The following is a 72,089-nucleotide window of genomic DNA, read 5'->3' as shown; positions in this document are numbered from 1 at the left end:
TACACTGAGTTAGCTGTGAGTTGACAACACTTTCCACGAACACAAGAGTAGTTATCTAAATCATTGAATATTACCCAACTGGACAAATGAAGTAATCGAGCTTATAAAAGATTAGGAAGAAACTCTTAAATCCTATTTGCACTGAAATGGACTCTATTTATAAATTATTGGAATGTACATTTCATTAAAGTAGATAATCCATTTTTTTAGTGAGTCAGAACAGTAAGGATTGTATTTTTGTCTCTTTTTGAAAGTCTGTTCATATCCTTAAAATACGTATGGAATTTTGTTTAAGAAAACTTTAAAAATATATTCAATATATTATAATAAACATATTTTGTTTGTTGAAGTTGACTTTTTAAAAAAATATATCAATAGTAATTATTTTTTCTTAATTAGCCTGGGAAGATATCCTCCTAGGACGGCCTTTAGAAGTTAGCAATGGAACACGAAAGGGGTGGGGGAATCTTATAGAAGGATAAGGAACAGAACTGATATATCAGGACTTTTGGAATCATTATTGGCAGAGTATATGTGAATGCTATGAAGTAAAGATGAGGAAGTCTGCCTTTATGAACAACAAATAGTGACAGGCTGGTCTAATACTGAGAATTCAGCTAGACTTGTTCACAGGAGCTACGTTTTTGATCACATATCTGAATATTCGTGTGTGAAGCTGGAAGAGGCAATGTCTGCCTTTATCATCATGAAGGTACATTGGCTAGGCTAAGGGGACACCCGTTCCCACCCAAGCAAGGTAAGACAAATGCACCTCAGTTAACAGGTTGTTGGGAGTCAGGTTTAGTTCACTTTGATTGTGGTTTCTTTTGCTCCTCAAAACAGACAGCTGATCCATGAATTGTCTAGACACAATTCAACAAATATTGCTGTCCTGTTATGTCTAGTCTAATTGCCAAAGGTAGTACTATTGTGTCTGGGCTGTACCACTTCATGCTGCAAGTGACTGAATATCAGTTATATTAAGTCACTTGCAGTATGAGGTGGTGCAGCCCAGACCCTACTAGCCCAGTTTCAGAAGAGATTTTTTTTTTTTTTTAGTATTGGTAGTTGGCCGTTTCCACATGGCAAAAGCATGTGGAAGATGGTGCGAAACTCATGGAACAAAGCATCTGCCTAGCACGATTTCCCAGCACGATCCCATTTAATGATGTGATTTCTGAAATCATCGCACCACTAAAGGGGATCGTGCTAGGAAGATGCTTCGTTCCGTGAGTTTCACAAGATGCCTTTAAGCAAAAATATTTTTATCTACTACCATACAAAGGAGGGGAGATGAAGAATGAATGCAATCCTCCCACCCCATGTCTGAACTTCCACGCAATTAATTCCACACCACAAATAGTGACAGGCTGGTATAATAGTAAGAATTCAGCTAGACTTGTTCACAGGAGCTACATTTTTGATCACATATCTGAAGTATTTTAACAGCCACCTCTGGATTTCTTCATAGATATCTCCCGTGGTCTTCAAACAGACACTTTTTGGAGGGAATTTTTTAAAGTATAAAAGAGTCTGCTTGTTATTCCATGATATTGCTTTTCCCTGATTTGCAGGTCAAATGATTATTTATGAAGATTAGCAGTGCTGTTAACATCTATTATTACTTTAATTTCAGGGGGGAAAAGGAATGAAGCAAGGGAGGAAATGGACAATGATACATCAGTCAAAGAGTTCATTCTTCTGGGATTTCCTGAACTTCATGGATTGAAGATGCCATTTTTCACCATATTACTATTGATGTATCTTCTGTCACTTACAGGACACAGCATGATCATCATAGTTGTCCTCAGAGAACCCATGCTTCATACGCCAATGTACTTCTTCCTCAGCAACTTCTCTATGGCTGAGATCTGTTCCACAACGGCTGAAATTCCCAAGATACTGCACAATCTCCTGTCAGGAAAAAACACCATCTGTTTTGCATGTTGCATGGCACAAGGTTTTATTGTCTTCTCAACAACAGCTGTTGAATTAATCACCCTCACTGTCATGTCTTTTGACCGCTATGTGGCCATTTACAAACCTTTGTTCTATACAACCATCATGACCAATGAATTATGTCTCCGCTTAGCCTTGCTGGCCTGGATCGGAGGGTTTATAATCATCTTTTCACAGTCAGCAGTGATATGGAGTTATCCATATTGTGGACCGAATGTAATTGACCACTTCTTTTGTGATGTTGGTCCTGTTTTGAAATTGGCTTGTGCTGACACAACTTTGATGGAGTTGATTGGTCTTTTATATGGTGCTGCTATAATGTGGGGTTCATTTGGCTTTTCGTTGATTTCATATGCATGCATTATAGCCACAATCATAAGGATCCCTTCTGCCACTGGGCGATCCAAAGCATTTCTTACGTGTGCCTCCCATCTCACCGTGGTTTCCTTGTTCTACCTGATTCTTATGATTATGTACTTGAGGCCATCAACCCATGGTGATACACGAGTCAACAAAGTGATAACTCTCGTGCATGTAAGTTTCATACCCATGTTAAACCCTTTCATCTACACCATCCGAAACAAAGACTTCAAAGCAGCAGCATGGAAAATGTTGAGAAGAATGTTTTAGGGAACTGTCTAGCATTCCCTACAGTTCTCCCCAAGAACAGAGCCATTACTTTCCTACTAAAAAAGAATGTAGATTAAGCTATAGCAAATGTCTTCTATCATTCAAAGGCACACAAGAGATTTGGTAATATTATGTATGCTTTGTTTAAAAGTTATTGTAATGTTCATATTCTTCAAAACTTGTAAACTATTATTGATTAGTTGTTGTGTTACAGTTGATGTTCATTGTTGATTTCTATTTGTTGTATGTTATAAAGCTTAATTAAAAAGTAAATTAATTTTTTTAAAAAAGGCACACAAGAGTATCCTATGTCCATAGACTTTAGCAACAAAATTAAGATTTTAATATAATTTCAGACTTCTGTCGTTTCTGCCTGTAGATGACACAGGAAAAAAATCTGTTCTCCCATTTGGTGAAGAGATTTTTTTTCTGCACATTTGCTTTAGATCAGGAATTCATGAGAATCAAAGGTTAAGAACGTTGCTGGGCTTATCTTGTACCCTCCAGCTTTACACAGAGATGCTATGAACTGTAATTGTTGTATATCATGGGCTTTGATCCATGCCGTTTTCAAATTTCCCTTTTATATGCATTTGTGTTGCTATTAGGGGGTGCCATTTTGGGAAATTCCTGGACATTTGGGAATGCATCCTAGGGAGGGAATTCAGAGGGTTATGATGCCATGGAGTTTGGCCTCCAAAATAAACATTTTCTGCAAGGGAACTGATCTGTGTTGCGTAGAGGTCAATGCTAATTCAGGGACGTATCCAGGACCCACCTGGATATTCAATCAGATGAATTCCTTTCATGACTATATGATGCCAATTGCCACATGGGAAATTTTTGAAGATGTGAGGGCAGTGCCTTGGGAAGGTGGACTTTGAAAAGAGGAGGGAGCTCAACTGTGATGTAATGCCACCTTCCTGTAAAGAACATACCCTAAATTTTGCCTTTATGGTATGAGACGTGATTATAGCCTTCTGGATACCATTTGATCTAAGGGTGGGGTTTATTGAACTATTATCAATTATACTGCCAATTTAGTATACCAAATATGGTAATAGATCTGCAGGCAGTTAGAATTGTCAGGTCAAACTGGAGGAATAATTCAGTTCCATTAACCCTGATGTGGATGTTCCAGGCTAGCCTGATCTCATGAGCTCTCAGAAGCTTCACAGTGTCGACCCTGTTAGTACTTGGATAGGAGACCACCAAGGAAGTCTCGGGTTGCTATGCAGAGAGAGGAAAGAGCAAACCACCTCTGTTTCTCTCTTGCCTTGAAAACCCTAAGGAGTGACATTACAGCACTGTTGACGCTACACTTAATAAGCCTTGTATTTTTTCACGTACATCAGTATGTTTTATGTATTTCACAAATTTGTATCAAAGTACATTATACTCATTCCAGATAATGCCTGTTGTCATCATTAATCCCACTGAAAAACTTACCCAGGAAAAGATGAAGAATTAGTGCATGGTTAGTTATCAGTGAAAAGGTCCACTTTGGATCGCAACTAATTTTTTTTTGCTGGATTAAAAAAAGGCAACAAATGGTAACATCTGTGGCAAAACCGTCAAGGTATAATAGGAACAACAGCTATAAGAGTATATTATATTCATTTCTGAAGCAGCAAGTATAAAGATCTTGAAATCAGTGCAATTAGATCATTTTATTGTTTTGATGGAAACATTGAAAGGATTTTGTTTCATAGGTTTCAACTGTAGAACTGGAACCAGCAAAACTACAGAGCTTCCTTCTTCAGAACTCTGACTTTCAAAAGCTTCTACTTTTTGGTCTCTAAGGGCAAAGCTACAAGTGACGAATGACACTTGAATGGCAAGTGTATTTCTCCCTGTTCACTTGCCCTCCACTCAATCCACTTGCCATTCAAGTGTCATTCATCATTTGTAGCTTGGCCCTAAGGTGCCACTGGACTCAAATCTTGCTGTTCTCCTGCACACTGACATGGCTACCCACCAAGGAAAACTACATGGGGCTTGTTCAGTACTGTTTAGTCCAGAAATTTTAAACAAAGCCATGAGATTGGAAAACAATACTAGAGTGAAGGAATTCCTCTTTGGACCATGCAACCTATGAAGGATATTTCTTTGGTGTCTGTAATAATGTTCCACATCATTTTGGGGACAATGGCAGAAGTGAAGCATAATCCTGAGAAGGAGAGGTTACAAAGGAACCAGTACATAGGCGTGTGAAGTCGGTAATCTTTGAACACCAAAAATATGATCACAGTGTTCCCAAGTAGAGTCAATTTGTAAGTCACCAGTATGGTTAGGAAGACCGGGACCTTCATCTTCTGGATGCCAGGAAAACCTAGTAAGAGGAATTCCTACACTTTTTAAGATGTAGCCACTGATTCCTCATATCCTCTTTTTTCTCATTTAAGATCAGGATTTCTCTTTAAAGAAAAATCAAGGCACTTTTGTGTAACTTCAACCCTTGCTGTTGTTTTATCTTTTATGATCCACAGATATGCTGTAGCAGGAGGCAAGAAAGGCATGGGAAGACATTGCCTGTTTCTCAGCATCTATAGAGTAAAATTCTAGAATTTTCCAGAACTTCCCTTCCTGCCCCTCCTCTCTTCAAATTTCTCTTTGATCAAAAAGAAATTGATTATAAACTGTCTCCAAATTCCCAAAAAGAGGAAAATAAAAGGATTGTTGGATTTCAGGGAGAAACTGGGTAAAGAGTTCACAACCTTACTTTTCAATTGAATCTGGATGACTACAGTTGAAGTGAAATGACATTTTTATTTATTTATTTATTATTTCCTTATTTACTGACTTCATTTATATCCTTCCTTTCTTCCCAATGGGGGCCCATAGTGGCTCACATAATGATCCTTCCTTTTATTTTATTCTCACAACAACACTGTGAGACTGTGACCAGTCCAAGGTCACCTAGCAAGCTTCCGTGGCAGAGTGGAAATTAAAACCTGGGTCACTCATATCCTTGTCTGACACTTAAAATTAAAAACATGTAAAGCAAATGATGTTTTACATGGTGTGGTAGCCAGAGGGTTCTTCATCAAATTAAAAATTTACCCTTGAAGGTTGCATTAATCGTCATGATTGAGTGAAGACCCAGTTGTGCCATGTTGGGGATGAGAGAGGAACCTGGTACTGGTGATGGACCATCCTGTGTTTTAGTTTTCCAAACTGGCTGAATCAGCTCCTTTGGCTCTGGCCTCCCTTTCATAGCAGGGTCATGAAATGTCATTGGCATATGCACAAGAAATCAATTGACAGAGGAAAAACTTTGTTGCAGTTTTATTCTGGGCCAGCCTTGGCCCTCATGGAACTCCTGGTATGTTTTTTCTGTGCCATATAAGCATAGTCCCAATAGCTTACTATGAATAACCTACACACATTCATTCTTGTAAACTGAATAACAAATTTATACACACTTAATAAACAGTTCAGAAATTCAGAAATCTGCTGATAACCATCATCTGAAAAAAATCAAACGTGGGGCTGGGTTTTGATTCCTCTAAAGAAGAAAATGTGATATACTGTTTCTCAGTAAATGAGTTAAGGTCTTTAAGTTATATGTATATAACAAATTCCAGTGTTTTTATATCTAGGAGAGATCTTTATTATTTGCCAGAAGGACACATCAATTAACAAGAGAGTTTGGCCTTACTTCTCAGCACCTCTTTTGTTACAGATGAGATTCCAGACAAACCACTTCCTCTTTCTTCTCACCATGACAGTGAAAAAGTCCAGAGTCCTGAGATGGGCACGAACCAAAATACAAACCAAAATTAAGCACGAACCGGGCTGGTTTGTGGTTCGTGAACCAGCGGTTTGTCAGATCCAATTTCTGACAAACCGCCATGAACTTTAGGCTGGTTTATTTGGTTTATTTTTTGGTTCGTCACTGCAGACAGCCTGGTGCCAATCAATCAGTTTCCTAGGGAACAGGGGATGGACTTTCTGCAGACCTTCTGCTGACCCAGAAATGACCTTCTACTGGTCTGTGCCCATCTATAGTCCAGAATCCTGAGATGCAGCAGCTGCTCTCATCTAAACTCTGTTCAAATCAGGAAATGAAAGAACTGAAAGGAAAGCTATAATTACTGGATCACAGTTGCTGAAATCATTCTGGTCCTCTAGAGGATATTGTATAGAAAACTGCCCATTTTATAACAATGTGGATCATCTGGTACAAGAGTAGACGGAGGAGTCTTCAACTCTCAGAGCATCTATCTTTAGCTTTTCTGTGAAGCCGCTGGTGGAGGTGGTTGCTTGGCCCTTAAATTCATTGGCAATGTATGTGGGGTGTCCATTCCTAAAGGCTGCTTTGAAAGTTAGGCCTTTCTTCTTGACTTCATGGAGCCAGTGAGGGCCAAGCTACAAGTGACGAATGACACTTGAACGGCAAGTGGATCAAGTGGAGCGCAAGTGGAGGGCAAGTGAACAGGGAGGAATACACTTGCCATTCAAGTGTCATTCATCACTTGTAGTTTGGCCCTGAATGTGATGATCATTGATCTTTTATCCAGATACCACACACAGTCCAGAGTCACTGAGCTTCCAGGCAAATCTGTAACCATTGTAGGTTGATTTAATGTGTTTAATTTAGAAGAACCTGATTGGAAAAAGAAGAAGGGCAATATCAGAAGAAAGGAGCAGATTTACCTGCCACATATCTTCCAAAATCACAATTAGAATTTTTATACATATCACAAGATTTTCACCTAACATGTATAAAACATATTTTATGACCTTTAAATTAGTAAACCCAAAGCAAGATGGTGATCTCTTGCTGATTTTGCAAGTGAAAATGGGGGAAGATCTTTGGAACACAGAAAGATATCGACTATGGGCCAAGCTACACATGACGAATGACACTTGAACAGCAAGTGTATTTCTCCCTGTTCACTTGCCCTCCACTCAATCCACTTGCCGTTCAAGTGTCATTCGTCATGTGTAGCTTGGCCCTATGTAATAATAAACACAGGCAAAAAAATCCTCAAACTCAGATTTGACTTAAATCCGAAAAGTATGTTCTTAAATACTTTACCAACTAATGTGAGAAAAGAACAAGGAGATCTCTTCCATTATATGGTAATGGCAGTGAGAGTACTATTTGCAGGAAAATGGAAAACCAAAGCTTGTCCTGGTCTCCCAGAGTGGAGAGATAAAATTTACGAATATGCCTCAACGGCCAAATTGACAACCTACCTACAAAATTGACCGATGACCGAGTTCTGGAAAAAATGGAAGAATTTCTTTGATTCCTTAGACTAAACTAATTGATATAGAAGCTTAGAGGGAAGAAGGCAAGGAGAGAGAAAGAAACATGTTATGTATCTAGGCTTAGGGAAGTCAAATATGTAATGTTTTGTCTATCCGGTCAAAGAAATGTGAATGTATTGCTTGTTTTAGTCCCAAAACTATTATAATTATACTGTTTATATACTTACAGTTGGTATAAGATTGTATAACTTTCAATTTAATATCTAATTTAGAATCTGCATAACTTTTATACTATGCACTTTATTATATTTTCTTTTCTTTAAATAAAATTCTTTTAAAAAATACATTTTGTTGCTTAAAATGTTGGCTTTCTTTTTTTAAATCTATTGTTACTTGTTTTGCTTAATTGGTGTGAAGAGATTTCCTCCTGGGAAAGCCTCTAGAGGTCATCAATGAAACACAAAAGGGTGGGATTCTTATAGCAGGCAAAGAAACAGAACTGATATATGGGTCTTGGGAATTATTATTTGCCACCTCAGTTGGAAGAAAGAGACAGACACAGGTTTTGGTATAAATGGCCGCTTTATTAAACATAACATCAACACTAAACTGCGGCAAGGGCAAACTATGCGGTAAAGGTCAAGCCACGGGGTCACACCTGACCACCGCCTTGACCTGTATGGGTGAGCCCCGCTGCCCCGGGTGTAATCCATTCATGGAATGGCCTCAGCCCGGCAGGCCAGGCAAAGGGTTCCCCCTCAAGCTCCTAAAGCCTCAGCCGTACAGCATGAGGGAAGGACTTGCACCCGGGGTTCACTGGCGGCAGTCTGCCCAGGTGGTGGTAGCCATGAAGCATTACCATCCCTCCTGAGAGACCCCATTTCCCCACCGATGGGAAATTGCCAAAGGGGTGCTCACCAGCCCGCTCCCTATTTCCCAACTTTCTCCTGCCAGGGGGAAGCCTACAGAGCACCACCCCTGAAACACCTCAAACCTCTGCTTCAGTACAAGGTAGGCGAAAAAACCTGCCCCCCGCATAATCCAATCAGGGGGAGCAGGGAAAAATTCCTACCTGGCTCTAAACCAGCAACCGGCTAATCCTGAACTGAAACAGGGAGAGGAGGGTGGGCCGATCGCTCGGAGCAACTGAGAATGAAGGGGGCGGAGATCCCAATGGCTCTCTCTCCGCCCGCCCCCAAAAGGACCCGGATGGCCGGGAAAAGCAGTCTCCTCCTCCATCCGAGGCTGCAAACTTCGGCCCCACAGCCAAAGCCACATTGTGGCTGCTGTGGGTGGCCGCATTGCCACCTCAGTTGGAAGAAAGAGACAGACACAGGTTTTGGTATAAATGGCCACTTTATTAAACATAACATCAACACTAAACTGCGGCAAGGGCAAACTATGCGGTACAGGTCAAACCACGGGGTCACACCTGACCACCGCCTTGACCTGTATGGGCGAGCCCTGCTGCCCCGGGCGTAATCCATTCATGGAATGGCCTCAGCCCGGCCAGCCAGGCAAAGGGTTCCCCCTCAAGCTCCTAAAGCCTCAGCCGTACAGCATGAGGGAAGGACTTGCACTCGGGGTTCCCTGGCGGCAGTCTGCCCAGGTGGTGGTAGCCATGAAGCATTACCATCCCTCCTGAGAGACCCCATTTCCCCACCGATGGGGAATTGCCAAAGGGGTGCTCACCAGCCTGCTCCCTATTTCCCAACTTTCTCCTGCCAACGCGATAGGCCGAGACTCAGCTTAGGCCCTCGCGCCCCACAGGTGGCCTAGTGCCAACCTGAGCCCGAGCCGCAGGTCATCTAAGAAGATGTCATTGCCAGACGGGGACAAATGAACCCCATCAGCCCTGTATAGGGTGGCATTAGCGGCCTTGATGCAAGGGTGAGGGAGGTATATGCCTAGCCCCGTAGCCAAAGCTTTCTGAATGGCCCTATTGGCTCTGCGCCGAGCGCGTGCCATACCCCTAGGGTCCAAAGACTCCCTCCATTTACGCCGGGGGAGCATCTCTGACCAGAATATATAAACACCAGGCCACCGTCTCTTGATCACCCTCAGATCGGCAATCACTTGCAGGGACAGGGCTCTGCCTTTCAATAAACCCAGGTCATTACCACCCACGTGTAAGACCAGCAGATGCGGAGGAGGACCATTCCTTCCACCAAACAAGAGAGGCAGCAATCCCGCCCGCCGAAGGCCACGCCGGCCCAACTATTCGATTGAGGCATCTTCGCTCAACCCGAGCTGAGCTCCAATCGGCGTCCGTCTGGCTTGCACTGCAGCCCAGAACACCATACTGTGGCCAGCTATAAGGATCCGCTTCCTCTCAAAGTTGCCCACAGCACCTGGAAAAAATCAAACTGCGTGAGACTTAAACAATGGGAGAGGTCGGATATAAGACCGAAAAGCAGACGATTTCCACTTTCTGAATGGTCTTATCAGCATACCCCATGGCAGCCGCAGTAGATGCAGCCCCAATTTGAAACGAATGAGTGCCAAATTTGACACCCACCAATCCCAGCTGGCGTAATGCCCTATCCGTCACTGCCCAAAACTGATAGCGAGTTAAGGCAGAGCGATCAACATGACGAAACAACACTCCCTCATCTTTGCCCCTAACCTTCAAATATGCACGAAGCGCCCGGACCGGGCACAAAGCCCCGTCCTCGCACGGTCCCAAAGTTAACACGGACCCAGCACGCCTCTGGTCAGTCTTAGACCTCGTAATCCGAATTAAAACTTTATCGCCCTGAAACTGGATATCACAAGCCGACAAAGCCCGTCCTGAAACATCCCGTTGTGACTGAACAACAAGTTCACTCACTCTCAGGGCGCCAAAGAACGCTAGAAGGGAGGCGGCATGAAACAGCCTGCACTCAAAACTAGAACTACATATTTCTCCCCAAAGAGCCCCTAGGCCCTTAAGGATGTCAGGAGAAATTGGCTGCCGCGAGTCCCTAACTATCCCGGCCTCCCTGGACCAACCCTCAAACATCTTCCGGATTCTAAAATCACCCGTAGAGTCCGGTAAGCCACGCGCTTTGCTGGCAAATGCCAATGCAGCCACTTGGCCCTTAATAGTCTTAACGGCCAAACCCCGTGCCCTCTGAACCACGCAGAACTGTAAAAGATGCTCCGTGGGGATGGGCCACATCTGACTTAGCCCAACCCCCTCCCTGAAGTCCCAAAACCGTCCTACCACACGCTCATACGCTCGATGAGTGCTGGGAGCAATGGACATCTGAATAGCTCGGTTCACCTCCGCTTGCCAAGCCGCCACAGCTCCGATGGCATTCTGGAGGGAAGGCTGTCGGCCCCGGGAGCAAGACGCCAGAAGCGATCCATCTGTTGGCGAGACAAAGCGTCTGCCACCCCATTGTCGACTCCCGGCACATGCCGGGCCCTAAACAATATATTAAGCTGAAGCCATTTCAAAGTGAAAGCCCGGACCAGCGCCATGACCCTACCAGACTTGGAAGTGAGGGAATTAACTACCTGCACTACAGCCATGTTTTCGCACCAGAAGTGCACCACATGGTTAGCAAGCTCATGGCCCCAGAGAAAGACCGCCACCAGAATGGGAAAGAACTCCAAGAAGGTTAAATCCCTAACCATCTCACTCTCCGCCCATTCCTTAGGCCACTGCTCAGCGCACCAGTGCCCACGGAAAAACACCCGAAACCCATAGACCCCGACGCATCAGAAGCTACCTGTAACTGGGCACCAACCAATAATTCCTCGCGCCAGAAGGTGACCCCATTAAAGAAACCCAGGAACTCTTCCCAAACTTCAATGTCCGCACGCATGCCTTTATCGATGCGGATCTTATGATGGGGGGCCCGAAGAGACGACATTGCGTCACACAGCCGGCGCAAAAACGGCCTGCCGGGGGCAACCGCCTTGCATGCAAAATTCAGGGAACCCACTAGCTGCTGCAATGCGAGAAGAGATACTTTCTGCTTACCCCCGAACACAGACAACAGCTCCCTAAGCTTGTGCACCTTATCGGCAGGGAGGCGCAAAGACTGGTGCACCGTATCCAGCTCGATGCCCCAAAAGGTCATAACCTGAGATGGGCCCTCGGTTTTCTCATGTGCCAAGGGGACCCCAAGTTCCCCCGCCAAGGACACAAAGCCTGCAAGCAGGCTGGCGCATCGCGCCGCGCCCGCGGGCCCGACGAACATAAAATCATCGAGGTAATGACACTTGAACCAACGCCGCAGCTCCCACTCCAAACAGGAGCTAAAACATTCAAATGCAGCACATGATACTGAACACCCCATAGGGAGGGCCCTATCCATGTAGTATTGCCCCTCAAAAAAGAAGCCCAAAAGATCAATGTCATCCGGGTGAACCGGGAGCAGGCGAAAGGCGGACTTGATGTCACACTTAGCCATCAAGGCCCCAACCCCACATCTGCACACCACCTTGACCGCCTGGTCAAAGGACGTATAGCGCACTGAACAAAGCTCGTCAGGGATGGCATCATTCACTGATGCCCCCTTCGGAAAAGAGAGATGGTGAATCAAACGATATTCACCAGGGGCTTTCTTAGGAACTACACCCAGGGGGGAAACACGAAGGTGCGGAACTGGAGGCGTAGGAAACGGCCCCAACACCCTGCCCTCAGCACACTCCTTCAATATCTTATCCCGCACAACAGCTTCCATGCCCACAACAGAACGTAAATTTTTGGACATGAAAGAAACCCGTGGGCCCTGAAATGGAATCCGAAAACCATACTTAAAACCGTTCAACAGGAACAATGCATCCCGCCAGTTGGGATAAAAAGGCAATAAGTGCTCAAGCGCTCTCAGACTTACCGGGCTGATTGTTGACCACCACCCCCGCCCGAACGCTTGCCGCCTCCTCCAGACTTGGCTCTGGGGCAGGACGAATAAGCGTGCGATCCGGAACATGCCGGACATTCATGCCTATATTTACAGGCCCTCCTGTTGCAGATACCCTTTGATGTGAAGTCCCAACAGAGCAGCCGGGGTTGAACCTGCTGCCCCGCCTGGGAGCGGGTGGAGACAGCTGCCTGCGGGCGGTGAATCAGATGACCACTATCTGCCCTATCACCAGAATTCGGTTTTGAAGGGGACATAACCTGCAGCCACAGCTGCTGGTGAATCTGGTCCCAGGGAATGTGAGGGTTCAATGCAGCCTTCATCCTAAACTCTTCGTCGTACTGCAGCCATGCAGTACCAACGAAGTCAGTATATCCCCTATAAATTATATTAAGGTACTGAAATAGGGACACTGCCCATAAAGGCTGCACCCTCCCCAGTACACCCGCGTATATCAGAAACCCAGGGAGCCAGTTATGCCAAGAACGGACTACCTTACGGCGCTTAATTTTTTCTTTATCACGCTCTTCCAAATCCTCCTTGTCCTTCTTTTCCAGCTCACGGAAAAGAAGGGTAAACACATCCACATATTCCCCCCTCACTATCTTATCCCTTGTAGCCTGGGTAAGATGATCGCCAAGGGGAAGTGCTGTGTCCCCAAACGGGAGTGCCCTATAAGGGACCTGGCCATAAACACCATAAGGCATGAAACCCCAAGGCGGGTAGCCACCAAATTGCCATCCAGAGGGATGCATACCTGGAGCCAGGCTATCAGAACCCGCCCAAGGCCTCGTAGCGGACCCTACAGCTGCAGAAGCACCTGTTACTCCCGGAGCCAAACTAGCTGCTCCCGGGTGCTCCGAAACCTGCCAAGGTGTGTTGAAAGAAGTAGAAGGAGTGTTGGGGCCTGGGGACCCGGAGGCAACGGCCTGACCCCAGGGTCCCCATGGCCAGGTGCAAGCCTGCTGAGGCAAGGCAGACTTACCATCAGGCCCACTAGGCTCCACAGCCACCGCAACCTGCACGGATTCCATCTGTCCCTCTGGCGCAGCTTCGCCAGCGATTACTTCGTCTTCCTCAGAGGGGTTCCTTCCAGCTGAAGTTCCTGCTTCTGGCACACCTGCAGTAGACTCCAGAGCAGAAAGTCGTGTTAAGATTTCCTTCCTAAAGGAAGCCTTGGAAGCCACCCTAAGTGGCCTACTGCACTCACTGACTGCACCTGCTGAACCAGACGCCCCCTTGCTCTTTTCCAAAGCCTCCAAACGTTTCAAAATTGCAAGGTTAAAGCTGCTATCCCCCTCATCCTCTGAAGAGGAAACTGTTGGAGGAGGCCTTTTAGAGAGCTGCTTCTTAGCAGGCTGCTTGCCCTTGGCCGTACCCCTACCCTTCCTGGAAGCCATCCTGCCTGTTCACAAGCAACCAAAGGGAGGAATAGCTGAACAATGCCCAAGCAGAGAACTGATGGGCGTACTACAACACTACAACCTTCCCAATTAATAGGAAGGCACCACAAGTACCAACCTAAAATGGCGGCCGTGCCAGAGCACAAAATGGTGGCCGCAATAGAAAAAGGGGGGGCGAGCCGGGAGCACACAGGCTGTGAAGCTTGGCTACCCAAACACCCCAATAAGAGGGAATAAAACGCCCTCCCACAATCCCCCACCAAATGCCTACTGGAGAGGCTGCTACCAACCAGTGGGGGGGGGGATCTATTCCCCGCGGGAGTGGCGGGCTCCCCCAACAAAACTCCCCCCGGGGGGATGTAAGGCTGGTCACCCCCTCACCCCCAAACCAAGAAGCCCCGGCGCAAAAGTGCCCAAACCGAGAAGGGAAGCGGCGTCAGCCACAAATCCAAGCTGCGCCGAAACGCCTCCGCGGCAGAACACCAAGCCCGAGCGCTCCCAACGTGGCAGCCGGGTGCTGCGACAAGAACAGCAGGGGGGGAGGCCTGGAGACGCAGCGTGGAGCACCCGCTGTCCCAGCCAAGCCCCTTCTGCCAGCCGAGGTCCCCTCCGAGCGACGGTGGAACGGAGCAAAACGCGTCCTGCTCCAACCGATCGCTTGGAGCAACTGAGAATGAAGGGGGCGGAGATCCCAACGGCTCTCTCTCCGCCCGCCCCCAAAAGGACCCGGATGGCCGGGAAAAGCAGTCTCCTCCTCCATCCGAGGCTGCAAACTCCGGCCCTACAGCCAAAGCCACATTGTGGCTGCTGTGGGTGGCCGCATTTCGGCAGTGTGTGATATGGATTTAATGAAAGAGATTTTTGCAACAGCAGGATACATTTGAATATTATGAGGTAAAAATAACTTTTTTGATCACACATCTGCCCCATTCACGTGTGAAACAGGATGAGGCAATGTCTGCTTTTGTCATCACAAGAACACCTCTTCCACCCAAGCCAGGTAAGACAAACATGCCTGAGGCAACAAGTTGCAGGGAGTCAGGTTTAGCTCATATTGATTGTGGTTTCTTTTGACCCCCAAAATAGACAGCTCAGTTCATATGATTCATGAATAGGGTAAAAAAAATTAAACAAATATGGCTGCCCCATCATGTTTAATCTGAATCCCACCAAGATGGTACTCCTGTGTCTGGGCTGTACAGCTTCATGCTGCAGGTGGAGGCTCAGGTGACTGAATATATGATGTATTATGTTTCTTTGTTGGTTCCTCTGCTTCTTTAGCTCCAGTCCTTCAAACCCTGAAAAGAGACAATTTTAAGTAGAACACAGCCTCTTCAGCACCATGCTTCTATTCATGATTAAATATAAATATATCTATAGATATAGATATACTCCTTTTTTCTGATGGCCTTTGTTGGTTTTTCTAAAATAAGAAAAGTTTAGTATTTTTTAAAATGATGGAAGTCTACCTACCCAATCACCAGCCCACTGGGAAGGGACAATAGTGACTGGATGGGACAGAGTAACATAAAGATGCAGGATGTAGATGTTTTTGTAGCAATGTATGGTGTCTATGTGAAGAAGACACTCCCAGTACTTAGTTTGAAAAGAGACTCTGAGGGCCAAGCTACAAGTGACGAATGACACTTGAACGGCAAGTGAATCGAGTGGAGAGCAAGTGGAGGCCAAGTGAACAGGGAGGAATACACTTGCCATTCAAGTGTCATTCGTCACTTGTAGCTTGGCCCTTAGTCACGGGAATTTATGTAATGAAATAACAATAAAGCGCTTCACATCATTAAAGTTGGTTGCACCGAAACTAAAGCTATTAGAAACACATTGTGCAGTAGTCAGGTTCTTTATATAGACATCACCGTATAGCTATATGGACAATGTAATCATTTATTATAATAAAAACAAATTATAATTTTAACCAAAATTATATTAATGATGGGAGAACCTTTTATTGCCATTTAACAACAGCTCTCCTAATTATATATTATTGGGATAAGAATTCAGTTGAAATCAGTGGGCCAAGCTACACATGACGAATGACACTTGAACAGCAAGTGTATTTCTCCCTGTTCACTTGCCCTCCACTCAATCCACTTGCCGTTCAAGTGTCATTCATCATGTGTAGCTTGGCCCAGTGTCATTTCCAAAGGAACGGCCTCATTGGTCAACTGAGGGCCAAGCTACAAATGACGAATGACACTTGAACAGCAAACGAACAGACTCAGGGCCAAGCTACAAGTGACAAATGACACTTGAATGGCAAGTGTTTTTCTCCCTGTTCACTTGCCTTCCACTCAATCCACTTGCCGTTCAAGTGTCATTCGTCACTTATAGCTTGGCCCTCACACGTATTCCTCCCTGTTCACTTGCACTCCACTTGCACACCGCTTGATCATGTGATCGAATGGAGTGCAAGTGGAGCACAAGTGTACAGGGAGGAATACATGTGAGGGCCAAGCTACTCATGATGATTGACACTTGAACGGCAAGTGTATTTCTCCCTGTTCACTTGCCCTCCACTCAATCCACTTGCCGTTCAAGTGTCATTCGTCATGTGTAGCTTGGCCCTGAGTCTGTTCACTTGCTGTTCAAGTGTCATTCATCACTTCTAGCTTGGCCCTCAGTTAAATTCAATTAAGTATATTGCCTAGTTATGAATGTAAAAATCACTTTGCAGGATCCACTGAGTCCAGAATCCTGCTTCCAACATCACCATCCTGAGGCACCTTGAAGTCCACAAGCAGGAAAAGAAGAGGAAAACCTCATTCATGGTTCTTTCCCAGGCTTTCATATTCAGACATATGCTGCCTCCGAACATGAAGTTTCTATAGAGGTATCATGGCTGTCTTTGAGAGAACAATCCTCAATCAACTTTTCTAATACTTCTTTTAATTTTAAAAGTAACATCTGAGCTAATGGTCATTGTGTACATTTGCCCCCCACAGGTACCTTATTATACTAGTGAGGCATGTAAACTTTACTCTCACATTATTCAAATTAAGAACTTCCTTCCAGAGGTGCATGGATGTAAGGGGAGCCTTGAACATTGTTTGATTAATTCAAATCCAGGCAGCCATCTCCCCAATTTCTCACTGTATCTTGGGAAGTTTGGATCAAATTTGATTTTATGTGTGTGCACCAGTATCTGACAAAAGGAGGGCCGTTTTCTCACGTTTTACAGGCCGTGCAAAATCACACAAAGCTCCCAGAACAACGGTGAATTTCTGGTGTCATGATGGTAAATTGCGCCAGGAAGATGCTGTCGTTCTAGGAGTTTTACATGATTTTGTGTGGCCAGTAAGACATGAAAACAGCCAAGGTTTGACTTTCAAAAGCTTATACCCTGGAAATATTGGTCATTAAGCTGCTACTGGACTTTAATCTCACTACACTATCAGCCCAATTTCAGAAGAGAAAAAAATCCAACTTTTCTAGTATCTGTCTGTATGTCAGTCTGTCTGTCTGTCGGTCGGTCGGTTGGTCTGTCCATCCATCCGTCCGTCCATCCGGAAGAAGATTAGCAGTACTGTTGACATCTATTATTGCTTTAATTACAGAAAAGAAAGGAAGCAAGCAAGGGAGGAAATGGACAATGCTACATCAGTCAAAGAGTTCATTCTTCTGGGATTTCCTGAACTTCATGGATTGAAGATGCCATTTTTCACCATATTACTATTGATGTATCTTCTGTCACTTACAGGACACAGCATGATCATCATAGTTGTCCTCACAGAACCCATGCTTCATACTCCAATGTACTTCTTCCTCAGCAACTTCTCTGTGGCTGAGATCTGTTCCACAACGGCAGAAATTCCCAAGATGCTGCACAGTCTCCTGTCAGGAAAAGACACCATCTGTTTTACATGTTGCATGGCACAAGGTTTCATTGTCTTCTCAATAGGGGCTGTGGAATTCATTACCCTCGCTATCATGTCCTTTGATCGCTATGTGGCCATTTGCAAACCTTTGCTTTATAAGACCATCATGACCAATAAACTATGCCTTCAACTGGCCTTGCTGGCTTGGGTCGGAGGGTTTTTAATCATAATTTCACAGTCCGCAGTGGTATGGAGCTATCCGTACTGTGGACTAAATGTGATCGACCACTTCTTCTGTGATGTTGGTCCTGTTTTGAGACTGTCTTGTGCTGACACAACATTGACAGAGTTGATTGGTCTCTTATATGGTGCTGCTATAATGTGGGGCTCCTTTGGCTTTTCGCTGATTTCGTATGCATGCACTATATCCACAATCATAAGGATCCCTTCAGCCATTGGGCGGTCCAAAGCCTTTTTCACTTGTGCCTCCCATCTCACCGTGGTTTCCTTGTTCTACCTTATTCTTATGATTATGTACTTGAGGCCATCAACCCACGGTGATACGCGAGTCAACAAAGTGTTGTCTCTTGTGCGGACAAGTTTCATACCCATGTTAAACCCTTTCATCTACACCATCCGAAACAAAGACTTCAAAGCAGCAGCATGGAAAACATTGAGGAGGAAGTTGCATTTCTAGCATTCCCTCTAGTTCTCCTCAAGAACATTACTATTACTTTCTTACTAAAACAGAACATGGAATAAGACATAACTAACGATGTTTTAATGTTTTTATAATGTTTTTACTGTTTTTAATTTGTTGTCAAACTGCCCTGAGCCGGTCTGACGGGGAGGGCGGTCTAAAAATGTAATTAAATAAAATAAATAAATAAATAAATAACTTCTCCCATTAGTACCAAAATGAAGGTTTCAATATAGTTTCAAGCTTCTGACTTTTCTGCCTGAAGATGTCATGGAGAAAGATGACATTCTCTCATTTGGTGAAGATAATTTTCTTGCGCATTTGCACTAGATCAGGCATTTGGGAGATGAAAATTTATGAGTGTCACTCTGCTTATTTTGTATTTTCCAGCTTTACATAGACATGCTACAAACTGTACCTCTGGTATTTCATAGCCATTTTATCCTGCCACTTTCCAATCTCCCTTCTATATCCACGTGTGTTGCTATTTCCAGGTCAGGAAATGCTTAGACATTTTGGGAGGGTAGCATGGAGAGGAAACTCAGAGGGGTATTATGCCATCTAGTTTGCTATCCAGAGTAGCCATTTTTCCAAGGGAACTGATCTCTGTCCTCTAGAAAACAGTTGTAATTCAGGGAGAAACCCAGGCCCCACATGCATAACAGACACCATATTTCAAATGAGTCTGCACCAAAGATCTATACAGGGGGATTGTTATATTGGCTGTATTATATTCAATCCCTTTTGTAATAATCCCTAGCCTAGATTTTGTCTTTTTCATTGCTGTGCCACCTTCCATGATACATTCATTTAGCTACCCACTGTGATCCCAAGTTCTATTCCCTTCTCTGTCTCAGCAAGTTAAGACCCTATTAGCATATATCTATTTGTAGTAAATAAAAGTTATGCTTTCTAAATGGTTTTTAAGAAGGCAATATTAGAATTATAGATGGGAAACATTCAGAACAGAGTTATGTGCCATTTATCTTCCAGATCCAGAATTAGAATTGCAATATTTGGGTCCAATGGCATCTTAAAGACCAACAAGATTTTAGGGTATAAACTTTCTAGAATCAGAGCTGAAGAAGGGAGCTTTGATTCTCAAAAGCTTATATCCTAAGAACATTGTTGGTCTCTAAGATGTCACTGGATCCAAATCCTGCTGTTCTACTGTAAACCAAAATGGCTACCTACTGGAGACAATTAGAATTCTTATGCATGTCATAAGATTATCTAGAATTTGACCTAACATGATGAAAGCCATTCTGTGACCTATAAATTAGTAAAACTGAAGCAAGATGTTGCTCTCTTTTTTCATTCATATGGGAAAACATCCTTGGGGAACAGAAAACAGTGAAGTTAATGCAGTCACACAATCATTAATTCAGACACAATATCATTAAATGAGACACAAAATTTGAACAATTTGAATGTGGAAACTTAGGTTTTCCAAATTCAATTTCCAAATTAAATTCCATCTTATAAAGTTAAGTCAGATTCATTGAAATGTGGGCTTAAAAAATCATCTATTACCACCCACAGCCCCTAATTCCCAACAAAGATAAAGGTGGATCTACCCAGAAGGCAGGGCCAATGGATTAATTAAACTGTGTTCTTTGTTGAGATTTTTTTTAAAAAAGGTGACTAGAATGTCATTGCTTTATAATTTAATCTGGTTTTGTATATTTGAAGTGAAATGACATGAAGCCATTTGCTTAACACAGATTTATTTCATTTACTACATTGAATGCAAAATGCCCTTCAAATTTGTGCTAGTTCCATGAGTTGTGATTCATGCTGGGGATGGGAGAAGAGGGGAAGAAGCTCTTCTAGATATATTCCATCATGTGGTTCAGTCTTCTGTGGTTCAGCCAGTTTGGAGTAGTGGTTAAGAACAGCAGGACTCTAATCTGGAGAACCAGGTTTGATTCCCACTTCTCTGCTTGAAGTCAGCTGGGTCAGTTCCAACTTCTGGGAGCTGTCTCAGCCCCAACCAGCTCACAAGGTGATTGTTGTAAGGATAATAATAACACACTTTGTAAACCACTCTGAGTGTGGCATTAAATTGTGAAGGGCGATATATGAATCAAATGTTATTGTTGTTGTTATGAACTGGCTGAATCAGGAATTAGCTCATTTGGCTTTGTCCCATCTTCCATGGCAGGGTCAAGGAAAATCATTTGCCTGTGCACAAGAAATCAAGGAGTGGACAGAGAAAAAACTTCTTTTTGGTTAGCTTCACACTTTAGACCTGGGCCAGCCTTGTTGCTCACTGAACCCCTGGTATGTTTGTGAATGGCACCTAAACATAATCACAGTAGATTAATTTGAATAAGCTACACATCTTCATTCATGTAAACTGGATTATATTCATGTGTGTGAGTGAAAGTGTAAGGTTTCATCAAGTTGCAGTTGTATCTACTCTTACTGGGGTTATCAAGGTAAGAGCCAACCAGAGGTGTTTGCCATTGCCTGCCTCTGCATAAGGACCTGAGACTTTCTTGGTGGTCTTCCATCCCCATTCTGACCAGGACCAACCCTGCTTAGCTTCCAAGATCTGATCACATCAAGCTAGCCTGGTCCATCCATATCAGGGTTGGAATTCATATACACTTAATTAAAAGTTTTGAAATTCAGGAATCTTCCCAGCCGACTGGAGCAAGTGTCCTTGAAGGCTAGCCGAAGCCAGCTCGAGATGTAACACCCTGGGAACTGAGATTATTTCATTCTTTTCTCTGTCTAGCCTAAACCCAGGAACCGTACCCTATATCTAGTATTGCTTTCTCTTCTTACGTCACATCTGCCAATGCAACTGTCTGAGTACCTTGAAACTGATGGCTCTCTAATAAATGAACTTTAACTGAAACCCTGGAGTGTTTACTGTGAAGTACATGGGGATCTAACTGGCAAGGACTGACACATTACCTGAAAAAATTGAAGGTGGTGGTGGGTTTGAGTCCTTTAAAGGAGCAAGTGTGATATAGGATTCCCCAGTCAAAATGTTAATATCTTTAACCTAGGTGCATATATCAAACTCCAATATCTTGAATGTCCCCAAGAGATGACTATCATTTCTCAATTAACTCGAGAGTTTGACCTTATATCTCAGCACCTCTTTTGAAACAGATGAGAGACCACACCAACCACTTCCTTTTTCTTCTCACCACGAAAGTGAAGAGGTCCAAAAGTTCAGGGTTGGAGCAGCTGCTCTCCTCTAAAATCTGGTCGAATCAGGAAGTAAAAGAAATGAAAGGAAGAAAAAAACACACAGTGGCTGAGATGTTTCTGGTACCCTAGAGGATTTTGTATAGAAAACAGCCCATTTTTTAACATTGTGGATTATCTAGCACAATAGTAGATGGAAGTGTCTTCAACTGTCAGAGCATCTATCTTTAGCTTTGCCGTGGAGCCGCTGGTAGAAGGGGACACTCGGCCCTTAAATTGGTTGGCCGTGTATGTGTCGTATCCTGACCTGAAGGCTGCAATGAAAACTAGTCCTTTCTCCTTGCCTTCACGGACCCAGCTCATGTGGTGATCATTGATATTGTATCCAGATACCACACATTCCAGCGTCACTGAGCCTCCAGGCACAGCTGTAACTGCTGCAGGCTGAGTCAAAGTGATTGCTTCAGTAGAACCTGGTTTCAAAAAAGGTGGGAAGCATTAGACCAACGGATGGGAAGCATTCAGAGTAGAGCTCTGCACCATGTCTCTTCCAAATTCACAATTTGTATACATGTCACAAGATTGGCTAGATTTTGACCTAACATGAATGAAACCCATTTTGTGACCTATCAATTAGTACAGCTGAAACAAGATGTTGATCTCTCATTGATCATTTTGTTAATATGGGAGAAGATCTTTGGGACATAGAAAACAATCAAGTTAAAATGGTGACTCCATCATTACATCAGACACAAAAGTCAAACAATTTGGATTTAGAAATTGAGTTCAGCTTCTAGTTTGCAGAATGTTGCTGTAAATGCACATACATTCGTTTTTTAAGAAAAGATCAAAAGTTAAAATTAATTAAAAACTCAGATCCTAAATTCAGCTTCATCCATAAAGTTGAAGAAAAAAGTCTCTACCAATACCCTTAAATTTCATCACAAAAGCTGAGATCTGCTATTAAAGAAATAAGTTAAACTAAGTAAAAATACTTTGTTTTCATTTTAAAAATTAAAACAAATCTTTTGTATGATTCTAGGGAATTGAGCTCATGCCAACTGGGAATAAGATCAGTTGAGAAACTAAACTAGTGCCAAACCCAGGGCTGACATTACTCACCTAATAATGAGAGCCATAGAACAAAGTACACGCAACTGAAAAACCACATGACTCCAACAAGATCTTTGCTTTGGATAAAACGGAATTATTTTCTCTGTTTAGAGTGGACAAGGAAGTTGATCAGACACAAGCACTTATATAAGCCAGGGCAAGCCAATTAGTTTGCATTTCAGAAATACCCCTTCTCCAATAATTTGTTTTTCGTATCTCTTTCTAAAGCCAGTTAGGTAATTTCAGCAACGCCTCTTGCTTTCCAGCTTCATTTCATGTTCCAGATTCGGAACAAGAGACACTCATGAAGGCACCCTCTTGATCTGAAAATTCTAGTTTTAAAACAAAACTTACGAGAAAATACCGCACAAATTTGTCATCTGTGTACAAATTCTCACGTACCCAAGGATCTTGTGTTGGGGGTATATGTATGAAGGACCACATATATGTACTTCCCCCTAGTTCCAGGATTACAGCATGGAATTGCTTTCCGCAGAAGGGAATTTCTTCCAGGGGAATACTCTGCACATAGCTGAGTTGAGTGGTAGGTGAAACCCATTGTGGTATTGTGCTATTCAGTAGACTCCTCCACCTGTTTGGGCCCTAGTGTTATAAACTCAATGATGGAAATCAGCATGTAGGAACTGATATGTCTTGTTCTATTTGAATTTGATGACCTTTAGTCTCTTGCAGCCCTATTACTTATTTATTTATTTATTTATTCATTTATTTATTTAACTTCTACAACTCCTCTCCATCATATTTAGTGCTCAAGGCAGTTTACAACATAGAATTATAGAATCATACGGTTGGAAAGGACCTCTAGGGTCATCTAGTCCAAACCCCTGCACAATGTAGGAAATTCACAAATACACCCCCAGTGTACCCCTGCTCCACCCCCAGAAGGTGGCGAAACACCTCCAGGATCCCTAGCCAAACCAGCTTGTGGAAAACCACCACCCAACCCCAAGGTAGTGATCAGCACCATCCTGGGCATATAAGAAAGTCCATGAAAAGAAAGCATTGATGCAACCTCTTCTACCTCCCCCCTCACAATCTGCCCAGGCTCACATAAAATATAAAATAACATAAAGTAACCAGTATATAACAATATATAACATAAGATAAAAATAACCAGTTCTTTAAAATAGTCTGATTCAACAAACAATCCAATAATAAAATAGCATAAATGCAAATATTAAAACTGATAATACAATATAATATAATAGCAGAACGAACATTAACATCCATAAATCACAAAGAACAACTCCACCACTATGTCCTATTCATGGTCATTGTCCATTATAGGTCAGTCAAGTCAATGACAATATCCGTATCAGCATCCAAATGCCAGACTAAATACCTCTGCTTTAGAAGTCCTCCTGAATTTCATCAAATTCCAGAGGGAGGGAGTCTCTTCCATTAATGCATTCCAAAGGAAGGAGCCATAACCATAAAAGTCCTCACTGTGGCTAGAGCCAGGAACCACAAACCTCAAACAGGCCCTGAGTTGTGGACCATGGGGCATGCAAGGGGATTATACTGGGAGAGGCGGTCCCATAATTATGAGGGCCCCAGACCGTTAAGGGCTTTAAAGGTTAAAACCAACACCTTGAATTTAATTTGAAAACCAGGGCAGCTGCTTCGAAATCAAAGTGACCACAGTGTACTGGTCAGCAGTCTGGCAGTTGTATTCTGCACCAACTGAAATCTTTGAAGTGTTTTCAAGGGTACTCGTACATAGAGTGAGTTACAGTGGTCTAAACGCAAGGTGACTGTTGTATGAATCTCTGTGGTAAGGTCAGACCACAACAAATACAGGCTTTGGTAGGCTTGGGAGAAATGAAAAAATGCCAACCTCGCCACCATGGACACTTGCTTGTAAAATCTAGCTGTGCTCCCAAATTCCTGAGAGAATCCACCACTGTTAGCTGGACCCCATCCGCTATCATCGTTTCAGCTTGCTATTGCAAATTGGCTTGCAGCTTTCTTGTCTCTCCTTCCATCTACAATTGTCACATGTCAGCTTCCTCTCTGTGGTCCAAATATCACTAACCACTTCTTCTGTGATCTCATACCATTCCTGAGGCCAGCTTGTAAGGACACCACAGTGCTTGAGTGGTTGAGCTATGTTTCAACCTCCATTATAATCCTGAGTTCCCTCATGTTAACCATAATTTCCTACCTTTGTATCATCACTACCATATTACGCATCCTTTATGCTGCTGGCCTATAAAAAAGACATTTCCACCTGCCGGACTCATATGACTTTGACATCTATCTTCTACAGATGTTCCATTTTCTTATATCTTCTACCTGACAAAATCCAATCATTAGGATTCTACAAAAAGTTGTAGTGCTGTCAAGTCATAGCCCACTTATGGCTACCCCTGGTGGGGGTTTTAAGACAACAAATGGGAGTAGTCTGCCATTGCCTCCCTCTGCAGCCCTGGTCTTCCCTGGAGGTCTTCCATCTAATTACTAACCAAAGTTGACCCTCCTTAGCTTCTGAGCTCTGATGAGATTGGGCTTGTTTGGGCTATCCAGGTCAAGGTCTTCACACCATAGTGGCCTCTTTACTCAATCCTTTTATATATATTATCCATAGTGAAGAAGTAAAAGAGGTCTTCAAAAATATTCAGAAACATATCTCCTTTCTTGCCAAATGAAAAGAGTACCCTATGGGAATATATAATCAAAAGAAATTATGGTTGCATGAAAACACATACCTTTTGGCAAAAACATGCAGACCTACCAATCATGTGCAACATGTACTCTAGTGTAGAGTTTGTTGAGTTTTTTAACAAATAATTTTTTGGCTAGTTTTAAGTACTTTAGAAAAAGAGCCAGTTTGATGTAGTGGTTAAGAATGGCAGGACTCTAATCTGGAGAGCCGGGTTTGATTGCCCACTCCTCCACTGGAAGCCAGTTAGGTGACCTCACGTCAGTCACAGCTCTCTCATAGCTCTCTCAGCCCCACCCACCTCACAAGGTGATTGCCATGAGGATAATAACACACTTCGTAAATCGGTCTGCGCGTGGCATTAAGTTGTCCTGAAGTGCAGTATATAAATCAAATGTTATTATTGTTATCATTTAAAAATGGAGACGCTGAACTGATGGCAGCCACATTTTCACTGCCACTTTTAGTTTAGCTCTAAGTCAATGTACTTAACCTACATTCTTAGATCAAACACCAATGTTTGGAATATGCAGGAGAACACTCTTATTTGCCAAGATGGCACATCAGTTAACAAGAGATTAATGATGTCATATGAAACAGATGAGAAACCACACCAACCATTTCCTTTTTCAACCCACCATGACAGTGAAGAAGTCCAAATATCCTGGGGCTGCACCAGCTGCTATCATCAAAATACTGCTCAAGTCAGGAAATGAAAAAAAATGAAAGGAAGGCGGGGTGGGAAACAGTGAACTACAGTGACTGAGATGTTTCAGATCCCCTAAAGGATATTGTATGGAAAAAAGCCTATTATATGATAGTGTGTATTCTCTAGCACAATAGTAGATGGAAGTATCTTGAACTCTCAGAGCATCTATTCTTAGTTTCGCTGTGGAACCACTGGTGGAAGGGGTCACTCGGCCCTTAAATTCATTGGCAATATATGTGGTGTATCCAGTCCTGAAGCCTGCTATGTAAACTAGGCCTTTCTCCTTTCCTTCACGGACCCAGTGCATATGATGATTATTGATATCAAATCCAGATACCACACAGTCAAGAGTCACTGAGCTTCCAGGCAACGCTCCAATCATTGTAGGCTGAGTCAAAGTGACTGATTCAGAAGAACCTGATTTGAAAAAAGAAAAGAATTTTGGACGGGAAACATTCCAAGCAGATCTATGTACCACAGGTACAAAATTATGCATATCTCAAGATTACAGAGAATTTGACCTAATATGAATGAAATTTATTTTGTGACCTGTGGGCAAAAATGGTGATCTCTAAGGGCCAAGCTACAAGTGACGAATGACACTTGAACGGCAAGTGGATTGAGTGGAGGGCAAGTGAACAGGGAGAAATACACTTGCTATTCAAGTGTCATTCGTCACTTGTAGCTTGGCCCTCATTCACCATATAGATAAAATCAGAAAAATTCTTGGGAACATGGAACATTTATTAAAGTGGCAACACTGTCATTAAATCAGAAAGGTCAATTCAATTTTAGAAATTGTGAGTTTGAATGTCAGTTTTCTCAAAGCTGCTGTAAACGTATATATATTTATTTTTTTAAAAAAATAAGATCAAACGTTAAATATTAATTTTAAAACTTAAATATTATTTAAAAGCTTGGCTCTTGTATCTGGCTTTTGTGGGGAGAAGGAGTAACAGATACACACAAACACATACACACACACCCCGATACCTTCAGATTCCATTACGGAAGCTGAGATATGCTGTTTTTTTAAAAAAAGTTAAAACATTTTCTTTTCATTTTAAAATTTTAAATAGATAGTTTTCTATGATGCTGGGGAATTGAGCGCATGCCAACTGGGAATCAGATGCATTGAGAAACTATTACTCACCTAGTAATAAGAGCCATAGAAAAAAGCAGACACAATTGATAAACCACATGACACCGACTAGATCTTTGCTTTGGATTGAGTAGAATTTGTTTCTGTATTAGCAGTGGACAAGGTGGTTGATTATGATTAGCCACAAGTGCTTATATAATCCAAGGTAAGCCAGCTAGTTTGCATTTCGGAAATGCCCCTTCTCCTGTCATTTGTTTCTCCATATCTCCTTCTGACAGCCAATGAGGTCATTTCAGCAAGACCTCTGGCTTCCAGCTTTGTTTCATGTTCCAGAATCGGAACAAGAGAAATTCATGAACACACCCTCTTGATCTGAAAACTCCAGTTTTAAAACAACCATCTCATTATTTTATGAGAAAATACCACATCAATTTGCAATCTCTGTTGAATGTTTCATGTACCCAAGGACTCTTTGTTGGGGGTACATGTGTGAATCGCCACATATATGTACTTCTCCCTGGTCCCAGGGTAACAGGATGGAATGTGCTTTCTGCAGAAGGAAAATTCTTCCAGAGAAATAATCTGCATATAGCCAAGTGAGTGGTAGATGGAATCTATTTGGTCCTCGACTTGTAAACTAAATAATAGATTTCAACATATGGGAACTGTTATGTCTTATCTTAAGAGTCCCCATATGTTGAATTCTATTATTCATTTTACAGTTATGTGTTGTCTTGCCCTAACCTGGATAGCCCAGGTAAGCCTGATCTTGTTAGCTTTCAGAAGCTAAGCAGGGTTAGCCTTGGTTAGTAATTGGATGGGAGACCTCCAATGAAGACCAGGGCTGCAGAGGCAGGCAATGGCAAACCTCTGTTAGTATCTTGCCATAAAAACGCACCAAGGGTTACAATAAGTCAACTCTGGCTTGAGGGCACTTTCTACCACCAGCATGTCTTATTTTATTTGAATCTGATAACCTTTGGTCTCTAGCAGCTCTGTTTTGTCTGTCTGTCTGTCTGTCTGTCTTCTACGCTGCCCCTCGACCACATTTAGTGCTCGAGGCGGTTTATAACGTAAGATATAAAATAACCAGTACTTAAAAATAGTCTGATAATCAAATAAACAATAAAAAAATAAAATAGCATAAATATAAACATTAAAACTAATAATACAATATAATAGCAGAAAAAACATTAAAACCCATAAATCACAAAGGACAGCACCATCATTATACCCTATTCATGTCCATTGTCCATTATAGATCAGTCAAGCCAATCAATATCAGCATCCGAATGCCAGACTATACACCTCTGCTTTGCAAGCCCGCCAGAATTTCAGCAAATCCTAGAGGAGTAAGTCTCTTCCATTAATGTATTCCAGAGGGAGGGAGCCATAACAATAAAAGCCCTCCCATTGGTTGAAGAGAGTCGAGCAGCGCTAGGGCCAGGAAATATCAACAGGCCCTGGGTTGCGGACCATAGGGCACACGGGGAGAGGGGTTATACTGGGAGAAGCGGTTCTGTAGGTATCAGGGTCCCAGACCATTAAAGACTTTAAAAGTTAAAACCAATACCTGGAGTTTACTTTGGAAACCAATTGGAAACCAGAGCAGCTGCTTCAAAATCAAAGCGATATGAACTGATCACAATATACTGGTCAGCAATATGGGAGTTGTATTCTGCATCAGCTAAAGTTTTTGAAATATTTTCAAGGGTAGCCCTACACACAGAGAGTGACAGTGATCTAAACAAGAGGTGACTATAGTATGAATCACTGTGGCAAGGTCAGACCAAGACAACTACAGGGATACCTGGTGAGTATGGCAGAGATGGAAAAATGCCAACCTTGCCACCATGGTTACTTGTAGAATTCAGCCATGCTCCTAAACTCCTGAGAGAATCCATCACTGTAAGCTGGACCCCATCAAATGATGGAAGAGTGCTGTCCACTATCATCATGGAGTGAGCCAGCCACCTGATTTTTGGTTTTGATGGATTTATCTTCAGCCAGCTATCCTTCAGCCATCCAATCATGGCATCCAGGAACTGGGCAAGGACTGAGATCTCAGCCTCTAGTTGCTTATCTGGCAGGATATAGAGCTGGCAAGATTTTCAGATCTGGGGAAAGGAACTCTCTCAGTATGAGTGTTCCCCTACAACTGTAGAAAAGTGTCCTTGGAGAACTTCAAGAAGGACATGATGGGGGAGGAGGACTCCACCGCAGGCCTGGTCTAGGGCCATGAGACATAAAGAATCACTTTGAGACATAAAGAAACACTTTATAAAGAGAGCCAGTTTGGTATAGTGGTTAGGAGTGGCAGGACTTGAATCTGGAGACCCGGGTGTGATTCCCTACTCCTCTGCTTGAAGACATCTGGGTAACCTTGGCTCTCTCAGAGCTCTCTCAGCCCCACCCACCTCAAAGGGTGTCAGTTTTCACAAAGTTTCTGTAAACGTACCTATATTCACTTTGTTTTTAAAAAGATGAAAAGTTAAATATTCATTAAAAGCTCAGATCTTGTATCTGACTTTTGGGGGATGTACACACACACACACACACACACACACACACACACACACACACACACACACACATATATATACAAGGTATATATAAGGTATCTGTATGTTTGTGTGTCTGTGTGTGTACAGACACACCCTCAGATACCTTGCAATTCGATTATGGAAACAGATCTGCTGTTAAAAGAAAGTAAGTTAAAACATTTTCTTATTTTAAAATTTAAATAGAGAATTGTGCATGCTGCTGGGAAACTGAGCTCATGCCAACTGGGAATCCGATCCATTAGAAAACTAAATCCGATCCATTAGAAAACTAAAGCCAGCTGGGTGACCTTGGGCGAGTCACAGTTCTCTTGAGCTCTCTTAGCCCCACCCACCTCACAGGGTGATTGTTGTGGGGTAATAATAACACTTTGTAAACCGCTCTGAGTGGGCATTAAGTTGTCCTGAAGGGCGGTATATAAATCGAATGTTATTATTATTATTATTATTATTAATATCACCCAATAATGAGAGCCATAAAACAAAGCACACACAATTGAAAAACCACATGCCACCAAGTAAGACTTTGCTTTGGATTGAGCAGAATTTGTTTTCTCTGCAGTAGACAAGGTGGTTGATCAGCCGCAAGGTCTTATATAATCCAGGGCTAGCCAATAGTTTGCATTTCCGAAATGCCACTTCTCCCATCCTTTCTTTCTCTGTATCTCCTTCTGACCCCCAAATCATGGCTGAATCCACACACCCGCAGGGCGTCCCGGCATTGCGCTAAATGTTCGCTAAACACTCGGAAGTGTAGCATCTTTCTAGCGCGATTCTAGCGCTAGAAATCACGCTAGAAAGACGCTACACTTCCGGGTGTTTAGCGAACATTTAGCGCAATGCCGGGACACCCTGCGGGTGTGTGGATTCAGCCCATGTTATTTCAGCAACAGCTCCGGCTTTCCAGTTCTGTCTCAAGTTCCAGAATGGAAACATGAGTATTTCCTGAATTCACGTTTCTGATTTGACAGTTCCAGATTCTGATGAAACGTCTCCCTGCTCAGGGTGTATCTACATTCGTCCTTTGTCCAACCATACTTATAAGATTTACTAGGAAAAATAATGTCAAAATTTATGCTACATTTTGTATATAAATGGTGCATAAATTGCATTTTTTATATAAAGAGCCAATGTTGTGTAGCGATTAGAGTATTGGACTAGGTCTGAGAGACTCAGGTTTGAATGCCCATTCTACCAGGGATCTGTGCTGGGTGACCTTGGGCCAGTCACGTATTCTCAGCCTAAGCTACCTAACAGGGTTGTTGTTGTGAGGATTAAAAGGAGGAGAGGAGAACTAGCATAAAAATAAATAAAAAGGAGAAAGCAAAACAAAGTTTGGTGTAGTGGTTAAGTGTGCGGGACTCTAATCTGGAGAACTGGGTTTGATTCCCCAGTCCTCCACTTGAAGCCAGCTGGGCGACCTTGGGTCAGTTGCAGCTTCTAGGAGCTATCTCAGCCCCCCTCACCTCACAGGGTGTTTGTTGTGCGGATAATATTAATATACTTTGTAAACCACTCTGAATGGACATTAAGTTGTCTTGAAGGGCGATATATAAATTGAATATAATTAAAGTATCATAGAAAAGAGATGAAATGTAAATGCTCACAGTAAGTTTATTTGAAAATTAAAAGGAATGAAAAAATGTTTTGCATGATATATATGTTCATACATCCCTAATGAAAACCATATTATTTTAAACAATAGTCTACCATTATTTTGATACAATCCATTTTCCCCCAGGTATGTACCACCTTGAAATTTTTTAAAAAAAGTTTTAAATATTTATTTTTTAAATATCACATACTTGGAAAAGTGTGTTTGTGTCAGGGAATATTGAGACGGGGAGATTCAGCTCCCAAAGACCTGTTTGGAAAGATTTTTTTGTTTCTCTATTCCACTTACTGCCCCTCTGCGCAGATACAGTCTTCCTTGGACTGATCTTGACTTTGTTTCCCCAAACAATGTAAAGAATCAAATGTACAAATACCATCACTCTGCAATCTCCATACTGGTTAAGGGGAAGGGCTGTGAATTAGCACTCTGCTGGTTCAACTCTCACTCCTGCCATGAGCTCAGCAGGTGGCCTTGTGCATGACACCTTTCTCAGCCCCAGCTCTCCAGGTGTGCTGTGGAGATAATAATAACACTGACCTGGTTCACAGCTCTGAGTAGCACACCAATCTGTCTAGAAGAGTGGTATGTAAGCACAGTTATTATTATTAAAAGAGCCTCTCATGTATGGGCTCTGATCATGTGTTCCAGGGGTACCATTTTGGATTTAGGGACTGAGGTCAAGATACAAAAGTCCATGGTGTGAGGGAATTCAATTTACTTTGCAAAGCGCATTCTTAGAACAGTATTTGAGATTATTCCTTTTTTTGACATCGCATCTTCTGGCAGTTTTATCAGAACAAGACAAACTGGCGTCCTTTGATTTCTGAAGCCTTTGACCTGGATACCTAGTAGTACATGGAATCGGTACCTTGATTGTAGAAATAATCAATCCTCATGAAGAGATATCAGGTTGGCCAAAGATATCATTTTTTTTAGGAGGTTCTTTTTTAAGATAGAAAAGAGCAAGAGTCCAGTAGAACCTATAAGACTTACAAAATTTGTAAGTCTTTCTTCTCATCCCAGCATCTATAGTTCTAGTAAGGCACCGTGGGTCTGTGGTACAGCTTCGGTTATACATACAGAAGATTTTAAGATTAAATTTCCGGGACCCATGATAGTGGGGTTGGGAAGATCTCTGTCTAGCATCTTGGCCTGTTACTGCTAGACAGTCCCAGAATGGATGGATCAATAATTCTGAGAGCCAACGCACTATACTGATTAGAGTGTGGGTGTGTTGGACTAGGATCTGGGAAGCCCAGGTTCGAATCTCAGGATGATCCATCACCAGTATCAGCTTCCCCTCTTCTCCCATCTCCAGCATGGCAAAAGTGGGCCTCCACACAGTCATGGCAGAAAACACAACCTTCAAGGGCAATTTTGCATTTGATGAAGAAACTAAATTAATAATCACATAAAGCAAATGAAGCTTTACATGGTGTACAGTCAGGCTCCCTCTGCCATGGTCAATGGCTAGTTCTCCTGACCGAATTTTCGTTCCTTACAGTCATGCAAAGATCAGAACTGGAGTCCATTTTGTCTTGGAACTGCAGCATAAGGGGAGGGGAGGTTCTTGCCTCGCCCACCCCATTTTTAGAAGCTGAAATTGCTCCCAGCAGCGAGTTATTTACATGCCCAAGGCTACATCAAGAACTCCCAGTTTTTGAAAATTGAGCGGGGAGGCACTCCCCCCTTCAACAGTTCCCAGCCTAAGAGGGGCACCTTATGGTCTTTAAAATGACATTCACTGCAGCTGTTATTGACTGCAAGGTAAATAAGTTGGGTCAAAGAACCTAGACCTAACTTGCCAGAAAATATAATATGTAACTTCACAAACTCAGTTATTGGGCCCTTGTAGAGAAAGAGGTCAATGATGTTGTCTCTCCATTTTGGATGGTTGAAGAAAACAAAGAGAGAGCAGTGGATGAGCCATATTCTCTGCTGAAGTGACTGGAGTGGAGAGCTGACAGAATTATTGTCAATAGTCTCCTTCAGTCTTGTAAGGTCCTCCATGGCAGCATCTCAGTTTTGCATCAGAATTTCAGGTGCCAGTTTTCCCCAGAGAGAACTCAAAGCATTTCTATCTGTTTGGTGTAGTGGTTAAGAGTGTTGGGACTCTAATCTGGAGAACCAGGTTTGATTCCCCACTCCTCTGCTTGAAGCCAGCTAGGTGTCCTTGGGTCAGTCATCTCTCTCAGAGCTCTCTCAGCCCTACCAACCTCACAGGTTGACTGTTGTTGTGGGGATAATAACAACATACTTTATAAACTGCTCTTAGTGGGTGTTAAGAATAGAGCACGGAACAGAAAAAAAATATGAACCACGAACAACAGAACTGGATCAGTTACGAACCAGTTCGTGGTTCATGGGGTTTAAATGCCCCAAGGGAAGGGGCATTTAACAGTTTAAAAGGCCATTTCCTGCCTTGCAAGCAGCAGGTCCCTTTAAACTGCCCAAACCCCAGCCCCCTACCACATGGGCCCAGCCCCAGCCCCAGCCCCACACTTACCTTATCCTGCAGTGCAGCGTCCTTCCTCTCCTCCCAGGAGGGGCGAGAAGGCCATTTTCAGCCTCTTCCATTGCTCTGTAGGCCCCTAGGGCAGCGGAAGAGGCCAAAAATGGCCTTCTTGCCCCTCCTGGGAGGAGAGGAAGGATGCTGCACTGCAGGATAAAGTAAGTGTGGGGCTGGGGCTGGGGAAATGGCCATTTAAACTGCCTTGTAAATACGACCCAAGGAACCAACATGGGAAGGAGCTTCCACGAACCCTGTTTCGCAACCCCCGAACTAGTCTGGTTCGTGGGGGGTTTTGGGTCGTAATTAGGTTTGTGCCCATCTCTAGTTAAGAAGTCTTGAAGGGTGGTATATAAACTGAATGTTGTTATTATATTATAGTTTCATAATTTGACCCTCAGTGCAAAGTAGCTTCATATAATTTTCAAGTCCTGATGACTTAGGGCCAAGCTACAAGTGACGAATGACACTTGAACAGCAAGTGGATTGAGTGGAGGGCAAGTGAACAGGGAGAAATACACTTGCTGTTCAAGTGTCATTCGTCACTTGTAGCTTGGCCCTCTGTCACAGTACAATACGAACTGATCTTCAGTTCGAGAGGTATTCAGTCCAGGAGATCCAAAATCCAGATTCCTTGTTAAAAATCCCATATCCCGAATCCATCTATTTTTATGCCTCTCCCCCTTTGGATGAAGAGAAGGTCACTTGACCTGGATTCCATGAAGCTTTGCACTTATCATGGTTTCACAGCCCCATCAGCCACACTGCACGAAATAACAGCACTGCTCCCCAATAATAAAAAAAACCCATAAAACCACTTCTTGTTTATGAACCTCAAGATCACAACTGTACCAATAGATGTTAAATTTAAGCCTGCCATGTAATAGTGAAACTTCCTGTGGTTTTCATAGAATGACTCTGGAAGAAAACACCTTTTTCTCCTTCTCTGATACATAGTCCTTTGCTGCCATCCCATGGTGGGCAGCCAATATAATGCTCTGTGCTTTGTTTCCTTTATATCATTATTACTTTTCCAATAATTTTTTCCAAAAAAAAAATATTTGCAAAGGCAGCTTCTGAGACTGCTTTTTTCCCTAAGAGAAGACTGCTGTGGGGGCCGGCAGGGAAATGTGAATATTTTTGTCTTCTGCCCCCAACCAACTTTTTTGCTGGCACGAAAAGGAGGAGAGGTCCCCTTTCACCACCCAAAAAGGTTCTGCTGGGAATGGTGGAACCTGGAGGTAAAGAAACTTAGTAAGAAGGGGACTCTAGTAAGGAGAGGAATTGGATGAGATTAAGTAAAATACTTGGTTAGATCTGACTCTGTGTTGGACTACATAACAGCATTGTAGCTGGGGATCCTAAATTGTTTGGCTGACCAGGGAATAGCACTTGGGATGAAGTGTTATTAGGGCAAAAAATGTCACAAGGGGAAAGAATTAAGAACAACCCCCCCCCCCCCCCACACACACACACACAAAAGCCGGTCTTCTACTTTAGTTTACAGTGTCTGCATCTAGGCATGAGTTTAGCTGAACTTAATGTATAGTTCAGTCTATGACTACTTTTTTCTGGGGAGAGATGGTAACATGTTATAGCCTGATCTTGTCAGATTTCAGAAGCTAAGCAGGGTCAGTACTTGGATGGGCAACAAGGTAGATTCTGCAGAGGAAGACAATGTTGAGCCACCTCTTCCTCCACTTGCCTTGGAAGCCCTTTGCTGGAGTTGCCAAAAGTTGGTTGAGACTTGACAGCGTATATGCCTGCATGCACCTTGGTGTCCTGCTCTTTGAAGTCTACCCACCCCTGTACTTTTGTCCCCCACCCAAAGGCGCCCCATCCACTCCCAAAGATTTTAACGAGAGAAAATGACCCGTGATGAAGACTTAGCAAAGTTTTCCCTCTGCGATTAAAAACTTCCATATGAGATCAAGCAGCCTTAATCACCCACGAGGCTGGTTGGTGAGACTACAGAATAAAGTCCATGGATGACTTCAATGCAAAGGCTTAATTCAATCCATGATGTGAAATGAAAGCGATACCTCTGGGCCTTTCCCATATAGAGAGAGACCGCATTCTGGAAAAATTGAGTCTGCCCCTGTGTGGTTCACTTTACTAATCCTCTAGTGCCATCTTCTGGTCAGCAAGCGGTAGAGAATTCCCCACCTGATTTCCTTCCATTCGATTGACTTTTTATCATCACATGACAAATTCAGTGCCTCATTCTTAATCTACTACATTTTAAAATTAAGATGACCTTTTAATTAAAAAAAATCTGAACCTCTAACATATCTCCCTTCACCCCTTTCTAATATTAAAGGAGTAGCACAGAACAGTGAAAGCCAATTGTTGCTGTTTTTCAGGTTGACAATTCTTTCTAATGTGTAATAGCCATTTCATGTTTGGCCAGCAAGTGGCTCTCTCCACAGAGGTTACATTCATATTGGAAACCTCAAATTAAAGTATATTTATGTGATGCTTGCAGAGTAAAAAAAATCCATTCTTATGTCTTAAAATCATGGATTATGGAAGTTAACCAGTTTCAGCTACAAATCCTGAACTGTGTCACAGCCTATTATCTCTCCTGTGGGAGAGCATTCCTTTTAAAAAAGACAAGTCTCTCTATCTATTTCAAAGCAATGCTCTAGCCACTGAATCACAGTGCTGTATTGAAATGGATGTTCTCTTCCGCAGTCTCTTTCTTACAGGCAAACAGTCTTTGGACTGAAGCAAAATCAGAAATTTATTTTATTCCAGGTGCAAAGAGAAAACCATGTGTCCCAGCCAATGATCACTCGTTGTATTTTAAGACATTTATTTTACAATTAATCTAATCAATTTTGAAATAAGCAAATATACAAGGATCAAAAAGATACAAAAGACAGTTCAACACGTTAAAGATATCAGAAGCAAATAAACGTACGTCATCAACATCCCTTATCCTACACATTTTAAATCTAAAAGATAAAATACAATTTTAAGAATCTCACCAAAGTGCTTTTAGAAAGATTAGATAGTCTCAAGGTTCACAAGTCTGAGGGCCAAGCTACAAGTGACAAATGACACTTGAATGGCAAGTGTATTTCTCCCTGTTCACTTGCCCTCCACTCAATCCACTTGCCAGGCAAGTGTCTTTCGTCATGTGTAGCTTGGCCCTGAGTTACATGAAATCCACCCGATCATACCAAAATCCTCTGATTTTTCACTTTCAATGGCATGTCATGATTTGCTCTCTGAGCTATAGAAGACATTTCACACGGAATAATTGCAACAAATGTTGCACTTGTTCATATCAACGAGTACTTTCCTAATTTCAGCTGACATAATTTTTTGCACACTGTAGTTTGACTGAAGAATAGAGAACGGGGGGGGGGGGGGGAAGATGCTGCCTTATCTTCCCAGTGCATCAGCCCCCAGAATAAATTGCATCTGGCTGCACCATGAAAAGATGTTGAAAGCTGTATCAAAAATAATGAGAAATAAATGGGGGACTTCAGGGACATGCAGAGGGCATCTTGTTCCCCCTCCCTCACTATTTCTTCTTTCCCTTCCCTGAAAGCCTCTGCATCCTCTCTCTTTTTCCTGCCTCCTTCTGCCCTTCCCACACAACATCCTAAGTACCTTTATTTCTCCCACACCCTGGCCTAGCTTTCCCTTCTTCCCTACCCCTGGCAATCTCTCCCTGAGAAAAGTCTGGCCAAGATATGCAGTGCTGGCCACTGGGCTGGGCCCAGTTGCATGGTGGAGATACCCCAGAGACTTGCACATGGTGCTTCATTTCCCCCTGTTTACTGCTCCTTAAATTCTTTCCCCTTTCCCTCCTCCTGGCAAGCCCCATATCCTCACCTTTCCCTGCTTCTTTCTCTCCTTCCCAGCCATTAACCAAATTACTTTTCATATTATGCCCTTTACAAGATTCCCTTGTCTTCAATTTAATCCTCACAGCAACCCTGTGAGGTAGCTTAGGTTGAGTGTGTGTGATTGGCCCAAAGTCACCCAGTGAGCTACCATGACAGACTGGGGATTTGAACTTGGGACTCCCAGTCTAAGCACTAGTCCTCAGTGGCTTTTAATGGGTGGTCACTGTTAAATGCTAGTAAGCAGCCAAGCTTGGGTGAGTCATGCAAGTTGTGTGGTAGTGACTCATGTGGTTGTTACTGCCTGCCCTGGCTCTGTTAAGTTCTCCCTCAAATGCCAAAATAACTCCAGAAAGGATTCTGCCTAGAGATGGGCACGAACCTGAATATGAATTAAAAAAAAAAAAAAACATGACCCAGCCCGGTTTGTGGTTCGCGAACCAGTGGTTCATGGAAGCTTGTTCCCATGAACTTCCACGAACTGGTCTACGGGTTCATTTGGTTCATACGCAGGGAAAGGGGCAGTTTAAATGGCCATTTCCCCGCCACTTGGAGCAGCGGGGAAACGGCCTTTTTAACTTTTCCTGTGATAGCTGCAGGTCCCTTTAAACTATCAGCTGGCAGGTGGCAGGGGTGGGTGGAGCTGGGGCCGATTAAAGGGCCCTGCCACTCGCAAGTGGCAGGAAAGTGCCCTTTAAACTATGCCCCTTTCCCTGCCACTGCTAAGCAGCCAGAAAGGGGCATTTAAACCCCACAAACCATGAACTGGTTTGTGAACTTGCCCCAATTCATGGGAGTTCGTGGTTTCTAGTTTGTGAAAAGGCCATGAACCACGAACCGCATGGTTTGAGTTTTTTGTAATTCATGCCCCTGTCTAAATTCCTGGCCCCTCCCTCTGCCCTTTACTGACAAATACCAAGGCTTCTGACGGCAGTAATGTTGTAGTTGCCTAGCAACGGCCACAGAGAGCATTCATATCTTAAAAACACAGGCACTGTTTTTATTATTTGAAGGTGGTGGTGGTTAACACACTATCCTTTTCTGAAGATGTCCCATTTTTCTGCAGACCTAGGGTATGTAGAACTGTTTTCTTCTGTTCACAGCTCCAGTCTCCAGATTTAATTATACACTGATTGGGCCACATTGAGAATTAGAAATATTGATAAAGCAATTCAGAAGTTTTGTTTCTGTGCTAATGCCACACATCTCAATCAATCATAGAAAAAGGTCAAGATACAGAGCAAAGGAAACTTCTAGTACCCGAAATCACCCATCCAAAAAATAGAACAGCCCACCAAAATACTCTGTAAACCATACCTGGTTCAGACTTCTCGGCCACAAAATCATATCCTCATACATGGTGAATTCTTGTCCTTCAAGAGCACTGTGATCCATACTTCCAACTTTCACTCTAAGGAAGGACTTGTTTGGGAATGTGACAAGGTTCATAATGTCAAATCCAGCTCCTATTTCTCTTTTTGAATTAAAAGACATGGTTTCTCCAGCCGAGTTATTAAAAAAAATGCCTTGAAGGATTGGATGGAGCTAGTTGAAAGGGAACAGAAGGAAATGTAATCCCTCCCATCAACAGCCAGTTTGGTGCACTGGTTAAGAGCAGCAGGACTCTAATCTGGAGAGCCAGGTTTGATTCCCCACTCCTCCACTTGAAGCCAGCTGGATGACCTTGGGCAGTCACAACTCTCTCAGAGCTCTCTCAGCCCCACCCACCATCCAGAGCGATTGTTGTGAGGATAACAATAACACACTTTGTAAACTGCTCTGAGTGGATGTTCAATTGTCCTGAAGGGGGGTATATTAATCAAGTATTATTATAACTGCTATAACATCTGGTCAGCATTTACCTAGGTTGGACAAAGCTGGACATTGTCTCAACAGGGACTAGTATGTATATGGAAACATTGTTATTTTATAGTGTATTTACCAGCCAAGGTTGGAGATCTTGAAATTCAACTTTTTTCCTACCTTGTATTGCTCTGTATTTGCCTCTCAATGAGAACATGGCATACAGTGCATGTGCCATGGCATAGACAGCATTGTAGATACTGTAGCTGTGGCCGGTCATTCTCATTTCATAAAGAGGACTCGGAAGACACTCTAGATTCTCACCCCCAGTACATGTCACACTGGCTTCCATTGGCTTCTGGCGGGGGCTGGAAATGAACAATCAAATGCTTGTTGCCAAAAGTCTTTGAGAAAATAATCTCCTTTTTTCCTATTAGGTTTTATGTCCTGAAGACATTTCTGAAATCCTGGAACCTCATTTAAGTGAACTGTGAAACAAACTGCACCCTAGAAGAACTGGAAATCCCAGTTCCTGATATAGCCTGCTAATGAGAAATCCACCTGGCCTGTCACAATCCACAGCTTTCTATAGGAGAGGTTTTGCTTATATTCAATATCTCCGAAAAACGTATGCCATAAAGGCCCTTGAGTCTCCATAGAAGATGTATGCATTGGTTCTGCTCTCTGTGAAAGGTCAGTATATATTTGAGACAAGCTCATTAAGTTTATAAAAAAGATTTCCACTTTATACTCCCTGGGCATCTTTTTGTAAAGGCCGAACAGATTCCGTGATCAGAAAGTAAAGACTCCAGGACTCTCAAGAAATGTTCTCCAGTGTCATCATCCACTGCCAACAGTCCCACCCATGTCTATTTAAAATGCTGAAGTAACCGGATAATCCCCATATACTGATGTTCTTCATTTGGGACCATGCAGTAATCTAGATATCCACTAGCAAAATGAAGCCTCAGAGCGGGACCACAAGTGACGCCTGACACAGGTTGGACACTTGCCAGCTTCCCTCAAGTTTTGATGGGAAATGTAGGCAGCTTGACGGAATGTTGGACAAGTGACAGTTGAAAAGTCCATTGGACAGCAGTCGGAGAGCCAAGCTGCAAGACCAGGACGCCTACATTTCCCATCAAAACTTGAGGGAAGCTGACAAGTGTCCAACCTGTGTCAGGCGTCACTTGTGGTCCCGCTCTAAGTCCATCTTTTCAGATGTTCCATTTTCAAGTGCATCGTACCTGAGAAACGGCATTCCCTGGCAGATGGATTGCCATTTCAGTCTGTCTGTAGTGGTAGAAAAGAGCAAGAGTCCAGTAGCACCTATAAGACAAAATTTGTGGTACAGAATGAACTTGCTTGCTTCGCTTATAAAATTTTGTTACATATTTTAAAAGTTTATATAAACTACTCTGGGCCTATTTGGGAAGAAAAGTGGCATAGAAAGGTCCAAATAGATAAATAAATACTACTTAGCATTCACAGAGCACTCAGCAACTGAGACATTACTTAATAAAGCTGACAACAATTCTATAAGGCAGGCTAGTATTCTTAAAGTACATAAGCGTGTCATAACGCCACTTTGTCAATCCATTGCAGAGAAAGATTTGAATCTGGGATAACAGCATTTGTTTTTTCCTAACACTACACCAACTGATCAGTTCAAAGCTCTAAAATGTATCCAAAACAAGAACAATCCAAAATTTGGTCAGGTATTTCCTTCCCCATACAAAGAAAAAAACACGTATACTTCTTTTTATGAACAGGTTAATGGATTTAAATGTGGACATTTGGACTCAGTTTGATTCTTAGATTTTGAATTCAGAAAACAACATTTTAACTTTATCAATAGGATTTCTGGGCTTTGTTAGCCTTTTGCTGTACAGACCAGCAGGTGGACTTTAGGAAAACTCAAAGCCTTCTTTTGTAAGGATTGCCGTAAAGCTTCCTTGACTTCATTGTTCCTGATGGTGTATATGAAAGGGTTGAGCACAGGGGTGACCACAGTGTTAAGCACGGAGATGGCTTTATTGAGGCTGAAAGATGAGTGCTTGGCACTAGGTCTTAAGTAGATGAAAAGGACAGCCCCGTACAAGATGCTGACCACGGTCAGGTGAGAGGCACAGGTGGAAAAGGCCCTCTGCTGACCACTAATAGAAGGGATGCGGAGAATGGTGGAGATGATGAAGATGTAAGACACCACGGTCAACAGCAGAGAGGTCAATATCACAGCCACAGCAATGAAGAAGCCGATCACTTCAATGAGATGTGTGTCGCCACCTGCAATCTTCAGCATCGGTCCTATGTCACAGTAGAAATGGTTGACAATGTTCGAGCCACAGTAGGGAAGCCTTACCACTAATATAGTCTGCAACAGGATGGTGAAAAATCCCCCAAACCAGGCAGCCAGTGCAAGCTGAAGGCAGAGGCTAGAGGTCATGATGGTGGAATATCTCAGCGGCTGGCAGATCGCCACGTACCTATCAAATGACATGACAGTCAAGATGTAGAACTCTGTGATGCCGAAGAGGAAGTGGAAGTAGGACTGTGCCATGCAGCAGTAGAAGCAGATGGTGGTCTTTTCTGAGAGAAGGTTGGCCAACATCTTAGGGACAACAGCAGTAGTGTACCATACCTCAAGGAAAGAGAGGTTGCTAAGGAAGAAATACATTGGCTTTTGGAGCCTGTAGTCAGCTCTCACCATGACAATGATAAGACAATTCCCTGCAATAGATAAAATGTAGAGCAGGAGGACAAGTACAAATAAAGTGATATTGATTCCCCAGACATGTGGGAATCCAAGGAGTATGAATTCTTCCACCCTTGAACAGTTAGTCAAATCCATAACTTGGTTCTCATAGGGCTGCCAGAAGAGGGGGGGAAATCAGAAGAAATTCATTTTGAGATTGGTTTATTTTAATAATAGCATTCATGTTTTATGCCTTGCATTTTCTTTGGTGTTTACTTGTAATAGCCTTTGACTATATGTAATAAATGCTTTTTGCACCTCATTAGACAGACATTTATTTTACATAACGTTGCTGACTGCTGACAGATAATGTATTTATTTGGTTCTGTACTAGTCCACATAAAAAAGGTGGAGTCCTCTTATAACATTCATAATATTTCAATTCCATTGAAGAGAAAACCGAGAAAAAACTATTTCTGGAATTTTAACAAATTCCATCAGCAAAATTTGAACTGTATCAATTCCTAAGCCATGGGCTGTAATTCTATACAGGAGTAAGTCCTGTTGAATGCACTGTGTATTATTTCTGTGTTGGCCCCCACAATATACTCTCATTGTATATTTACAGATGATGGCAAATTCATAAATATTAAATATTAAATTAGTCTTAATATAGCTGAGTATAAATCCCAGCAAGCATTGGATTTATAGGGCAGAAGAATGTAGGATGAAGGATGAAAACATAGATGCATGCGAACAGAAAATTAGAGAGAGCAAGAGAGAAGATTTGTGAAAGAAAAGGGAGAAAGAAGAGAAAAAATACTAGCAAGATGGACAGATATGACATTTGTAAAGGTAGAGAAATGCACTTAGAGAAATAGTATAAGTGCTGACAGATGAGTAAATGAAAACAGAGAGGGAAGGTAGGACAAAAGAAACCACCAAATACAATCAAAGAAAGAATACAATTTTTAAAACAAAAACAGTACAATATCTATTACAATGCACATAAAAATGCATAGTTTCAATGGATGGACAGATGGACGGATGGACAGACAGACAGATGGACATTTCTAAAAACAACACTCAGTAGCTGTGCTCCTTTCAGTTCTAGGCACCTGCTCAGAGAAAAAAAATGATGTGAAACTAGAGAATAAGATTAATATTCCTTCCTATGAAAATGGGTGGGAAAATCATTTTATACTTGTATACAAATGCCAAAAGAGAATGGATCTGCAAAGACTACTCATGTTTTAGTTACTAGAACATCTAGAAATATATAATTAACATTTTCTTCCAAGATTTTGAGATTTTCATTCAAATATTTGATTACTGGGGAAACTTCCCTTCTCATTTTGCATGTTCTTCAATCTCTCTTCAATCTCACTTCTTATACACACTTTTTCTTCTTCCTTGGACTACCGGAATAAATTAATAACACTGTAATAAAGTTCATTCATCCAGCCAATTTTAGCCTAGAAATTTGTGTTCCTTCTTTCTGCAAAGGATGTCTTCAAGAATTAAGATGCACAAACATATTAAAGAGCTGATTTATCTGCTGTGATTTTCTTTTACCTTCACTATTCAAAGTCATCATTGGAAATTATGAAGCATAAACTGAGAAGGCATCTAGCTAACTTAAGAGAACTAAAGGGATTCTCTCTCCAAGGATTTCCCTTTTGCAACATCTCCAAGCTATGTTAAGATATTAAAAGTTTACAAGTCCCCCCCACCCCCCCGTTTGTGGGATTTGAAGGAGAGCTCTTTTCTGCTTGCCTCTTTCTTTACTCTTCTTGCCAGATATTTACCTGATATTTAGAAAAATGGGGATGCACTGAGTGTACTATATTATGATGTTTTAATATAATTGTAGCCGCTATCATTGTTTTTATCTTTATGTTTATTGTCACATTGTGCTCCACTCTGAGTCCACTTGCAGGTAGAGTGGACAAAAAGGCCTAACAACAACACCAACAACGACAACAGCCCAGAGAGTAGCATGCTACCAGCTATGTAGTCATTCACTGCCCTCTGTTTCTTAACTCAGCTCTGCAAGTCTTCCCTGCAAAAAAACACAGGCTTTCCTCTCCCTTATAAACCAAGCACATCCTCAGCATGACATTACTCCAATGAGGAATCATAGACTGATAGATTTAGAAGGACTCTCTGAGATCATCTAGTCTGACCCTCTGCACAACACAGGAAATTTAGAACTACTTCTCCCCCATACCCCACTGACCCTTGCTCCATGCCCAGAAGATGGCAAAATACTGTCAGGATCCCTAGCCAAACTGGCCTGGAGAAAAATTGCATCCTGACTAGAGATGGGCATGAACAGAAAAAACAAACAAACATGATGTTCGTTGTTTGTTGCCATCCACAAACAGGGAATCATGAACAACCATAAATATGGCCCTGTTCATGTACATGTTCGTGGTGGGCTGTTCATGGGGGCCAGCAGGCTCTCCTCCAGCCATCATTCAAGTTTGGTCAAGATCCCTACTGCACCACTCCTACAAACCTGACCTGAGCAGGCAGCAGGAAAGGTACCAATAATAAATAATAGCTTGGCCCAGAGCCTGGCAGCAGCCCTGGAACTTGAAGGGGTAGATCCCTACCTCATCACTCCTAGAAGCCTTATCTGAGCAGGCAGCAGGAAAGGTACCAATAATAAATAATAGCTTGCCCCAGAGGCTGGCAGCAGCTCTGGAACTTGAAGGGGTAGATCCCTATCCCACCACACACAAAGAAAATTCAAGCTCCAATGCACTCTCTCTGTCAAAATGCCAACAGCAACTGTCTCTCCCTGTCCACTGTCTGCAAACTAAGCCAGAGCTGGGAGCCCCCGCCCCTGCTCTTTGCTCCCTTGTTGTAACACATTTGGAGCTTGACACTTGAAAGGAAGACCTGCCTATCAAGCTAAAATGGGCTTAGATTGGGGTTTCCACGGCAACAGCAGGAGTTCAGACAGAGTTCAGACAATCCCTGCCTAAGTTGCCAATGGAATTGATTGCAGGTACCAGACTGTTCATCTGGCCTGATGAGCAGCAATGAACGAGGCTTGCAATGAACACCTGTTCATTTAGCATGGGGCCTTACGAACAGCTTGCTCATGAACAGCAGATTGGGCTCTTTATTCGTATTGCTGTTCATGCCCATCTCTGTTCCTGACCCCACACTGGCAATTGGCATTGCCCTGGGCATGTAAGAAGGGTCCACGAGAGGTAAGCACTGATGTAACCCTTCCTGCCCTCCCTCTCATGATCTGCCTCGGTAGAAGTCCTTATAGTTCTCATATGAGGGAAGGTGTGGGAAGGTGTGACTGAGCCAAGGTCACCCAGCTGGCTTGAAGCGGAGGAACATGGAATCAAACCCACTTCTCCAAACTAGAATCCTGCCGCTCTAAACCACTACACCAAACTGGTACAGATGAGCTTTTATACCAAGTGATTTATGTCCATGTATATATTATTCTGTGGGAAGACCACTGTCTCATGGTACTTCCTTGAAAGGCAAGAGTCATCACTTGATACCCGAATGCCTCAGACACCAGGTCACCCTCCCTTTTCTCACCATGTGCCTCTACCTGGGCTCTTTAAGTTGCTATCAGAGAGTTGTTTGCCGTTCAGGTATTTTATCCTCACTCCTGAGAAGCCCTATGTATCCCCAGCCACAGAGTGCAGCCCAGTAGTGTTGTTACATTAGTGTTGCCTTCCTCAAATGGATGGCCTTGCCTGCTTCACCCCCTCACCCAGGGGAATAAAGGCTGAGGTTTGAACTACTACCATCACCCTCAATGGGAGATTCAGGGAGGAACTGCATCTCAGTGGAGGCTTGTCTTGGTGGCTACCAGCCAACTTCTGCCCCCAAGGCAGGGGGCAGCAGCCCTAAGCCATGCCGGGTTGTCCATCTCCATTCTGAGGGAAGACATTCCTTCCTGCCACCAGCTGCAGGTCCTCTTGGTGCCTGCCCTACTACCAAGTGTCTCCAGGGACCAGATATTATACAAAATATTGAATGTTGGTCACCGAATTAGTGATTTCTGTCTGATGGGGTCTGCTAGGGTGAGGCCTGGAGGTCTCCCGGAATTACAACTGATCTCCAGTCTACAGAGATCAGTTACCCTCGGGGAAATGATAGCTCCAGAGGGTAGACTTTATGGAATCACATATTCTCTGAGCTACACCCTAGGACTGACAAATAATGATAATGATAACGATAATGATAGTCCAGGCGGTAGTGTGCTGCCAGCCATGTAGTCATCCATTGTCTTATGTTTCTTAACTCAGCTCTGCAAGTCCTCCCTGCAAATAAATCATAGGCAGAGCCCCACCCTCGTAAACCAAACCTGTCCACAAAATGACATTAGTCCAATGGGAAATCATAGACTAATAGACTTGGAAGGACTCTCTGGGGTCATCTAGTCCAACCTCCTGCACAATGCAGGAAATTCACAACTACCTCCCCCCACCGCCATTGACCCTGCACAGAAGATGGCAGAACACTTTCAGGATCCCTAGCTGAACTGGCCTGGAGAAAATTGCTTGCTGATCCCAAACTGGTGATTGGCATCACCCTGGGCATGTAATAAGGGTCCATGAGAGGTAACCACTGATGTAGCCCTTCTTGTCCTCTCTCTCATGATCTGCCTAGGTAGAAGTCCTTATAATTCTCCCGGAATTAAAACTCATCTACCATTTACAGAGATCAGTTACTCTAGAGGAAATGTCAGCTCCAGAGGGTATACTTTGTGGAATCACATATTCTCTGAGCTACCTAGCATTTCCAAACTGTGGCCTCCTCAGGCTCCACCCCCAAACCGCCAGGAATTTCCTGACCTGGAGTTGGCATCCCTTAGAACCTACTTACACAACACATAAAAAGTTTACTCGAGGATGTTGAGGCATGGAGTTTTCTCCAATAGGTTCATGAAAATGTTTTATGCATAGTTAAGCACGCAGAACAGAGGCATGCAATTCTGCAAAGACATTTTTCACACAGCGAAGATGGGGTGATTTCCCCCCATCCATCTTTGGGCAGCAGTTATCTGTTACGCTGTTCCTGAGATGTGGATTGTGCTAGGAAAGGGAACCTGCAAAGATCTCCCTGTGCACATGGTTTGACTCTTGATCAAATATGATCAGTCAAGGGCTGAGTTGATTTAAACCTATGTGTTCCTCAATCACCATGAGGATTTTGCTTCAGGGAAATCACAAGATACTTCCTTGGAGAGTAGATCCCTTGACTTCTGGACAAAGGAGATAGGCAACTTCTTGTTCGCTGCATATCATTTGTACGAAAGGGTTTATCTCATGCAGATGGAAGAAAGCAAGTGGACGTAAGGCACTCCTCTAAAATACGGTACGGCTTCCAACTATGATTTTGCCACACAGATTCCGTTGCAGCATAAGTCTCTAAATCCAGTTAGACGGAAGGACAATGGATAACAAAGAAGGATCAAGAAGAACATAATAAACCAGAAAGAAACTCAGGCAACTATCCGGGGTCCTTGTTAGAAATAGCTAGAATTTAATTTTATATGAGTAATGTCATTGAACTTTGACTTGATGGTTTGTTTTTTTAAGAATTCTTCTTCTTGGCTTAAATTTGCACTCCTGCCCACTTTGGAAGGTACTCTCAGTCAGAACAGGAGGATTTATTTTTGAACTTTCTTTACCTTCTTTTGGTACACAAACTGAAAATTGCTTTCAGCCACAACTGTTTCATAAAGCAGAATGTCAGTCCTCTGGTCTTGCTTTACTTCATTTCCCCAGTTCAGATGTCTGGAACTGAAAAGTACATGTATGTGAAGTGGGAGGTTATTTTTAGAAGTATCTATCTATCCATTTATCTACCTACCCACCTGTCTAACCGACTACTAGCATTTTCATGTTAGAAAGAAAATACTCAGTGAATGCTGGATGTTTTCAGTCTTTTAAAATAATACTTCTTTCAATGCCCCCGCTGTTCTCTTCCTTTTACATTATCTATTACTGCTGAAAAGGTGATACCACAAACTGAATCCCCCCTTGGTTATTAATCTACTTCACCATCCTCATGCAGATTCCCTGTCTATTAATTTCCCTTTTAGTAACCACGTTTTCCCCCTTTACCATCCTAGTACTAGCTGTTTGATTGATCATTCCTCTCCTTCTCTTTCCATCTGTTAGCCCCAGTAGCGTCTCTTTTCATCTCCAAGAAATGTGTGTGCCAAACTACAATTACAAACTACAAATTGATGTGGTTTTATTGTTATTTTAAAATGCAGGGTGGGCAGGCTAGAAGTCTAACAAAATAAATAAAATAATAAATAAATCGATGGTTGTTGTGGATTTTCCGGGCTGTATTGCTGTGGTCCACGGCAATACAGCTTGGAAAATCCACAACAACCATCGTTCTCCAGCCGTGAAAGCCTTTGAAAATATAATAAATAAATCCACATGCCAAACTACAAATATCTTATTCATCCCTGTGCCAAATTACAAATATCTTATTCATTCTTCTTCAGGTTGATTTCATTTCTCTCTCTATCATTCCATTTATCAGAACCCACACTGTTGTTGTTTTTTCTCTCTGCCTAAATTACCTTAATGCATGGACGTATGAAATGAGCTGTCTCTGGGATGAAGATTGCTTTAATGCAGAGTTGCATTCATCTCCAAGCACAAACTATTGTGTATTGGTGTGTGTGTACAGACAATTCTTGAAATGTTACATAGACCATATTTGTGCTTAGTGAACCTGATAACAATCACAGTTTCAAGATCTAGCTTTTGAATTATCAAGTGAGTAGTCTTTGGAAATTCATTATTAACTGAGGGCCAAGCTACAAGTGACGAATGACACTTGAAAGGCAAGTGGATTGAGTGGAGCGCAAGTGAACAGGGAGAAATACACTTGCCGTTCAAGTATCATTTGTCACTTGTAGCTTGGCCCTCACAGATAAATTGGGTAGGTATTTGTGAGGGCTTTTTCAGCAGCAGACTGACAATTGTGGTTTAACTGCCCCAAGGAGGTGTGCCTGCCCCCCATCAATGTTTAAAAAACAGCTTAAAACAATGATATTTAGGACTGCTTTTAATTAATTCATTTTTAAAGAAATATTTTATTTTACAAACAGGTAAAGGGGTACAGAAACAAAAGCGAAAGGGAGAAACAAAAATTACAACGAGAAGAATATTAAAGAATATACATTACAAGGACTATCAAAATGCAATAACTATATAACATTTGAAATATAGTTTTCAAATCTATAACACGACCACACTCAAGAGTGTTTTCTCTTTCCATCTTGATAATTAACTTAGGGCCAAGCTACACATGACGAATGACACTTGAACGGCAAGTGGATTGAGTGGAGGGCAAGTGAACAGGGAGAAGTAAACTTGCTGTTCAAGTGTCATTCGTCATGTGTAGCTTGGCCCTCAGTTTTCTCTGGTTACTAGCAGGCTTAAACTGTGTTTTTAAATTTGCGGGGAGGAAGGGTTAGTGATTTTTTATTATTGTTATTTTGTTTATCTCCAAAGCCACCATGAGTATCTGCGAGGTAGAAAATCAACCAATAATTAATTACTCAGCTAATAAATGTGTTAGGAAAATAGTTGTCCAGGTAATTTTCAAACCTTGTTAATCAAAGGACTTTATTTTGGTAACCTTATATGTATATTCAATAAATGTGTTAATTAATGTAAGAATCATTTGCATTCTGCTATGAAGTTGTAGACTGCAGTAGAACATATATCTTAAAAAAAAAAAACTTCTCCATATCTTTTTTTCTTACAGTCCTAGGGAAACAGTTATGGACTTGACCAATTGCTCAAGGGTGGAAAAGTTCATCCTTCTTGGTTTCCCACATGTTTGGGGGATCAATGTCAGTTTCTTTGCAGTGGTCCTCCTACTCTACATGTTGTCCATTGCCGGGAATGGGCTGATCATCGTCATTGTGAGAACTAACAGCCAACTCCAGAAGCCGATGTATTTCTTCCTCAGCAACCTCTCTTTCCTTGAGATATGGTACACCACCACCGTTGTCCCCAAAATGTTGGCCAATCTCCTCTTGGTAAAGACCACAATATGTTTCTACTGCTGCATGGCACAGCTGTACTTCCATTTCTTCTTTGGCGTGACCGAATTTTTCATCTTGACTGTCATGTCTTTCGATAGGTACTTAGCCATCTGCAATCCACTGAGATATTCCACCATCATGACCTTTGGAGTCTGCCTTCAACTTGCACTGGCTGCCTGGCTTGGGGGATTTTTTTCCATCCTTTTCCAAATAATCATGGTTCTGAGGCTGCCATTCTGCGGGTCCAATATTGTCAACCATTTCTACTGTGACATAGGACCACTGCTGAAGATCGCAGGTGGGGACACCCGTTGGATTGAAGCCCTTATTTTCCTGATCGCTGTGGCTGTAATTGTGTCATCTCTTCTTCTGACGGTCATCTCTTACATTTTCATCATCTCCACAATTCTCCGCATCCCATCAAGTAGTGGGCAGAAGAAGGCCTTTTCCACCTGTGCCTCTCATCTGACCGTGGTCACCATCTTATACGGAGCTGTCCTTTTTGTTTACTTAAGACCCAGTGCCACAAACTCATCTTTCAGACACAATAAAGCCATCTCTGTGCTCAACACTGTGGTCACCCCCGTGCTCAACCCTTTCATATACACCATCAGGAACAATGAAGTCAAGGAAGCTTTATGGAAGCTCTTTCAAAGGAAGGCACTGACTTTAGCAAATGAATGAGTTTTGATTTACTCTGCTAGCAACAGAAGATCCAGAGTCACATAACACTGGCACAGTCTAGCCTCTCAATCTATGCAGTTGACACATTTTGTCCAAACTTAAATCTAGTATAGGTCCCAATTTGCAATCGTATCATTTCAAAAGAATGTCCTGTTAAATTGAGTTCCTGTTGAGGAGAAGTACAGGGTAGACACAAGCAATCACAGAGGAATAAGCTTCTCAGTCCTGAAACAAATAGCCTGCAAAATAAAAAGACAATCCATAGCATATTAGTGAAAAATGTTCTCCAGATTTGTGATATGTGTACCATTCTAGGCTTCCCTGCTAATTACTCCATACCCATCACTGAGGAACTGCCCTGCTGTTTCACATAAAAAACAGCATGCAGTGGAGGAACAAATGTTTGTTTTTTAAGTATTTTATTAATTTTCTGATAAAAGTAGAAATAGGAAAATGGAGGATGGGAAAAGAAAAGGTAGAAAAAAGATCATATAGTCTGCTTGCATCAGCATTCTACTTATCTACATATCATATCTTTTCATACTACAAATCGTTGGACTGTGATTGTTAGTAACAAATTACAGTAATGCCTTCATATCTTTATTACTTTCAGGTCTTTATATTTGTTTTTAATCCAATTGTAGAAGGGGTCCATGGGGCAGCAAAGTCTTCTTCCATTTGTCCTTTCATTAATGAAGTCAGTTTATCTGTTTCCGCATTTTCCATTATCTTTGTTATTAATTCCTCTTGCGTGGATATTATTTGACATTTCCAATAGTACGCTAGTAAAATTCTAGCTGCCGTTACTACATGTACTATGAAGTATTTCTGGTCTTCGTTCAGTTCATCTGGAGTACAGTTTAGCAAAAATATCTCTGGTTTAAAAAGGAACTGAAGCCTGTAAAATTGTTTGTAATAATGCATGTACCATTGCCCACTGCAAGTCCACCACATATGATTGAATGGAGGAACAAATGTTTCTTGATTTATTGATTTATTTACATTGAGTTTACTTCATTTATTGCCTATCTCACAATACTGGGCCAACAATGCCCACCACCTTATCTTGTCGAGCTGTGTCTACTGCTATTGATTCCTGCCATCTGAGTGTATATTTTTACGTGTGAAGTTTTTTAAAAATCTATTTATGGTTTTAATTGTATAAATTAATTTTAATGTGTTTTTAAAATATTGTAATCCACCCCGAGCCCTTTCTAGCGGGGATGGAATAGAACTCCAAAGAAAATAAATAAAAATGTAGGAACTTTAGATGAAAGTCAGTTTGTGTTGCCGCTTGAATTGTTACTTTCATCAAAATTCCAGGGAATATCTTTTTTAACAGCCGGGGGAGGGATGTCCTGAGTTTTATGACATGGTTAAATGGTTGACAGCTGATTTTCTCACGTTATAATTGAAGGCTGTTGACAGAGGCTGCTTCCACACATGTTGGATAATCCACTTTCAATACTCTTTAGTGAACATTTGAAAGTGCTTTTCCATGTGGGGAAGAAAAAATCCACTTCCAAAGGATCGCTAAAGTGCATTGAAAGTGCATTATTCAACGTGTGTGGAAATGGCCATTCTTTTTCTATTCCTCCTTGGTGTTTTCAAGGGGAACGAGGGATATAAAAATAATTACAGACAGAGAGACAGACAGACAGATTTCAATATATTTAGTCCCCTTTCCTCCCTTGTACCCTTTAGTGAGGGTACAATTGTAAAGAAATCAAACAAATTCACAAAAATAAAATCACAATGTAAAACAATAAATCCTGATGTTACCTCAGTATCTAAAGCATCCCCCTGACCAGGTAGCTCAGACAAGCCCCATCTTGTCAGATCTTGGAAGCAAAGCAGGCTCAGCCTGACTTAGTAATTGGATGAGAGACCTCCAAGGGAGACCAGAGTAGTTATACAGAGGCAAGAAATGGCAGAGGCCCTTTGTTACTCTCTTTGCCATGAAAAATCCAGCCAGGTTCTCCCTTGGCAGCCCTTTCTACCACCATCTAAACTATCACTTAAGCACCCCTGCAAGTTAGTTATTCTGGGGCACTCCAAGGATCTCCCTTGCACTTCCCGCCCTCTGGGACCTTATGCCATAGCCTGGGGCTGTCTAGAGGACCAGCTACCCTGTAAGCAGAATTACACCTGTCTCAGGGCCAAGCTACACATGACGAATGACACTTGAACAGCAAGTGGATTGAGTGGAGGGCAAGTGAACAGGGAGAAATACACTTGCCGTTCAAGTGTCATTCGTCATGTGTAGCTTGGCCCTCAGGCTACAATCCTGAGGACGCTTTCCTGGGAGTAAGTCCTATGAAATATAATGGGACTAACTTCTAAGTAGACCTGCTAAGAATTGCTCCATACATCAATAGAAGTCAAGGGACTGAGGGCCAAGCTACACATGACGAATGACACTTGAACGGCAAGTGGATTGAGTGGAGGGCAAGTGAACAGGGAGAAATACACTTGCTGTTCAAGTGTCATTCGTCATGTGTAGCTTGGCCCTTAGAAGAGAGCCACTCTTGTTTAGGATTGCACTGCATGTATGTTTCTGCTAGACACAGGAAGAGTGTCCCACATAATAATGACCAAAGGCCAATCTTCAGCTATTTACGATACATTTGTAAATTACACACCAGTTCCAGTTTTACCAATTTCTCACCAATAATAGTTTTGAAGGACAAACATTTGCATATGCAGCTCCTTGATCTAGAAATGATTTTTAGGGGAACATGTGCTTGATCAGTTATACAGCTCATGTAAATAGTACCCAATCTTATATAGTCCAGAATACGGCTACATCCGCGGGCAGTTTTGCTGCTCAAGCAGAGGACCGTGCATTGCCTCTCAGGAAGGAGAGAGAGCAGGCACTTTCCCAGGCATGCGGGTTCTTTCAGGGGCGGAGCCAGCAGGCTATTCAGGTGGCTCCACTCTCCTGGCTTCCAGTTGCTCCAAGCACTCAGAGGAAGGAGACATGTTCATCCTTCCATCGAGTGGAGCAACGAGGCTTAGGCAGCTTGAACGCTGTAGCGGGCATTGAGCAGCGGCGAAGCTTGGCATGGCTGGGAGGATTGGTGGCACAGCTCGGCACAGCGAGGAGGAGCGGCAGCGAGGCTCAGCACAGTGGGAGGAAGCAGTGGCGAGTGAGGCATGGCTGTGGCAAGGCGTGCAGCTCCAAGGCGTGGAGGCAGCACTGAGGCTCCGGGGCTTCCCCAGGCTCTTGGGGGTGCAGCAGCATGCGTCTGAGTGGCAGCGCATGCCACAGCGGCAGACTAGCTTTCCCAGCGCAGCACCGCGGCTGCACTTTCGACTGCGCTTGCTGCGTGATGCAGCGGTTGGGCACTGCGGCTCCATGGGGGGACTGGGGCCCAACCTATTACCTGTTTCCTGCCTTTGGCCTTGATCTTATCAGGGGCAGCAGGAACTTGCCCCCCCACCCCCTCTTTTCGCAGGGTATAGGGGTCCTCGGGCTGTGCTGAGGTGGACTTGCTTTGGGGTAAACTACCCATCCTTGTGGGAAGAGGCAATTTAAAGTTGGCGGTGGCCATTTTGCCATTTGCCCCTGAATAAGGGTGGGTGGTCATTTGGTGCCTGAGCTTCTTTCCATCATCTCCTCTGGCCTAAGAGGCATTGGGCATCTGCTGGGTATTAGTTCTCAGTGCCAGCATGCCTCCTAAGAAGGGTGCTGGGCCCTTCAGGGGCAAGCAGCCTGCCAAGAGAGCCCTGTGCTTTCCTCTTCTGAGGAGGAGGAAGAGCAAATTGATCAGCAGGAAATCTTGAAGCGACTAGCTGCCTTTGAGTGGGGCAAGGTTGTCACTATGGGGTCGGTGTCCAGTAAGGGCCGGATTAGGTCTTTATGGGGGGCTTCCAGGGATGCTATTAACTGGGAGATTCTGAGGCATCTTTCTGTTTTGGAGGGTGCCACAAGTGCAGCAACTGGTGAGGCCAGCGAAGCCCCATTGTCAGTTGGCCAGGGCGGTGAGATGCCAGTTTTGGGTCTGGAGCAGGAGATTACTGTGGATTCTGTGCCTGTGGTGGTGGCTGTGGACCCTGTGAAGGGGGAAGGTAAGGACAATGCACCACACACCAGTTTCACTTGGCCTTGGTGGCCCTGGGGACAAGGAACAGCTCCTGGGTCGTAAGGGGTGCACCAGGCATCTGGCCAGCACTTTCCTTCTGCTTGGCTGGCTATGGGCCAACACCCCAGGGCGGCTCAGGGTGCATCGGGAGGGGCTGATGGTGCCTTGGGTCAGGGGCAAGTAGGAATGTGGCCGGGGTGCTTTGGCAGGCCTTGAGGTTGGTTCCCTAATACTGCCTTGGCCTATGGCAATGTACCATTTAGCACACTTCCCTTTGGAGAAACAGCTTTGCCGTTAGGTGACCATTGACACAAGCGACCCGAGACAAGATTATCAAAGGTGAATACGTTGATGTCTTTACCCTCTTTTTCCGGGAATTGGAAAAGAAGGATAAGGAAGACTTGGATGATCGAGACAAGGAGAGGCTTAAGCACCGATGAGTGGATAGGACCTGGGGCAATTGGTTGTCAGGATTCTTGATTTATGCAGGGGTCCTGGTTAGGTCACAGCCGCAGAGGGCTGCTTCCCTATTGCAATACTTAGGCATTATATACAAGGGCTACATGGGCTTCTCAGGTGCTGCTTGGATGCAGTATGATGAGGAGTTTAGAATGAGGGCAGCCCTTAACCCAAGTATCCCTTGGGATCGAATTCATCAGCAGGTTTGGCTGCAGGTCATGTCTCCAGTGAAGCCCAGTTTAGGGGATCGCTCAGATAGTGGTCACGTAGTGCAGCGCTCGGCTTCAGCTGCGGCTCCCAGTTCCCGCTCTTCAGCGGGACAGCAGGTTCTACCCCGGCTGCTCTGCTGGAAGTTCACCTTCAAAAGAGCGTGCACTCATAACAAGACCTGTAGGTTTAAGCATGAATGCCCTTCCTGCGCTGGACAGCACTTGAATCATGCCTGCCCTAAAGTTAGATAGGGGGAGGTTGTAGGAGCTTTGGGGGCAGAGGAGGCGTTAAGCAGCAGCCTCCTGGTAAAGGGTCCCAGCCCAGTAAGGCTGAAGGTCCTTGAGCGTCTGCTGCGGGCTTACCCAAGGAGGCAGGATGCTCTTTTTCTTATTCAGGGTATTACTTTTGGTTTCAGAATTCCGGTTCAGGGACCGCGTTCTCCTTTTATGTCTCAGAATTTGCGTTCTGTTGTGAGGATGAAGGATGTTGTGAGGAACAAAATAGCCAAAGAGTGTTCTGAGGGACGAGTTCTTGGCCCTTTCGATGCTCCCCCAGTCCCCAATTTGTGTGTCTCTCTATTGGAGTGGTTCCCAAAAAGGCATCCGAGGAGTTCCACCTGATTCACCACCTCTCTTTTCCCAGAGGTGGGTCAGTGAATGAAACTATTCTGGAGCATTTATGCTCGGTTAGGTACACATCATTTGACCAGGTGGTCAGGGTGGTACATCGTTGTGGGGTGGGGGCTGAGATGGCAAAGTGTGACATTAAGTTGGCATTTCGCCTTCTCCCTGTCCACCGTGATGACTTTGAGCTCTTGGGTTTTTTCTTTGAAGGGAAATACTACATGGACCAGGCCCTTCCCGGGTCACCCATTTCTTGTGCGGCATTCAAACACTTCAGCTCTTTCTTAGAATGGGAACTACAGCACAAGTTGCGTAGTCGCGATTCCGTGCATTATTTAGTTGATTTTTTGGTTTTGGGAGTATCGGGATCTGGACAGTGTGCTATGCTGTTGAATACATTCACTGGCCTGGCTGAGGAGTTGGGTCTTCCTTTGGCGTATGAGAAGGTGGAAGGGCCTTCTCAGGTTTTGGTGTTTTGGGGCATAGAGCTCGATATGGTCCATCAGTGTTTTCGGCTTCCCCCAGATAAGGTTTCTGATCTTAAGGTCAGGCTCGCTGAATTCCGGTTCAAGCGAAAGGTGACCTTATTGGAGCTGCAGCAGCTCTTAGGCCATCTGAATTTTGCTTGTAAAGCAGTTGCCCCAGGAAGAGCCTTTTTGCCGCGTCTCTGTGACGCCATGTCATCCCTGCTTGCCCCACATCACCTCCTTAAGGTCACTGTGGGGATGCAGGAGGACTTGGAAGTTTGGTCCGATTTCCTTGAAGATTTCAATGGGGTTACTTTTTGGAGGGTTGACCTGCTGCTCAAAGCCAAGCTACAGGTCATATCTGATGCATCTGGCTCTTTGGGCTTCGGTGTATATTTCTGAAGGCACTGGTGCGCAGACTGGTGGCACTCGGATTGGCACGTGTCAGGTTTGGTTAGAGACTTGACGTTTTTGGAATTTTTTCTGATCTTGGTGGCAATGCACCTATGGGGGGGGGGTTGTCCAACAACATTGTCCACTTTTGGTGTGGCAATCAGGCTGTGGTGCAGGTGGTCAACTCTTTGACTTCAAAATCAGGCCAGGTTATGAGGCTCGTTCGAGCCTTTGCATTGTTTTGTGTCCGGTGGAACATCTTGTTTAAAGCCAAACATGTTCTGGGGATTAATAATGGTGTGGCAGATGCTTTGTCTCACCAACAGATGGAGCAGTTTTGGCAGCTTGCCCCGGAGACTGACCCAGAACTGGCACAGATGCCCCTTAAGTTATGGTGGCTTGGGAGGCCAAAGCGTACTGGGCTATAAGGCTTGCACTGGCCCCCAGCACACAGCATTCCTACAACCGAGCTGTAGGACAATTTACGGGGTTTAGGAGGGATGTGGGCCTTCAGCAGGTCTGCCCTGTCCCTGTTGAGCATTTGATACGCTTCTGCGTACAGCAGAAGGGTCGTTGGCTAGCTGTGAAGTCCATTCAAGGCCAGTTGGTGGCTCTGGATTTTGTAAGCAAGGCCTGGGGGTTCCCAGAGGCCACAGAGGATTTCTGGGTTAGGAAAATGTTGGAGGGATGGTCACGCGAGTCGGTGCCTAATGCTGACCCTAGGGAGCCTATTTCTCCGACAGTCCTGAAGGGACTTCTAACCACTCGGGGTGCTGTTTGTAGGTTGGGTTTTGAGGCTAGATGGTTTCGTGCTGCTGTGCTGGTTGCCTTTTTTGGAGTACTGCACATTAGTGAGTTGGTTGTCCAGTCTAAGACGGACAAATCAGATCATGCCTTGCAGTTTCAGGATGTTGAGTTTGTATGGAGCTGGGTTTCCCTCTCTATTAGGAAATCCAAAACTGATCAGAAACAGAGAGGAGTGGGTATCAATTTAGGGACCTGCAGTGATCCGGAGTTGTGCTCGATTCGAGCCCTCCGTCAATACCTGTGGGTTCAGGGAGATGAGCCAGGAGGTTCGTTCTGCCATAGAGACGGGTCTCCCCTGACACACTACCAGTTTTGGGTGGTGATCGAGTGGGCACTGGCCTAGTTGGGGCTGGTGGGCATCAAATTTGGCACCTTTCTTTCAGGATTGGGGCAGCATCGACAGCTGCAGCCATGGGATATTCTGTCCAGGCAATTCTGTATGTGGATAGTTGGAAATCTTCAGCCTATCGGTCCTATGTTCATCCCCTTAAGCATTTTTAAGTGTTGTACTAATTGGTGTTTTCCTAGGTGCTGTGCCTTGCCAGGAGAAACGATGGATTTTGATCTCTGGACATAGTATGTTCTGCCTCAGTAGAAGTCCTTATAGTTCTCTCTGAATTCTTAAGAGTTCATTGGCCACCTACCAATATTTCTTTTCCCCAGGGAAGATATGACTAATCAGGGACTCTTATCATATCAGGATCCTAATTTGACTACTGTATGATTGCCTGAGCACTGACCATCTCTGGGAGCATTTAGGGAGTCACGAACAACAGGGAGTCACGAACAACCACAAAAATGGCCCTGTTCATGAACATGTTCATGGTTGGCTGTTCATGGGGGCCAGTAGGCTCTCCTCCAGCCATCATCCAAGTTTGGTCAAGATCCCTACTGCACCACTCCTAGAAACCTTACCTGAGCAGGCAGCAGGAAAGGTACCAATAATAAATAATAACTTGCCCCAGAGACTGGCAGCAGCTCTGGAACTTGAAGGGGTAGATCCCTATCCCACTACACACAAAGAAAATTCAAGCTCAAATGCACTCTCTCTATCAAAATGCCTACAGCAACTGTCTCTCCATTGTCTGCAAAGTCAGAGCTGGGAGCCCCCCTCCCCCCTGCTCTTTGCTCCCTTGTTGTAACAAATTTGGAGCTTCGCATTTGAAAGGAAGACCTGCCTATCAAGCTAAAATGGGCTTAGATTGGGGTTTCCAGGGCAAAAGCAGTAGTTCAGACAGAGTTCAGACAATCCCTGCCTAAGTTGCCAGGGGAATTGATTGCAGGTGCCACACTGTCTGGCTTGACGAACAGCAATGAACAAGGCTTGAAATGACCACCTGTTCATTTAGCATGGGGCCTTACGAACAGCTTGTTCGTGAACGGCAGATTGGTCACTTTGTTTGTATTGCTGTTCATGCCCATCTCTGTTCCTGAACCCACACTGGCAATTGTCATTGCCCTGGGCATGTAAGAAGGGTCCACAAGAGGTAAGCACTGATGTAACCCTTCCTGCCCTCCCTCTCATGATCTGCCTTGGTAGAAGTCCTTATAGTTCTCTCTGAATTCTTAAGAGTTCATTGGCCACCTGCCAATATTTCTTTTCCCCAGGGAAGATGTGACTAATCAGGGACCCTAGCATATCAGAATCCTAATATGGCTATTGTATGGCTGCCTGAGCACTGGCCATCTCTGGGAGCGTTTAGGAGGGTGGGAATTGTAGAAGTTGGTGTTGAGTGATGCTCAATGAATTCCCCAAATAGCTATGGTTTTTACCATCGAGATTTGAGAAATGCCTAGGGCAGAGTTCCCCAATCTTTTTTAGGCTGTGGGCACATTTTGAATAGTGTGGCAGGTGCAGCAACAAAATGGCTGCCACAAAATGGCTGCTGCAGGAGATGGAACCAGCCAGAAAATTGTAGGCATAGCTTACCTTCAGTCACACAGTGAAGATCCTTGTGCTGTGGCAGCAGCTTCGGCCAAAATAATGTTGTTAAAAGCTTCACAACCAATCAAAACTCCAGTGGCCAATCAGAAGCCCTGCTGAGCAGAAGAAACACCTGACCACTTTCTAAAAATACTTGGAGGCCACCAGGAAAAGTCCACCACCACAATTGTACCCACGGGCACCACACTGGGAACCTTTGTCCTAAATCATCATGTGACACCAGTCCCTTCCTCATTTTGCTCCCACAACTCTATTGAGCAGATGAAGGAGCCCAGAGGCCAAGGATGGGACATTGCTTGCAATAGTAACCCTATGGTACCAAGAACCCAGTGAACTAGTGTACATTTTCGAAATAGCCTCAATTTCCCCCCTTAGTTTGCCAGGTCTCCTTCTGTGGCGAGAGACTTCTTGCTGACCACCCTCTTTGCTGACCACCTCTTGGAGGGTATTTTTTTAATGGCACTGTTGTTTGCAGTGTGATGTTACTTCAGCTTTTTTTCTCAAACTGCTCAGCTTAGACCAACCAATGACAATCATGGTCACAGACTTACTAGTGGCCTCTTTTGGCATCAGTGCAGGGAACATACACCTTGGACCCAGGTAGCAATGGCATGATAATTCTGTGTGCACTGTTGGTCTTTCCATTTCAGCTGAGCAGCCTCTATGTGAACTGCTCAGCTTGGTTTACTCTTTCAGCTTGGCTTTCTCCTGGGTAATTTAGCCAAATTTAAGAGTTGTGAGCTGTGGGCAATTATACCATGTTGTTAGAGGGTGTATATCTTTCATACGCAGATCTGTAGATTATTTTCTTGATTTTAAAATGTATCATGTGGGTTTAGCTAGGCTTGCTTGTAACTGCCAGAAGACCCCGGGGACAGCAGACCACTGGGAACTTCTCAGGTAAAGGTCAATCTACCCCTTGTCATCTCTTCAGTAGATGCCATGAAGATGGTTTTAGGTGAAGGTCTGAAGGAGGGTTCAGTAGTTCCCTTTTTCATATAAATAACATTATCAACCATTAATGTTTTGCTAGCAATAAAAGTAGCACAACCCCTCCAACCACAAATAATTCAGGATACTTTCTAGGTTGAAGAAGACTAAGAGCAGAACCACAAGTGACAAAAGGCACAGGTTGGACACTTGCCAGCTACCCTCAAGTTTTGATGGGAAATGTAGGCAGCTTGGCGGAATGTTGGACAAGTGACAGTTGAAAAGTCCATTGGACAGCAGTTGGAGAGCCAAGCTGCGAGACCAGGATGCCTACATTTCCCATCAAAACTTGAGGGAAGCTGACAAGTGTCCAACCTGTGCCTTTTGTCACTTGTGGTTCTGCTCTGAGATGGGTGGGGCTGAGAGAGCTCTGAAAGAGCTGTGACTGAGCCAAGGTCACCCAGCTGGCTTCGAGCGGAGGAACATGGAATCAAACCCCCTTCTCCAAACTAGAATCCTGCCGCTCTAAACCACTACACCAAACTGGTACGGATGAACTTTTATACCACGTGATTTATGCCCATGTATATATTATTCTGTGGGAAGACCACTGTCTCATGGTGCTTCCTTGAAAGGCAAGAGTCATCACTTGATACCCGAATGCCTCAGACACCAGGTCACCCTCCCTTTTCTCACCATGTGCCTCTACCTGGGCTCTTTAAGTTGCTATCAGAGAGTTGTTTGCCATTCAGGTATTTTATCCTCACTCCTGAGAAGCCCTATGTATCCCCAGCCACAGAGTGCAGCCCAGTAGTGTTGTTGCTTTAGTGATGCTTTTCTCACATGGATGGCCTTGCCTGCTTCACCCCCTCACCCAGGGGAATAGGGGCTGAGTTATGACCTACATCACACTCAATGGGAGATTCAGGGAGGAACTGCATCTCAGGGCCAAGCTACACATGACGAATGACACTTGAACGGCAAGTGGATTGAGTAGAGGGCAAGTGAACAGGGAGAAATACACTTGCCGTTCAAGTGTCATTCGTCATGTGTAGCTTGGCCCTCAGTGGAGGCTTGCCTGGGTGGCCACTAGCTGTCAGGTCTCCCTAGGGGACTCTGTCAGACTGTTCACTTCATCCAACACAGCAGTATGAGTTAAAAGAGTCTTTATTCAGATAACGCCCCCCCCCACCCAAAAAAATGCATTCTGAGGGCCAAGCTACACATGACGAATGACACTTGCCCTCCACTCCCTGTTCACTTGCCCTCCACTCAATCCACTTGCCATTCAAGTGTCATTCGTCATGTGTAGCTTGGCCCTGAGTGATTCAACACACGTTGGATAATGCACTTCCAATCCTCTTTATAAATCATTTAGAACAGATTTTTTTTTGTGTGCGGAACAAAAAATTCACCTCAAACTATTGATAAAGTGCATTGAAAGTGCATTATCCAACGTGTGCGGAACCAGCCGCTGTTACATAGAGATTGCCCAGAATGCTGAATTACAGTCTTCCCCAAGCAGTTATACTCCAGTTCCCCTCCCCCAGTCCAAACAAGTCAATTGAAGTCAGTGAAAGTCCTGCAAAAGATGTGCAGCCGAAGTTCCCGCGCCTGATTCCCACACAGCTGCACTGATAAGGTCTATTAGCAAAGCATAGGCATAGTGAAGGAAGCTACACTACAGGAAGAAAGCCCGTCCCCCTCCAGTAGACATGCATTCGCAGTTATGGCAGGCACGCTGGCTTGCCTGCCTGACACTACCAAGCTTTGGCCCTCGAGGCAAGAGCAGCAACACTAAGCCATGCCAAGTTGTCCATCTCTTCGACAATACATTGTCCATCTCTGTCACTAGCTGCATGTCCACTAAGTGCCGGCCCTACTACCAAGTGTCTCCAGGGTTCAGATATTATACAAAATATTGAACGTTGGTCATTGAATTGGTGATTTCTGTCTGATGGAGGAGCCAGCTAAGGTGGAGCCTAGAGATCTCTCAGAATTACAATTGATCTCCAGTCTACAGAGATCAGTTACCCTGGAGGAAATGTCAGCTCCAGAGGGTAGACATTATGGAATCACATATTCTCTGAGCTACCTAGCATTTCCAAACTGTGCCCTCCCCAGGCTTCACCCCCAAATTGCCAAGAATTTCCCAACCTGGAGTTGGCATCCCCTAGAACCTACTTGCACAAATAAAAAGTTTATATGAGGATGTCGAGGCATGGCATTTTCTCCAATATGTTCATGAAAAAATTCTGTGCATAATTAAGCATACAGAACAGAGCCATGTAATTCTGCAAAGATATTTTGCCCACACAGAAGATGCGGTAATTTTTCTTCCCTTTGGGCAGCAGCTATCTGTTATGGTATTTCTGAGATTTGGATTGTGGACTGACTGCTAGGAAAGGGAACCTGAAAAGATCTCCATGTGCAAATGGGAAAATTTGGATCGTCTTCAGCTTTAAATACATTTAACTCTTGATCAAATATGATCAGTTATGGGCTAAGTTGATTTAAACCTATATGTTCCTCAATCACCATGAGGATTTTGCTTCAGGGAAATCACAAGATACTTCCTTGGAGAGTAGATCCCTTGACTTCTGGACAAAGGAGATAGGCAACTTCTTGTTTGCTGCATATCATTTGTACGAAAGGGTTTATCTCATGCAGATGGAAGAAAGCAAGTGGACGTAAGGCACTCCTCTAAAATACGGTACGGCTTCCAACTATGATTTTGCCACACAGATTCCGTTGCAGCATAAGTCTCTAAATCCAGTTAGACGGAAGGACAATGGATAACAAAGAAGGATCAAGAAGAACATAATAAACCAGAAAGAAACTCAGGCAACTATCCGGGGTCCTTGTTAGAAATAGCTAGAATTTAATTTTATATGAATAATGTCATTGAACTGTGACTTGATGGTTTGTTTTTTTAAGAATTCTTCCTCTTGGCTTAAATTTGCACTCCTGCCCACTTTGGAAGGTACTCTCAGTCAGAACAGGAGGATTTATTTTTGAACTTTCTTTACCTTCTTTTGGTACATGAACCAAAAATTGCTTTCAGCCACAACTATTTCATAAAACAGAATGTCAGTCCTCTGGTCTTGCTTTACTTCATTTCCCCAGTTCAGATGTCTGGAACTGAAAAGTACATGTATGTAAAGTGGGAGGTTATTTTTAGAAGTATCTATCTGTCCATTTATCTACCTACCCACCTGTCTAACCGACTACTATCATTTTCATGTTAGAAAGAAAACACTCAGTGAATGCTGAATGTTTTCAGTCTTTTAAAATAATACTTCTTGCAATGCCCCCACTCTGCTCTTCCTTTTACCTTACCTATTACTGTTGAAAAGGTGATACCACAAAGTGAATTCCCCCTTGGTTATTAAACTACTTCACCATCCTCACGCAGATTCCCTGTCTATTAATTTCCCTTTTGGTAACCACGTTTCCCCCCTTTACCATCCCTGTACCAGCTCTTTGGTTGACCATTCCTCTCCTTCTCTTTCCATCTGTTAGCCCCAGTAGTGTCTCTTTTCACCTCCAAGAAATGTGTGTGCCAAACTACAATTACAAACTACAAATTGATGTGGTTTTATTGTGATTTTAAAATGCTGGTCGGGCGGGCTAGAAGTCTAACAAAATTAAACAAACAAACAAACAAACAAACAAACAAATAAATAAATATCTTATTCATCCCTGTGCCAAATTACAAATATCTTATTCATTCTTCTTCAGGTTGATTTCATTTTTCTCTCTCTTTCTATCATTCCATTTATCAGAACCCACACTGTTGTTGTTTTTTCTCTCTGCCTAAATTACCTTAATGCATGGACGTATGAAATGAGCTGTCTCTGGGATGAAGATTGCTTTAATGCAGAGTTGCATTCATCTCCAAGCACAAACTATTGTGTATTGGTGTGTGTGTACAGACAATTCTTGAAATGTTACATAGACCATATTTGTGCTTAGTGAGCCTGATAACAATCACAGTTTCAAGATCTAGCTTTTGAATTATCGAGTGAGTAGTCTTTGGAGATTCATTATTAACTCAGGGCCAAACTACAAGTGACGAATGACACTTGAACGGCAAGTGGATTGAGTGGAGCGCAAGTGAACAGGGAGAAATACACTTGCCGTTCAAGTATCATTTGTCACTTGTAGCTTGGCCCTCACAGATAAATTGGGTAGGTATTTGTGAGGGCCTTTTCAGCAGCAGACTGACAATTGTGGTTTAACTGCCCCAAGGAGGTGTGCCTGCCCCCCATCAATGTTTAAAAAACAGCTTAAAACAATTATATTTAGGACTGCTTTTATTTTACTCATTTTTAAAGAAATATTTTATTTTTCAAACAGGTAAAGGGGTACAGAAACAAAAGCGAAAGGGAGAAACAAAAATTACAACGAGAAGAATATTAAAGAATATACATTACAAGGACTATCAAAATGCAATAACTATATAACATTTGAAATATAGTTTTCAAATATATAACATGACCACACTCAAAAGTGTTTTCTCTCTCCATCCTGATAATTAACTTAGGGCGAAGCTACAAGTGACGAATGACACTTGAACGGCAAGTGTATTTCTCCCTGTTCACTTGCCCTCCACTCAATCCACTTGCTGTTCAAGTGTCATTTGTCACTTGTAGCTTGGCCCTTAGTTTTCTTAGGTTACTAGCAGGCTTAAATTGTGTTTTTAAATTTGCGGGGAGGAAGGGTTAGTGATTTTTTATTATTGTTATTTTGTTTATCTCCAAAGCCACCATGAGTATCTGCGAGGTAGAAAATCAACCAATAATTAATTACTCAGCTAATAAATGTGTTAATTAATTAATTAATGTAAGAATCATTTGCATTCTGCTATGAAGTTGTAGACTGTAGTAGAACATATATCTTAAAAAACAACTTCTCCATATCTTTTTTTCTTACAGTCCTGAGGAAACAATTATGGACTTGACCAATTGCTCAAGGGTGGAAAAGTTCATCCTTCTTGGTTTCCCACATGTTTGGGGGATCAATGTCAGTTTCTTTGCAGTGGTCTTCCTACTCTACATGCTGTCCATTGCCGGGAATGGGCTGATCATCATCATTGTGAGAATCAACAGCCAACTCCAGAAGCCGATGTATTTCTTCCTCAGCAACCTCTCTTTCCTTGAGATATGGTACACCACCGCCGTTGTCCCCAAAATGTTGGCCAATCTCCTCTTGGTAAAGACCACAATATGTTTCTACTGCTGCATGGCACAGCTGTACTTCCATTTCCTCTTTGGCGTGACCGAATTTTTCATCTTGACTGTCATGTCTTTCGATAGGTACTTAGCCATCTGCAATCCACTGAGATATTCCACCATCATGACCTTTGGAGTCTGCCTTCAACTTGCACTGGCTGCCTGGCTTGGGGGATTTTTTTCTATCCTTTTCCAAATAATCATGGTTCTGAGGCTTCCATTCTGCGGGTCCAATACTATCAACCATTTCTACTGTGACATAGGACCACTACTGAATATTGCAGGTGGGGACACCCATTGGATTGAAGCCTTTAATTTCCTGATCGCTGTGGCTGTAATTGTGACATCTCTTCTTCTGACGGTTATCTCTTACATCTTCATCATCTCCACCATTCTCCGCATCCCATCAAGTAGTGGGCAGAAGAAGGCCTTTTCCACCTGTGCCTCTCATCTGACCGTGGTCAGCATCTTATACGGGGCTGTCCTTTTTGTTTACTTAAGACCCAGTGCCACAAACTCATCTTTCAGACACAACAAAGCCATTTCTGTGCTCAACACTGTGGTCACCCCCGTCCTCAACCCTTTCATATACACCATCAGGAACAATGAAGTCAAAGCTGCTTTGTGGAAGCTCTTTCAAAGGAAGGCATTGACTTTATCAAATGAATGAGTTTTGATTTACTCTGCTAGCAACAGAAGATCCAGAGTCACATAACACTGGCACAGTCTAGCCTCTCAAAGTTGACACACTTTGTCCAAACTTAAATCTAGTATAGGTCTCAATTTGCAATTGTATCATTTCAAAAGAATGTCCTGTTTCTACCACAGCCAAGTTCAGCTATAATAATTAACAATTAATTGAACACTGATAAGCCTAATAGAAGCAGTGGTTTCTTATGTGTCTGCTATAAGCAATTCACAATTTCTTAGTTACTCTGAGGGTCAAGCTACAAGTGACGAATGACACTTGAACAGCAAGTGGATTGAGTGGAGGGCAAGTGAACAGGGAGAAATACACTTGCCCTTCAAGTGTCATTCATCATGTGTAGCTTGGCCCTGAGAAGCTGTGTTTAGTTACACTGAGTACTGGAAGCAAGAATTCAGAGCTCTGTCTCAGAGATAACAACACTGACTAGCATTGTGTCTTTGCCAGATACATCTATGCAGAAAGGAATTCTTGAAAGGTAGCATACTCAGACAATGGCTTATTCTGTAGGGTCACACATGCACAATGTAAGAGGAGCTAATTAATTCATTTTTGACCCTCTTTCTCTCTCTTGCCATTTGCATCTGAAGAAGTGAGCAGGGCTAGTGCCAGAGTTTCTGGTGCCTGAGGCTGGGGGCAGCTTCAGGGCTATTGCTGCGCCTACACGTGCAAAGTGTGTGCATGCACCCAGACTGCATGATGATGTCACTGCATGTGACGGCATCACACAACATGCTGCTGCAAGCCAGCTCCATTGGCATGGCAGGCAGTTGGGACGGCCCACAAGTGGCCTCCCAGCCCTCCCGCGCGGCCCCGGCCATCTGCCCCAACTGGCCTCCAGCTGTGTGCAGGCAGCGGCAGCACAAGGCAACTTACTGGGAGGGCTGGGAGGCTGCCTGCTCAGACTGCCCTGTGCTGCTGCCACCAGCACACACTCCCAGCCAGGCACAGCAGCTGTGGGCCAGGTGCAGCAGGTGGCTGGGGCGGCATGTGGGCAGATTCCCAGCCCTCCTGCTCAGTCACCAGCGCTACCACCACCAGCTCCACGGTACATGTCCCCACCCCCGGTGCCCACTCCAGCACCTCAGCGCTCAAGGCGGCTGCCAGACCCACCTCCCTGGATGTGCTGGCCCTGGAAGTGAACTTTGGCTTATCAAAGTCTAAGCTGGAATAAATTTTGTTAGTCTTTTAAAGTGCCATTTTGTTAGTCTTTTAAAGTGCCATTTTGTTAGTCTTTTAAAGTGCCATTTTGTTAGTCTTTTAAAGTGTTAGTCTTCTAAAAAGTTTTGTTAAAATAGACCAAGACATCAAAACCTCTGAGATTAATTTCTGCATACAATGGTGGCTAGAGAGCCAGTGTAGTATAGCAGTTGGAGGAACAGGGAGAGAATCTCTGCACTGTCATGGAAGCTTCCTGGATGACCTTGGGCAAGGCACACACTCTCAACCTACCCTACTTGATAGAGTTGTTGTGAGGATAAAATGGAGGAGAGAATTATGTCATTTTGAGTTCCTGTTGAGGAGAAGTACAGGGTAGACACAAGCAATCACAGAGGAATAAGCTTCTCAGTCCTGAAACAAATAGCCTGCAAAATAAAAAGACAATCCATATGAATGAAAAATGTTCTCCACGTTTGTGATATGCGCACCATTCTAGGCTTCCCTGCTAATTACTCCATACCCATCACTGAGGAACTGCCCTGCTGTTTCACATAAAAAAGCAGCATGCAACGGAGGAAGAAATGTTTGGTTTTAAGTATTTTATTAATTTACTTATAAAAGTAGAAATAGGAAAATGGAGGATGGGAAAAGAAAAGGTAGAAAAATGATCATACAGTCTGCTTACATCAGCATTCTACTTATCTACATATATCTTTTCATACTACAAATCATTCGACTGTGATGGTTAGTAACAAATTACAGTAATGCCTTCATATCTTTATTACATTCAGGTAATAAAGGGGCAGCAAAGTCTTCTTCCATTTGTCCTTTCATTAGTGAAGTCAGTTTATCTGTTTCCGCATTTTCCATTATCTTTGCTATTAATTCCTCTTGCGGGGGTATTATTTGACATTTCCAATAGTACACTAGTAAAATTCTAGCTGCCGTTACTACATGTACTATGAAGTATTTCTGGTCTTCGTTCAGTTCATCTGGAGTACAGTTTAGCAAAAATATCTCTGGTTTAAAAAGAACTGAAGCCTGTAAAGTTGTTTGTAATAATGCATGTATCATTGCCCATTGCAAGTCCACCACATATGACAGAATGGAGGAACAAATGTTTCTTGATTTATTGATTTACATTGAGTTTACTTCATTTATTTCCTATCTCACAATACTGGGCCAACAATGCCCACCACCTTATCTTGTCGAGCTGTGTCTACTGCTATTGATTCCTGCCATCTGAGTGTATATTTTTGCGTGTGAAGTTTTTTTAAAAAAATCTATTTATGGTTTTAATTGTATAAATTAACTTTAATGTGTTTTTAAAATATTGTAATCCGCCCTGAGCCCTTTCTGGGGGGAATGGAATAGAACTCCAAAGAAAATAAATAAAAATGTAGGAACTTTAGATGAACGTCAGTTTGTGTTGCCGCTTGAATTGTTACTTTCATTGAAATTCCAGGGAATATCTTTTTTAACAGCCGGGGGAGGGATGTCCTGAGTTTTATGACATGGTTCGATGGTTGACAGCTGATTCTCTCACGTTATAATTGAAGGCTGTTGACAGAGGCTGCTTCCACACACGTTGGATAATCCACTTTCAATACTCTTTAGTGAACATTTGGAAGTGCTTTTCCTTGGCCGTTTCCACACGTGTTGAATAATGCACTTTCAATGCACTTTAGTTATCCTTTAGAAGTGGATTTTTTGTTCCACACATGGAAAATCCGTTATAAATGTGCACTAAAGCGTATTGAAAGTGGATTATCCAACGTGTGTGGAAACGGCCCTTGTGTGGAACAAAAAATCCACTTCCAGAGGATTGCTAAAGTGCATTGAAAGTGCATTATTCAACGTGTGTGGAAATGGCCATTGTTTTTCTATTCCTCCTTGGTGTTTTCAAGGAGAAAGAGGGATATAAAAATAATTACAGACAGAGAGACAGACAGACAGATTTCAATATATTTAGTCCCCTTTCCTCCCTTGTACCCTTTAGTGAGGGTACAATTGTAAAGAAATCAAACAAATTCACAAAAATAAAATCACAATGTAAAACAATAAATCCTGATGTTACCTCAGTATCTAAAGCATCACCCTGACCAGGTAGCTCAGACAAGCCCCATCTTGTCAGATCTTGGAAGCAAAGCAGGCTCAGCTTGACTTAGTAATTGGATGAGAGACCTCCAAGGGAGACCAGGGTAGTTATACAGAGGCAAGAAATGGCAGAGGCCCTTTGTTAATCTCTTTGCCATGAAAAATCCAGCCAGGCTCTCCCTTGGCAGCCCTTTCTACCACCATCTAAACTATCACTAAAGCACCCCTGCAAGTTAGTTATTCTGGGGCACTCCAAGGATCTCCCTTGCACTTCCTGCCCTCTGGGACCTTATGCCATAGCCTGGGGCTGTCTAGAGGACCAGCTACCCTGTAAGCAGAATTACACCTGTCTAAGGCTACAATCCTGAGGACGCTTTCCTGGGAATAAATCCTATGAAATATAATGGGACTAACTTCTGAGTAGACCTGCTAAGAATTGCTCCATACATCAGTAGAAGTCAATGGACTTAGAAGAGAGCCACTCTTGTTTAGGATTGCACTGCATGTATGTTTCTGCTAGACACAGGAAGAGTGTCCCACATAATGATGACCAAAGGCCAATCTCCAGCTATTTACGATACATTTGTAAATTACACACCAGTTCCAGTTTTACCAATTTCTCACCAATAATAGGTTTAAAGGACAAACATTTGCATATGCAGCTCCTTGATCTAGAAGTGATTTTTAGGGGAACATGTGCTTGATCAGTCATACAGCTCATGTAAATGGTACTCATCTTTATATTGTCCAGAATGTACTGTTTCTTTAAGGCTATATAACAGCCAGAGTAGCGGGATCTCATCAGAACTTGGAAGTTAAGCAGGGCTGGGACTCAGTTAGGAGACCACCAAGGAAGAATGGGGCTGCTACGCAGAGGAAGGAATGACAAACCAACTCTGCTCGTCTCTTGCCTTGAAAGCCCCTTGAGGTAGAATTTCATGAAGTTACCATGAGTTGTTTGTGACGTGATAGAACACTTCCAGTGGAACGCTGAATGCAGCCACCTAGCAATTTGAAGAAGCACAAACTCAGGGCTTTTTTTCAGCTGGAATGCGGTGGAACAGAGTTCCGGAACCTCTTGAAAATGGTCACATGGCTGGTGGCCCCACCCCCTGATCTCCAAACAGAGGGGAGTTGAGATTGCCCTCTGCGCTGTGGTATGGAGGGCAATCTAAACTCCTCTCTGGAGATCAGGGGCGGGGCCATCAGCCATGTGACCATTGTCTCCAAGAGCAACCCACTGAGTTCCACCACCTCTTTTCCCAGAAAAAAAGCCCTGCACAAACTATTATAGATACAATAGAGTTACCAAACCATAATCCTTTGTGAAGTACTTTCTTTTCCTTCCACTTTATTTATTAGAATACTTGTTTCATTTCCACAGTTTATGTAGTCAAACTCCACTAGTAACAGTACAGGGTGCATGTGTGTGGAGTAGCATAAATGCACAAATAAACAATGCCCTCATGCTAGGGTCTCCAGCCCTCTGAACCTCAATATGAGTGCTCATATTGTACTTGAGTTGGGCTCTCTCTAGGGACCAACATCTAGGGCATTTCTGAAAAATGAAATAATTAGTAGAAAGGCCTTAAGCAGTACAGATAAAGGAATGCTGCGGAGAATATCACTCCTCATATGCAGCAAATCTGTATTGGGTTTTGCCAGACATTCTTTGTAGGACCAAAGAGTAGGAATCTTTAGCCACTACTGGATACTGATTAAGAAGAACAAAGCTGGGTTGATTTCCAGGGTACTTTGAAAAACACATCGGCTTTTAGATTTCATAAGTTTAGATCTCCCATCCTTGGCA

General features: G+C 43.3%; 5 protein-coding genes and 1 gene segment (V, D, J or C); 4 read left to right on the top strand and 2 right to left on the bottom strand.

The window, feature by feature from the left end:
- Window positions 1–1,665: 1,665 nt before the first annotated feature.
- Window positions 1,666–2,589, top strand: LOC129339862 (olfactory receptor 6X1-like). The gene has a single exon (XM_054994435.1). The coding sequence runs from the start codon at window positions 1,666–1,668 to the stop codon at window positions 2,587–2,589; it is 924 nt and encodes a 307-aa protein (XP_054850410.1).
- Window positions 2,590–17,668: 15,079 nt separating this feature from the next.
- LOC129339861 (olfactory receptor 6X1-like) lies at window positions 17,669–18,598 on the top strand. Its single transcript, XM_054994434.1, has one exon. The coding sequence runs from the start codon at window positions 17,669–17,671 to the stop codon at window positions 18,596–18,598; it is 930 nt and encodes a 309-aa protein (XP_054850409.1).
- Window positions 18,599–21,940: 3,342 nt separating this feature from the next.
- Window positions 21,941–22,963, bottom strand: LOC129339859 (igW heavy chain V region W26-like). The segment is given in 2 exon segments: window positions 21,941–22,239; window positions 22,889–22,963. Coding segments are annotated over 2 exon segments (348 nt in total).
- An 18,628-nt stretch (window positions 22,964–41,591) lies between these two features.
- LOC129339858 (olfactory receptor 6X1-like) lies at window positions 41,592–42,569 on the bottom strand. The gene has a single exon (XM_054994433.1). It carries the CDS (start codon window positions 42,567–42,569, stop codon window positions 41,592–41,594), a length of 978 nt encoding a protein of 325 aa, XP_054850408.1.
- A 7,642-nt stretch (window positions 42,570–50,211) lies between these two features.
- Window positions 50,212–51,162, top strand: LOC129339857 (olfactory receptor 6X1-like). The gene has a single exon (XM_054994432.1). The coding sequence runs from the start codon at window positions 50,212–50,214 to the stop codon at window positions 51,160–51,162; it is 951 nt and encodes a 316-aa protein (XP_054850407.1).
- A 14,872-nt stretch (window positions 51,163–66,034) lies between these two features.
- LOC129339856 (olfactory receptor 6X1-like) lies at window positions 66,035–66,985 on the top strand. The gene has a single exon (XM_054994431.1). The coding sequence runs from the start codon at window positions 66,035–66,037 to the stop codon at window positions 66,983–66,985; it is 951 nt and encodes a 316-aa protein (XP_054850406.1).
- Window positions 66,986–72,089: the final 5,104 nt, after the last annotated feature.

Source organism: Eublepharis macularius, chromosome 12, assembly GCF_028583425.1.
Source record: "Eublepharis macularius isolate TG4126 chromosome 12, MPM_Emac_v1.0, whole genome shotgun sequence".
NCBI classification, from domain to species: Eukaryota; Metazoa; Chordata; class Lepidosauria; order Squamata; family Eublepharidae; genus Eublepharis; species Eublepharis macularius.
The sequence above is the reverse complement of the archived record's forward strand: the minus strand, read 5'-3'. Positions and strand labels throughout refer to the sequence as shown.

Bases quoted from the DNA above. Each gene is read 5' to 3' on its own strand.
- LOC129339858 (XM_054994433.1), bottom strand. From the start codon at position 42,569: ATGGATTTGACTAACTGTTCAAGGGTGGAAGAATTCATACTCCTTGGA.
- LOC129339861 (XM_054994434.1), top strand. From the start codon at position 17,669: ATGGACAATGCTACATCAGTCAAAGAGTTCATTCTTCTGGGATTTCCT.
- LOC129339862 (XM_054994435.1), top strand. From the start codon at position 1,666: ATGGACAATGATACATCAGTCAAAGAGTTCATTCTTCTGGGATTTCCT.
- LOC129339857 (XM_054994432.1), top strand. From the start codon at position 50,212: ATGGACTTGACCAATTGCTCAAGGGTGGAAAAGTTCATCCTTCTTGGT.
- LOC129339856 (XM_054994431.1), top strand. From the start codon at position 66,035: ATGGACTTGACCAATTGCTCAAGGGTGGAAAAGTTCATCCTTCTTGGT.